Raw genomic sequence first — 72089 nt, forward strand, 5'->3', positions numbered from 1 at the left:
GTATAGCACCGGGGAGATCATTTCTCCCAATGGAAATTGGAAATACAATTCAATAGCACATCTTCTTTTTCCATCTGTTATTAGATCTAAATCTATATATAAATTATATATACATATATTTTTTTATTATTGGCTTTGTTCACCTATGTTTGGATTTGCAACTTCTTAATCATCTCGTAGATTATAGAGCATTGATATTGTTGATCCACAATGGCTATGGGACCGAATCTTGTTAGACACTAACGCCATCACATGGTTTGCTAACCTTCACATTGTGTCGATGAATGGTAAAAAAAAAAAAGAAAAGTAAAGCTGTTGCATTAATCGTTGATGAGAAATGTCCACAAACAGAACCGAAGAGCATAAACCAACACATTTTGTGAGTAATGAAATTGTAGGTCTCTCCATTCAATCAATTCTCAATTATTGTTGCCAAATATGGGGCCGAGGGCAACAAGGTAATATCCTTAGCGTCCACAGATGACTAATCTGATCTGTAAACAAGGGAAGAGCACAAGTCTGAGGCCCCAAGTGTTATCCTAAGGGTGGAGACTTGGTCAAATTATTCAAATACTCAAAGAGGGGTCTGACTAGACAAGAGGCGAGGGCTTAGATCTTAGTCCTTAATGACCAAGTGGTTGGAAGCAGTTGATGATGTGTGTCTAGGATTTGATTTGGTTGACACCACGAGGTATGATCTGAGGCCTACCAAGTGGTGTGGCCCCCACTCTCGAGGCCATAGTGGTTGAGGTCAGATGGTGTGTTGTGTGGAGGCCTTGGCTTCGGCTGAAGAGAGTACTATGGAGTTGCATGGAGAAGTCGACCTGGGCTGCAAAGGGTTCTTCTTGGCGAGAACACATGACCTTGGCCGACACGGGTGCAAGATGTCTGCATGTGTTAGCCGTGCCTTGTACAAGTGTTAACAACATCTGGTGGAGGTCCATACATGGGATAGGTGTTGGTGTGGACTAGTTAAGGCCGTGTGCGGAACATTGCAGAGGGGTGTCTGGTTTCGGTCGTTCATGACCTTGAGCAAACAAGTGAACCGGCTCCCTCCTTCGGTGTCGTATCATCTTCCCAAGGTCGATGCCACGTTTAGCTTATCGATTCGGGCTATTAGATTGGCTAGTTTGCAACCGTTGGATCAAAGAGATTTGAGTTGTACGTTTTCCTTTAAGTAGGGAGTTGGTTGTACAGGTCATCACCATTTTCTCGAACCTTTAGTCTTCACTTGTGATCATAGATCGGTCGTGATGGCCCGCTGAGGAGGAGGTGTGTGTGCATGAGCACTTACTACTAATCCTAACCATCACTAACTGCTAAATTCTCACCTTCCATCCCTTCCAAACATCTAATCTCCACCCTTCATTCTAGGGCACCCTCTTGAGAGTGCATTCTCACCCTAGGACACCACCTAACTACTAATCCTCGCCATTCAGCCTTTAGTCACTAGATCTCAGCCCTCTATTTCACTCTCTATCTCTGCCATTCACCCTAGGGCGCCACCCACTCTTTAATCTTCACCTTTCAGCCCTAGGCACTTAAATCTTCACCATCCAATTCTGGGCGCCCAAATCTCAGTCCTACATAAAATTGGGCACCCTCTCCTTCTCTTCTCAGCCTTAGGATCACCTTAAAATAATCCTAACCCACCATTCTAAACCTTAGGGCACCCATATTTCTGTTAAAACCAAGTTGCTGCCCCCCTCTTTCTCTCTAATCTCACTTTTATCCACCCTTCTACAAAAAGGACCCAAGGAGTCTTGAGAAGGGGTTGGATTCTACCCCCGGGTAAGACGGAAGGTTGTTCTTGAGAAGATCAAGGGTAGAAGAAATGGAAAATGCCCAAGCAAAAGGAGGGATTCCTGCTTGCAGTTGGCCTAGCCACTACTACCACCTTTGGATTTGGATCCCAACCAATTTTCCATTAGTTTCAGATTTACTTTCCATTCTTTAATTTCCAGTCCATATTTTTATTTCTGCAATTTACTTGTATCTAGTTTAATTTTTGTCTTCCTTTCTGCAAATCTGAAATTCAACCAGGTAAGACGGAAGGCCTAGCTCAAGGAGTTCGAGGTTAAAAGGATAGATCTTGAGACTGCTACCTCTGACCAAGTTGTAGACTTTCTATTTAGTTTTTCTTTTTTTATTATTTATTTATTTCTATCATTTATTTATCTTTTTGCAAGTTTCACTTTCCCCATTGTTAGAATTTTCTTTTAATGGATTGCAATCTCCAATCGTGTTATGTGGTTAGCTTACTCCTGATCTTATCAGGAGACTACCAGTTTCAAATCTGATTTGAATTTGGTCTCCAAGAGTGGATTAGGTTAAAAGCCCAATCCTTTTGCAAACCCTAATCGCAGATCTGCCCCATAAGTGGGTGATCACATCAACCCAATTCGAAATGGGCTTTTGGCACATTAAGTAATCAGTGCTCAATTAGTTTCCAATCTACTACCTAGTTGGGCTTCTTTGTATGGTGTGGGACTTACCATGTCACAAGTCCTTTTCTTGGAGATTTCGACCGACGTAGTTTTGGTTAGATTAGTTGACTTAACAACAGGCACGTGGGACTTACCATGTCACAAGTCCTTTTCTTGGCGATTTCGACCGACGTAGTTTTGGTTAGATTAGCTTCTAGAGAAGGATGTAGAACATAAAAACCATTCTACAGTTCCCCGCATGCGATGAATTTGTTGTTCCTTTAGATAGTAATCATATTACAAAAAGAGACAGTATATCCATTCACACACAGTTTAGAAAAAAAAATCAAATTTCTTCTTAGATTTTGTACATAAAGACAATCTTTCAGTACAAGAATCTCTTCTCTAAAATTCAATTCTACGGTTCCTATCACTATAGCTACAACACTTACAAAAGTCCCCAGGTATAGTGTTACTTCTCCTTCACTCAGCCTTCTGGTTACTTTGAACCTCTGCAGTGAATTACACGCATGAGTTGAAGCCCTGGAGTCAACACACCAGGACACAGATGTCACTAATAAATTAGTTTCCATGACACAAGTTTCGAAAGTATCTTTCTTAGATTCCAGGTAGGCGGGACAATTCCTCTTTCAGTGGTCGGCCTGCTTGTAGAAGTGACAGGCATCGGATGCCTTGTCTTTCTTTAGTTTCTTAGATTTGGTGGTTTTCTTCTGAGGCTTTCTCTTTGCCTTCCTCTTCTTGCTAGATTTCCTAGATTCAACAAGCATGGCTATCGGCTCATCCTTCCTTATTAGTTCCTCAGCTCTTTGCAACATATTGCTGAGCTCTTGGGCGCTGACATTCAGCTTGTTCATATTGTAATTCATAATGAACGAGTTAAAGGATGGAGGTAGAGAGTTGACAATAGCATCGATCTGTGTGACCAGATCTAGCCCAGAACCTAGGGCCTCCAGCTCGTTTATGTAGCCCATCATCCAAAGACAATGGTCATCCACTTGCTGCCTCTTAGTCAATTGCACGGCCATGAACTGTTTCAGGACCTTTTATCGAGTAGAACGATTCTACTCTTCGTATATAGTCTTCAAACTATCCAATATGTCTTTGGCGAGTTTGATCTGATCGAATTGCCTCTTTATCGGATTGTCCAAAGAGGCTATGATATAGCAGGGGCCAGGGAGTTTTTATCCTCCCATTCTTGGTATTCTCTCCTTCGGGCCTCAGAAGCCCTATCCCCTAGACGATCCAGAGCAGGATTTTTAGCCACCTTATCCAGCTTTTCTGAAGCTAGAACTAGCATAAGGTTTCTGTACCAGTCGGCATAATTGAGTCCCTTAAGCTTGTTGTCGTCAAGCAACTTAGCAATTTGTCTGTTTGCCATTTTCTGGTAAAACAACAAAACGTTAATCCACAACTTTTAGTTTGATTCATGTTACCTACATAGATATGGCTTTTAATCTATGTTCCATTCCCATTTGTTCATCTCTGAGATTTCCCTCCTCTCTCAGTGATGGAGACAGCGAAATGTCTCTGGAAATATGGGAAATCACATAGGGTGCATGGAGCCAACTATTTCAGCTACATAACCCCACCACCTTTCTGTGACGGATCATATCCACTCATCGTATGGGTTTCCCTTTGGCCTCTGTCAGATAAGGTTCTGAGCCATTTTCAAGTAAACCTTTCTATCTAGTGAGTGCTCACCCATCATATTCAGGTTACGCCAAGGTACCGTGAGAGAGTTCCATTTTCTGGTGAAGCCCCTCCCACATCGGTCTATGATGCCCCTATCAACTTATGAAACACTCTGACTGATCCAACAGCAAATGGATAACCCAATTTTATGGTGTGTTTCCTCATTACTGAAGGACCCATCATTGTGCTAATGACGGAAGGCCTTTAGAGAGTCCATCATATGGATCTCCCTATCACAGGCACTCATATTTGCTGGAGGGAACAAAATTATGCCCTAGTAAATTTAGGTCTAACTAGAGTGGCTCCCACTGACATTCATAAAGTCAGATTTGTGGTGGGCCTAAATCGGCTAGGGTTTCTGCACGCTTCCCTTTTCAGGGTTGTGGGGCCCACCAAGCAAGGAGGGGTCATCCAATGACCTTATGGGACACCATGGCAATGATGTGCATTCAGCCATGGTGTGTGCAAGAGCCACTAATGAATCATCATGGGCCAAGTGCTTATGGCCCATGGTCGCAACACATCAAACATCCACACATCGCATGATATGGAAGAATTGATCCAATGAATTAACTACTGTAAAGCCCATTAATCAGCCCAATTAAAATCCATAACATTATCAATTAATGTCGTCTAGGTATATGGGCTGAATCACAGTTGGTAGTTTGGCCCATATAGTTTTTCCCACAAGAGTGGGCTTTTGCAGTTTTAACCCTTTAAAACTGGGCTTTATAGGTGGGCCAAATTAATCCCTTCAATTGAAGATCAGATTTGGGCTTGATAGTGTGAGAAAGCTGGACTGAAAATAGTCCCTTTTCGAACCCTAGATTTGGTCTAAACAGATTTAGTCTAATCCGGTACGAGATGGTCCGAAACTGATTTTCAATTCAAGAATTAATTCAAGAAAGATCTGAAATTAATATTTCTGAATTTTAGACAATCATAAATCAGACATAGACTATTTGCATCACCTGCAAAGCAGAGGTTACTCACTAGGGTTGCAGTTTCATAAACTGCAAAACACAAAAAGCGATCCCTTCATCTACTAATCTCTAGCGCCACCGCCTTCTCCAATCAAGAAAATAAAAAATTACAGAAATCCTATTTCTATTAATTATTTATATTCTTGATCAAATCCTATACATTCAGTCTAGAAAAATAAAATAAATTATTTTATAGACCAAATGGAATAGAAATTAAAAGAAGAATGTGCAGACAATCTGCGCAAATGCTGCACTTCGATCTCCAGGTACGAACAATCCATTTAATCAAGAAATAAATAAAGAACAATTCAAAATAAATTTCAGATTTAATAAAATTAATTTCAGACAAATTGCCCTCAACAAGAAACGATTTCTTGAATTAAAGAAAACAATCTGTGCAAATCCTGATAGAACAGCTTCTGCCCAATTACGCAGGTTCAGATCTGATTTTCTTGGTTCAAGATTCGAACCTGGCTCTGATACACTAAAAGAATGGTAGGATCCATTGTATGGATGCCAAAGAGGTTGCAGAATGGATGGGCAAATTTAAAAAATTCCCAACCTTTCTTCCAACTGTGAATCATATTCCCTAAATTTAGAATACAATATTCAAGGATCCTACTTGAACCATAACCGAACCAGATCTGAACCAAAAGACAAGGGAGGGATTATACCTGATCCAGAGAAATAATATCTCCCAAATTTGGTGTTCACGCCTAGAGAAGACACCAAGATCTGCTCCTGCTGAAGATGATACAGCAACTGTGGAACGGAACTAGGAGAGTGCGTCCTACACACCGAATTCTTCAGAAGAATCATCCGGAAACAATGAGCACCGAACTTGATCAGTTTCTTTTGGAAAACTAATATCTGTTAGACAGTTTTGTATGCCCTTAGCTTCAATCAAAATGATGTATTTTATGAGTTTATTATAAATGAATAATAGTGCATATTTGATTCATGTTCCCTTGGTATGTTTCTATGTAATACCCTTAAACTGGACACTTAATGAGACTCGTGTTAGTTTAGAATGTTCGCAGCCAGTGGGTCGGTCTGGGGAGACCTATCCTGACAAGGTTGACACTGTGGTGCCACTAAGACGGTTGGGGTGGCCTGTCTCAGCTGCCAGGGTGAGACCTTAGGCACATACAGAGTAGGATTAATTGAATCTTTGAACTGGACCAGATTTCCAGTATTGCCCTGGTCCTTGGAGATTGATGCGCAAAACTGGAAAATTACACCCGACCCCTAGACTCGATTATGATACTGCACTAGGTGTTGGATCGGGTTGTCTTTGATATACCAATCAGTGAGATCCTCAGCGGGTGTCAAAACCTGGGTATGTTGGGGCAGTCTGAGAATTCATCTGAGTGGGTGATAATAGTGACAAGATCAGCCCCTTTGTCGGACAAAGGTAATGATTGGGGATGCACTCTCACTGATGGAAACCAAGACTACCGGCAGCCGATTTCAATCGTTGAGATTTGTTTCGCAAAATATATTTTATATGAAATATAAAAGATTATACATTATGGTTTTGAAATGATTTGCAAAAGGTTTTAATTCCCGGGATTCATATAAGCAGAGAGTGCAACACTGTTCCTTGTAGCCGAGGGAGAGGTCCTCTCTTGTCGGGCAATGTATGATCATTATGAACAGAGAGGTTAAGTGTAAAACCATTGAGGATAATACTTGATGGACTAATCTTGCATCTGCCCACAGTCCTTGGGTGTTACAAGGTGGCTTGGCCCAGGAACCACTTAGGGTAAGTGTTAGGCCCATAGAGCCCATCGGATGGGTTTCAGGGGTGCACTCTCCATAACAGTGTATCCGGCCAGGCCTTGTAACAAAGGCTGGGCCAATCCCATGTGGCTGATGTGTAGATCAATGTTTGTGTCCCACGCCATACAAGGAAGCCCAACTGGGCAGCAGATTGGAAGGCTAAATGAATACATAACCTTAAATGGGCCTTAAGCCCATTTCAAACTGGGCTAATTTGATTACATTAGGAGATGGCTGATCTAATCTACAAATAAGATAAGGGTTATCCCTTATAACTTAAAGGGACTTCTAGTCCAAATATGATTTGCGTTAGCAACTCCTAATGGGATTAGGAGCTGATCCCTTTAAGTCTATAAAAGGAAGAGGGGGCGGCAGCCTTTAGACATGCAATGCAATGCAATGCAATCCACAGATGCTTCTCTTTAGAGCTAAGATTACTAGAAGAGAGAATTCTGCACCCTTCAAATACTCTCTTGCCACCTCCTGCCTGCAGCCGCCGCCTATAGCAGTTCGATCTCCAGTTCTTAGGAGAAATCAAGATTTGATCTTGATACCAATCTTTTGGAGAAAAGATTGGTGGGAGTTGTATTCACAAGCCGTCCAGTTGATTCTTGCAAAGGGTCAAGTTCTTTTGGAAGAACACTGCTGATTCTGCTCCACCCTGCACTGTGCCACCTTTATTGGGAGATACTGCTTCTCTGTATCAGGTATTATCCCTCACTACTCCTTTTGGTTAAGATCTGGTTCAGTTTATAGTTCAAGAATGATCCTTGAAAATATGATTTTCTAAATAGGGAATTTGACTCCTAGTTGAAGGGAAAGAAAAATTTTTAAAATTCGCCCCCTTATTCCGCAATCTTTGGGCATCCATGTGATGGATTTCCTATCCCTTCAGTGGTATCAGATCCATGATTCAAATCTTGAACCATTCTGTTTCAGATCTGAACCTGCGCAAATAGGGAGAAGGCATTCTACCCAATTTGCGCAGATACGGGTTTTGGGAAATTTGTTCCCAAAGTTGATGGGCAAATAATCTGAAATTATTTTTATATAAATATAATTATTCTTTATAATTTTCTTGATTTATGGGCTGTTCGTACAAGAGGAGATCGAATTCTTGGTTTGCGCCAAGAGAATTGCAAGATTTGCAGTTTCTTGAATTTATTTATTACATTTGGTCTGTTAATAATTTTATTTTTATTTTTACAATCAATGTATAGGCATTCGATCTGATGTAATTATTAATAGAAATAGGATTTCTATTTATTTTTATTTTTGGATCGAAGATGGCGATGCAAAGAAGGAGATTTCGTAGATGGGCCATTCGCTATCTGCGATTTGCAGTTTGTGAAACTGCAATCTGTGATCTAACCTCTGTTTTGCAGGATGGAGGGTGCGAACATCCCTGTTTAATTGATTCTTGATTTTCTTTTATCAGTTATTTAATTTCATATTATTTTCTTGAATTAAAGATTTAATTAAAGATCAAACCCTAGACCCATTCAAACCAAGATTGGTTCAAACTGTTTGGACCAAATCAAGGGTTTAATCAAGGCTGAAAGTCAGCCCTAATTTTCCCACTAATGGGCTTGGGGATTGATATTTAATTAAATGGTTAATTCGGCCCAACCTATAAAGGCCCAGTTTTAAATAGTTAAAGCTGCTAATTCAGCCCATATACCTAGATAATATTAATGGTTAATATTATGGATTTTTAACGGGCTTCCAATGGGCCTTACAGATAATTAATTGATTAGATCAATTTATCCCTGCATGAGATGTTTGGATGTGTGATGTGCTGCGTACATGGTCCATAAGTGCTTGGCCCATGCTCATTCGACAGTGGCTCTTACGTAGACCATGGCTGAATGCACATCACTGCCATGGTGTCCCTTTTGGTCATTGGATGACCTCCCTCAGTGGTGAGCCCCACACCTCATCGAGAGGTTACGTGTGGAACCCTAGTTGATTTAAGGCCCACCGAAATCTAACTTTATGAAAATCAGTGGGAGCCACTTTGGTTTGACATAAATCAAATTAGGGTGTAATTGACTGTTCCCTCCAACTTATATGAGTGCATGTGATAGGGAGATTCATATGATGAACTCTCTAAAGGCCTTTCATCATTAGCATGAGGATGAGTCCTTCAGTAATGAGGAAACGCACCAGAAAATGGGCTATCCATTCGCTGTTGGGCTTGTTAGAGTGTTTCATAAGATGATAGGGGTGTCATAGACTGATGTGGGAGGGGCTTCACCAGAAAATGCGAACTCTCTCACGGTACCTTGGCGTTCATGAACATGATGGGTAAGCACTCACTGGACAGAAAGGTTTACTTGAAAATGGCTCTGAACCTTGTCTGATAGAGGCCAAAGGGAAAACTCATATGATGAGTGGATATGATCCTTCACAGAAGGGTGGTGGGGTTATGTAGCTGAAACAGTTGGCTCCATGTACCCTATGTGATTTCCTACATTTTCGGAGACAACCCATAGTCTTCGTCACTGAGAAAGGAGGGAAATCTCATAGATGAATAAATAGAAATGGATCGTAGATTAAAATCCATATCTATGAAATGAACATGAATCAAATTAGGTTGTGGACTGATGTTTGATCTTTTATCAGAAAATGGCAAATGGATCATTTGCAAAGCTTCTTGACGACAACAAGCTTAAGGGCCCAAACTATGCCGAATAGTACAAGAACTTTATGAAAGTCAGTGGGAGCCACTTTGGTTTGACCTAAATCAAAATAGGGCGTAATAATTGTTCCCTCCAACTAATATGAGTGCAAGTGATAGGGAGATTCATATGATGAATTCTCTAAAGGCCTTCCATCATTAGCATGAGAATGGGTCCTTCAGTAATGAGGAAACGCACCAGAAAATGGGCTATCCATTTGCTGTTGGGCTTGTCTAATTGTTTCATAAGATGATAGGGGTGTCATAGACCGATGTGGGAGGGGCTTCACCAGAAAATGGGAACTCTCTCATGGTACCTTGGCGTTCACGAATATGATGAGAAGCACTCACTGGACAGAAAGGTTTACCTGAAAATAGCTCTGAACCTTGTCTCACAGAGGTCAAAGGGAAAACTCATATGATGAGTGGATATGATCATTCACAGAAAGGTGGTGGGGTTATGTAGCTGAAACAGTTGGCTCCATGCACCCTATGTGACTTTCCACATTTCCAGAGACAACCCGTAGTCTCCGTCACTGAGAAAGGAGGGAAATCTCAGAGATGAATAAATGAAAATGGATCGTAGATTAAAATCCATATCTATGAAATAAACATGAATCAAATTAGGTTGTGGACTGATGTTTGATCTTTTATCAGAAAATGGCGAACGGATCATTTGCAAAGATTTTTTATGGCAACAAGCTTAAGAGCCCAAACTATGCCGACTGGTACATGAACTTTATGCTGATCCTAGCTTCTGAAAAGCTAGACAAAGTGGCAAAGAATCCTGCCCCGGAGCGTCCGGGTGACATCAATGAACTGGAGGCTCTTGGATCCGGGCTGGACCTGGTGACCTAGATAGATGCTATCCTTAATTCTTTGCCTCATTCCTTTTATCTGTTCATCATGAACTATAACATGAACAAGCTGAAAGTCAGCTTGCAAGAGCTCAGCAATATGTTGCAAAGAGCCGAAGAACTGATTAGAAAGGATGAGCCTGTAGCTATGCTTGTTGAAGCTAGCAAGACGGGCAAGAGAAAGAGGAAGGCAAAGAAGCTTCAGAAGAAAGCCACTAATGGTAAGAAACAGAAGAAAGACAAAGCATCGGATGCTTGTCACTTCTGCAAAAGATCGGCCACTAGAAAAGGAACTGTCCTGCCTACCTAGAATCCAAGAAAGGTAATTTCGAATCTTGTGTTATAGAAACCAATTTATTGTTAACTTCTACGTTCTGGTGTATTGACTTCGGGGCTTCAACTCATGCATGTAGCTCACTACAGGGGTTCAAGGTAAGCAAAAGGCTGAGTGAAGGAGAAGTTACATTCTACTTGGGGACTACTACAACTGTTGTAGTCGCGGCAATAGGAACCGTGGAGTTAATTTTTAGAGAAGGAATAATTGTACTGAAAGATTGTCTTTATGTACAAAATTTAAGGAGAAATTTGATTTCTGTTTCAAAACTGTGTGCAGATGGTTATTCTGTCTTCTTACTAATACGATTACTATTAAAAGAAATAATAGATTCATCGCATACGGAGAACTCGAGAATGGTCTCTATGTTCTACATCCTTCTCTAGAAACTAACATAACCGAAACTACATTGGCTGAAATCCACAAGAAGAGAGCCCGTGATACAGTTAATCCCACGTGTCTATGGAATTACCGACTTGGCCACATTGGTGTTGACCGAATCACAAGGTCGTTAACGGATTGTCCTTTGGATTTTCTAACTGTAGAAGATCTTCCCACCTGTGAACCTTGCCTAGAAGGCAAGATGACAAAACGGCCATTTAACGGTAAGCCCGAAAGATGTACAAGCACACTTGACCTAATACATACTGATGCATGTGGTCCCCTGAGTGTTAGGACACGAAATCAACACATGTATTTCATCACCTTCACAGATGATTTCTCACGATATGGTTACGTGTACCCAATGAGACATAAGTTTGAATCATTTGAAAAGTTCAAAGAGTTTAGACAAGAGGTCGAGAAACAGTTGGGGAGAGAAATTAAAGCCCTTCGATCTGATCAAGGTGGTGAGTATCTCTCTGATGAATTCAGGGACTACTTAAATGGGGTAGCATCACAATTAGCTCATCCTGCTACACCACAACTTAACGGTGTTTCAGAGAGGAGGAATATGACCTTATTGGATATGGTCCAGTCACTTCTCATACACTCACAGAACTGAGATTACTAGAAGAGAGAATTCTGCACCCTGCAAATACTCTTTTGCCACCTCCTCCTACAGCCGCCGCCTATAGTAGTTCGATCTCCAGTTCTTGGGAGAAGTCAAGATTTGATCTTGATACCAATCTTTTCGTTGAGTTGATTCTTGCAAAGGGTCAAGTTCTTTTGGAAGAACACTGTTGATTCTGCTCCACCCTGTACTGCGCCATCTTCAGTGGGAGCAGATTTTGGATCCCTCCTTGGGCGTGAACACCTCCATTGGTGTTAGACAGTTTTGTATGCCCTTAGCTTCAACCAAAATGATGTACTTTATGAGTTTATTGTAAATGAATAAAAGTGCATATTTGATTCATGTTCCCTTGGTTTGTTTCTGTGTAATACCCTTAAACTGCACACTGTGGTGCCACCAAGTCGGTTGGGGTGGCTTCTCTCAGCTACCAGGGTGAGACCCTAGGCTCATATAGTGTGGGATTAATTGAATCTTTGAACTGGAGCAGATTTCTAGTATTGCCCTGGACCTTGGAGATTGATGTGCAAACCTGGAATGTTACACCCGACCCCTAGACTCGATTATGATACTGCACTAGGTGTCGGATTGGGCTGTCTTTGATGTACCAATCAATGATATCCTTAGCGGGTGTCAAAACCTAGGTATGTTGAGACAGTTTGAGAATTCATCTGAGTGGGTGATCATAGTGACAGGATCAGTCCCTTTGTCGGACAAAGGAAATGATCAGGGATGCACTCTCACTAATGGAAACCAAGACTACCGGTAGCCGATTTCAATCGTTGAGATTTGTTTTGCAAAATATATTTTATATGAGATATAAAAGTATATATATTATGGTTTCGAAATGTTTGCAAAAAGGTTTTAATTCCTGGGATCCATACTTGAGAGAGTGCAATACTATTCCTTGCAGCCAAGGGAGAGGTCCTCTCTTGTCGGGCAGTGTATGATCCTTGTGGGCTGAGAGGTTAAGTGTAAGACCATTGAAGATAATGCCTGATGGACTAATCTTGCATCTGCCCATAGTCCCTGGGTGTTACAAGGTGGTTTGGCCTAGGGACCACTTTGGGTAAGTGTTGGGGCCACAGAGCCCATCTGATGGGTTTTCAGGGGGTGCACTGTCCATAACAGTGTATTCGGCCAGGCCATGTAACAAAGGCTGGACTGAACCCATGTGGCTGATGTGTAGATCAATGTTTGGGTCCCACGCCATACAAGGAAGCCCAACTGGGCAGCATTTTGGAAGGCTTAATGAATACATAACCCTAAATGGGCCTTAAGCCCATTTCGAACTGGGCTACTTTGATTTGTCTTTAATTGGTGAATTCTGAGATAAGATCAGATGATAGGATTGGGCCCACACCCTATCCACTAAGAGAGTCCAAGATCTAGTGGCAGGATCAGTCCCTTTGATGGGACGGTCTGAGAATTCAGCTGAGTGGGTGATCATAGTGACAGGATCAGCCCCTTTGTGGGACAAAGGTAATGATCGGGGATGCACTCTCACTAATGGAAACCAAGACTGGCGGCAGCCGATTTCAATCGTTGAGACTTGTTTTGCAAAATATATTTTATATGAGATATAAAAGTGTATATATATATATATTATGGTTTCGAAATGTTTGCAAAAAGGTTTTAATTCCCAGGATCCATACTTGAGAGAGTGCAACACTGTTCCTTGCAGCCGAGGGAGAGGTCTACTCTTGTCGGGCAGTGTATGATCCTTGTGGGCTGAGAGGTTAAGTGTAAGACCATTGAAGATAATGCCTGATGGACTAATCTTGCATCTGCCCATAGTCCCTGGGTGTTACAAGGTGGTTTGGCCCAGGGACCACTTAGGGTAAGTGTTGGGGCCAAAGAGCCCATCTGATGGGTTTTCAGGGGGTGCACTGTCCATAACAGTGTATTCGACCAAGCCTTGTAACAAAGGCTGGACTGAACCCATGTGGCTGATGTGTAGATCAAAGTTTGGGTCCCACGCCATACCAGGAAGCCCAACTGGGCAGCATTTTGGAAGGCTTAATGAATACATAACCCTAAATGGGCCTTAAGCCCATTTCGAACTGGGCTACTTTGATTTGTCTTTAAGGGGCGAATTCTGAGATAAGATCAGCTGATAGGATTGGGCCCACACCCTATCCACTAAGAGAGTCCAAGATCTAAATGAGATTTAGATTTGGAAACTTCCGAACTAGATTAGGAGCTGGCTGATCTAATCTGTAGATAAGATAAGGATATATCCCTTATCTTAAAGGGACTTCTAATCCATATATGATTTGGGTTAGCAACTCCTAATGGGATTAGGAGCTGATCCCTTTAAGTCTATAAAAGAAAGAGGGGGCGACAGCCTTTAGACATCCCAACACAACATCCAACAGACTCAAGTCTTGTCTTCAGAGTTGAGATCATAGAAGAGAGAATTCTGCACCCTGCAAATACTCTCTAGCCGCCTCCTTCCTACAGCCGCCACCTATTGCAGTTCGATCTCCATTCCTTGGGAGAAATCAAGATTGGATCTTGATTCCAATTTTTTGGATAAAAGATTGGTAGGAGTTGTATTCACAAGCCGTCCAGGTGATTCTTAGGAAGAATCAAGTTCTTAGGAAGGACACTACTGATTCTGATCCACCTTGCACTGCGCCATCTTCAGTGGGAGCAGATTTTGGTTTCTACCTTGGGCGTGAACACCTCCATTGAGAGATACTGTTTCTCTGTATCAGGTATTATCTCTTTCTCCTCCTTTTGGTTCAGATCTGGTTCAGTTTATGGTTCAAGAATGATCATTGAAAATATTATTTTCTAAATAGGGAATTTGATTCCTAGTTGAAGGGAGAGAAAAAATTTTTGAAATTCGCCCCCTTTATTCTACAATCTTGGGCGTCCATGTGATGGATTTCCTATCCCTTTAGTGGTATCAGAGCTAGGTTCAAATCTTGAACCATTCTGTTTCAAATCTGAACCTACGCAAGTAGGGAGAAGGCGTTCTACCCAATTTTCTTGATTTATGGGTTGTTCGTACAAGAGGAGATCGAAATCTTGGTTTGCGCAGGGAGAACTGCAAGATTTGCAGTTTATTGAATTTATTTATTACATTTGGTCTGTAAATAATTTTTTTTTTAGACTCAATTTATAGGCATTCGATCTGATGTAATAATTAATAGAAATAGGATTTTTATTTAATTTTTAATTTTGGATCGAAGATGGCGGCGCAGAGAAGGAGATTTCGCAGATGGGAGATTCGCTATCTGCGAATTGCAGTTTGAGAAACTGCAATCTTTGATCTAACCTCAATTTTGCAGGATGGAGTGTGCGAACAACCCTGATTAACTGATTTTTTGTTTTTCTTTTATCAGTTATTCAATTTCATATTATTTTCTTGAATTAAGGATTTAATTAAAAATCAAACCCTAGACCCATTCGAACCAAGATTGGTTCAAACTGTTTGGACCAAATCTAGGTTTTATCAAGGCTGAAAGTCAGCCCTAATTTTCCCACTAATGGGCCTGAGGATTGATATTTAATTAAATGGTTAATTCGGCCCAACCTATAAAGGCCCAATTTTAAATAGTTAAAACTGCAAAAGCCCATTTTAAAGTATAAAGCTATATGGGCCAAATTGGGTAACTCTAATTCAGCCCATATACCTAGATAATATTAATGGTTAATATTAAGGAATTTTACCGGGCTTCCAATGGGCCTTATAGATATTTAATTTATTGGATCAATTTATCCCTGCATGAGATGTATGGATGTGTGATGTGCTATGTACATGGGCCATAAGTACTTGGCCCATGCTCATTCAACAGTGGCTCTTGCGCACACCATGGCTGAATGCACATCATTGCCATGGTGTCCCTTTAGGTCATTGTATGACCTCCCTCAGTGGTGGAACCCCCACCTCATCAAGAGGTTACGTGCGGAACCCTAGCCGATTAAAGGCCCACCGAAATTTGGCTTTGTGAAAGTCAGTGGGAGCCATTTTGGTTTGACCTAAATCAAACTAGGGCATAGTTATTTGTTCCCTCCAACTAATATGAGTGCAAGTGATAGGGAGATTTATATGATGAACTCTCTAAAGGTCTTCCATCATTAGCATGAGGATGGGTCCTTCAGTAATGAGGAAACGCACCAGAAAATGGGCTATCCATTTACTGTTGGGCTTTTCTGAGTGTTTCATAAGATGATAGGAGTGTCATAGACTGATGTGGGAGGGGCTTCACCAGAAAATGGGAACTCTCTCACGATAACTTGGCGTTCACGAATATGATGGGTAAGCATTCACTGGACAGAAAGGTTTACCTGAAAATGGCTCTGAACCTTGTTTGACAGAGGCCAAAGGGAAAACTCATATGACGAGTGGATATGATCCTTCACAGAAAGGTGGTGGGGTTATGCAACTGAAACAATTGGCTACATGCACCCTATGTGATTTCCCACATTTTCAGAAACAACCCGTAGTCTCCATCACTAAGAAAGGAGGAAAATCTCAAAGATGAATAAATGGAAATGGATCCTAGATTAAAATCCATATCTATGAAATGAACATGAATCAAATTAGGTTGTGGACTGATGTTTACTCTTTTATCAGAAAATGGCAAACGGATCTTTTGCAAAGCTTCTTGATGACAACAAGCTTAAGGGCCCAAACTATGCCGACTGGTACAGGAACCTTATGCTGGTCCTAGCTTTAGAAAATCTGGACAAAGTGGCAAAGAATCCTGCCTCGGAGCGTCCGGGTGACAGGGCTTCTGAGGCTCGAAGGAGAGACTATCAGGAATGGGAGGAAAAAAACTCCCTAGCCCAGTGTTACATCCTCGCCTCCTTGGACAACCCAATACAGAGGTAGTTCGATCAGATCGAACTTGCCAATGACATATTGGACAGCCTGAGGATGATGTATGAAGAGCAGAATTGTTCTACTCGGCAAAAGGTCTTGAAATAGTTGATGACCACTCAAATGTCCAAGGGCCAACAAGTACACGACCATTGTCTTTTGATGATGGGTTACATCAACGAACTCGAGGCTCTTGGATCCGGGCTGGACCTCGCAATTCAGATAGACGCTATCCTTAATTCTTTGCCTCATTCCTTTAATCCGTTCATCATGAATTATAACATGAACAAGCTGACTGTCAGCTTGCAAGAGCTCAGCAATATGTCGCAAAGAGCTGAAGAACTGATTCAAAATGATGAGCCTATAGCTATGCTTGTTGAAACTAGCAAAATGGGCAAGAAAAAGAGGAAGGCGAAGAAGCCTCAGAAGAAAGCCACTAAGAGCAAAAGGCAAAAGAAAGACAAAGCATCGGTGCCTGTCACTTCTGCAAGAAGACCGGCCACTGGAAAAGAAATTGTCCTGCCTACCTAGAATCCAAGAAAGGTAATTTTGAAACTTGTGTTATAGAAACCAATTTATTGGTAGCTTTTGCGTCCTGGTGTATTGACTCCGGGGCTTCAACTCATGTGTGTAACTTACTGCAGGGGTTCATGGTAAGCAGAAGGGTGAGTGAAGGAGAAGTCACCCTCTACTTGGGGACTACTGCAACTGTTGCAGCCGCGGCAATAGGAACCGTGGAGTTAATTTTTAGAGGCAGAAAAATTGTACTCAAAGATTGTCTTTATGTACAAAACTTAAGAAGAAATTTGATTTCTGTTTCAAAACTGTATGCAGATGGTTATTCTATCTTCTTTAGTAATACGATTACTATTAAAAGAAATAACAGATTCATCACATACGGGGAACTGGAGAACGGTCTCTATGTTCTACATCCTTCTCTAGAAACTAACATAACCGAAACTACGTCGGCTGAAATCCCCAAGAAGAAAGCCCGTGATATAGTTAATCCCACATGTCTGTGGCACTACCGACTTGGCCACATCGATGTTGACCGAATCACAAGGTTGGTAAAGGATGGTCCTTTGCATTTTCTAACTGTAGAAGATCTTCCCACCTGTGAGCCTTGCCTAGAAGGCAAGATGACAAAACGGCCATTTGACGGTAAGCCTGAAAGATGTATAGGCACACTTGACCTAATACATACTGATGTATGTGGTCCCCTGAGTGTTAGGACACAGAATCAACACATGTATTTCATCACCTTCATAGATGATTTCTCATGATATGGTTATGTGTACCTAATGAGACACAAGTCTGAATACTTTGAAAAGTTCAAAGAGTTTAGACAAGAGGTCAAGAAACAGTTGGGGGGAGAAATTAAAGCCCTTCGATCTGATCGAGGTGGTGAGTATCTCTCTGACGAATTCAGGGATTACTTAAAGGACAATGGGATAGTATCACAATTAGCTTCTCCTGCTACACCACAACTTAACGGTGTTTCAGAGATGAGGAATAGAACCTTATTGGATATGGTCCGGTCACTTCTCATACACTCACAGTTACCCACATCCTTTTGGGGTTACGCATTAGAGACTGTGATTTACGTGCTGAATCGGGTTCCAACCAAATCGGTTCCGGACACTCCATATGATCTCTGGATCGGAAAGAAACCAAGTGTCAGACACTTGAAGATTTGGGGTTGTCCAGCACACGTTAAAAGAATGAGTTCAGACAAGTTGGAATCCTAGACTAGCCGTGGCCTATTTGTAGGCTACCCAAAAGGCTCTGTAGGTTACCTTTTCTATGACCCAAGTGAGCAGAAAGTGTTCTGCAATCGAAATGCCCAGTTCTTGGAGACCGATTATATTCTGGACACCCATCGTCAGGAAATTGTTCTTGATGAGGAGAGCTCAGAAGCAGTGGGAGATGTCCCACATGTTCCAGGTAGTGACCAACCTAGAAGATCCACTCGGGTATCCAGGCCACCAGTCCATTATGGTTATGACCAAGATAGTTACCTGGTGGAAACCTTGACTAGTGAGGAGGATCCCGTAAGTGGGTGGAGGCCATGAGAGCAGAGATGGACTCAATGCAATCCAATGGTGTCTGGACTGTAGTAGATCCGCCCTCTGGTGTAAAAGCAATCGGTTGCAAATGGATTTACAAGAGGAAGAAGGGCCCCGATGGTAGAGTTGAGACCTTCATAGCTCGTCTGGTGGCGAAAGGGTGCACTCAAGAAAAGGGCATCAATTATGAGGAAACCTTTTTCGCCTGTGGCCATGCTTAAATCCATTAGGATCCTGCTAGCTGTAGCAGCATACCAAGATTATGAGATTTGGCAAATGGATGTCAAAACTGCATTTCTGAATGGAGATCTTACTGAAGATATCTACATGCAGCAGCCACAAGGCTTCATAGTTGCGGGTTAGGAAAACATGGTATGTAAACTTAATAGATCCATTTATGGACTGAAGCAAACTTCTAGAAGTTGGAACATTCGTTTTGACTCTACTGTCAAATCATTTGACTTTGAGTAGAATCCGGATGAACCCTTTGTTTACAGGATGTACAGTGGAGATAAGGTTACCTTCTTGGTTCTGTATGTAGATGGCATTCTACTCATTGGGAATGATGTAGGAATGTTGACTATGGTGGAAGTATGGCTTTCATAGCAATTCTCCATGAAAAATCTTGGAGAAGCCTCCTATGTACTGGGTGTTCGACTCTATAGAGATAGATCGAAGCTGATAATAGGATTATCCCAATCTGCCTACATTGACAAAATAGTCAAAAGATACAGCATGAAAAACTCCAAGAACGGAAATGTTCCTTTTAGGCACGGAGTCACTCTCTCCAAGAAGATGTCTCCCAAGACTTCTGAGGAGATTGATGGCATGAAAGACGTTTCCTATGCCTCTGCCGTAGGGAGCATCATGTATGCCATGCTGTGCACTCACCCTGACATTGCTCAGGCGGTGAGTGTAGTAAGCAGACTTCAGGCCAACCCAGGGCAGGAGCATTGGACTGCTGTGAAAAGCATACTTAAGTACCTTCGAAGGACAAAAGAGTTTTGTCTAGTATTCAATGGTAGCTCACTATAGATCCAAGGGTATACAAATGTCGATTTCTAGTCGGATCCAGATGATAGAAAGTCTACATCTGGATATGTTTTCATGATAGGATCATGTGTTGTTTCTTGAATGTCAGGAAACAGGGGCCATAAGTTGCAAATTAATAGTCCACAACCCAAGCCGAGTGCATTGCCATAAGTGAGGCTGCCTTGTGAATGAAGGTATTCATTCCTGAATTTGGAATTCAGCACATCACCCATTCCACTGTTGAATGACAACACTGGACCTACGGAAGGATGATATTAAAAGGTAGCATCAGTGGACAATGTGGTAGACCCATTGACTAAGCCACTTTCACAGAAAGTATTTGAGAAACACGTGGAAAGCATGGGACTCCGGTTAGTACTTGATTGGACCAAAGTGCAAGTGGGAGCTGTTAGACAGTTTTGTATGCCCTTAGCTTCAATCAAAATGATGTACTTTATGAGTTTATTGTAAATGAATGAAAGTGCATATTTGATTCATGTTCCCTTGGTATGTTTCTGTGTAATACCTTTAAACTGGACACTTAATGAGACTCGTGTTAGTTTAGAATGTTCACAGCCAGTGGGTCGGTCTAGGGAGACCTATCCTGACAAGGCTGACACTGTGGTGCCACCAAGTCGGTTGGGGTGGCTTGTCTCAGATACCAGGGTGAGATCCTAAGCTCATACAGTGTGGGATTAATTGAATCTTTGAATTGGACCAGATTTCTAGTATTAACCTGGACCTTGGAGATTGATGGGCAAAACTGGAAAGTTACACCCGACCCCTAGACTCGATTATGATACTACACTAGATGTCGGATTGGGTTATCTTTGATGTACCAATCAGTGAGATCCTTAGCGGGGGTCAAAACTTGGATATGTTGGGACAGTCTAAGAATTCAGCTGAGTGGGTGATCATAGTGACAGGATCAGCCCCTTTGTGGGACAAAGGTAATGATCGGGGATGCACTCTCACTAATGGAAACCAAGACTGGCGGCAGCCGATTTCAATCGTTGAGACTTGTTTTGCAAAATATATTTTATATGAGATATAAAAGTATATATATATATATATATATATATATATATATATATATATATATATTATGGTTTTGAAATGTTTGCAAAAAGGTTTTAAATCCCGGGATCCATACTTGAGAGAGTGCAACACTGTTCCTTGCAGCCGAGGGAGAGGTCCTCTCTTGTCGGGCAGTGTATGATCCTTGTGGGCTGAGAGGTTAAGTGTAAGACCATTGAGGATAATGCCTGATGGGATAATCTTGCATCTGCCTACAGTCCCTGGGTATTACAAGGTGGTTTGGCCCAGGGACCACTTAGGGTAAGTGTTGGGCCCATAGAGCCCATCTGATGGGTTTTCAGGGGGTGCACTGTCCATAATAGTGTACTCGGCCAGGCCTTGTAACAAAGGCTGGGCTGAACCCATGTGCCTGATGTGTAGATCAATGTTTGGGTCCCACGCCATACAAGGAAGCCCAACTGGGTAGCAGTTTGGAAGACTTAATGAATACATAACCCTAAATGGGCCTTAAGCCCATTTCGAACTGGGCTAATTTGATTAGTCTTTAAGGGGCGAATTCTGAGATAAGATCAGCTGGTAGGGTTGGGCCCACACCCTATCCACTCAGAGAGTCCAAGATCTAAAAGAGATTTAGAGTTGGAAACTTCCGAATTAGATTAGGAGATGGCTGATCTAATCTGCAGATAAGATAAGGATTATCCCTTATCTTAAAGGGACTTGTAATCCATATATGATTTAGGTTAGCAACTCCTAATGGGATTAGGAGCTGATCCTTTTAAGTCTATAAAAGGAAGAGGGGGCGGGGCGGCAACCTTTAGACATCCCAACTCAACATCCAACAGACTCAAGTCTTGTCTTCAGAGCTGAGATCACAGAAGAGAGAATTCTGCACCCTACAAATACTCTCTAGTCGCCTATTGTAGTTCGATCTCCATTCCTTGGGAGAAATCAAGTTTGGATCTTGATTCCATTCTATTGGAGAAGAGATTGGTAGGAGTTGTATTCACAATTTGCCCAGATGATTCTTAGGAGGAATCAAGTTCTTAGAAAATACTGTTGATTCTGCTCCACCTTGCACTGTGCCATTTTCAGTGGGAGCAGATTTTGGTTTCTACCTTGGGTGTGAATACCTCCATTGAGAGATCTTGTTTCTCTGTATCAGGTATTATCTCTCTCCTCCTTTTGGTTCAGATCTGGTTCAGTTTATAGTTCAAGAATGATCCTTGAAAATATGATTTTCTAAATAGGGAATTCGATTTCTAGTTGAAGGGAGAGAAAAAATTTTTGAAATTCGGCCCCTTTATTCCGCAATCTTGGGCGTCCATGTGATGGATTTCCTATCCCTTCAATTGGGAGATACTGCTTCTCTGTATTAGGTATTATCCCTCCCTACTCCTTTTGGTTTAGATCTGGTTCAGTTTATGGTTCAAGAATGATCATTGAAAATATGATTATCTAAATAGGGAATTCGACTCCCAATTGAAGGGAGAGAAAAATTTTTGAATTTCGCCCCCTTATTCCATAATTTTTGGCATCCATGTGATGGATTTCCTATCCATTCAATATCAAGAACTGATTTCTTGATTTCCTATTCTCAAAGATCGAATCTTGTAGTGAATGGCAGTGGCTGGAGGAGAACTCCTGAGATGAAGATGGCCAATGCTGATTCTCTTCTCTCTGGGGTGTATGAGATCCTTATCTCAATTCGCAGGAGGATTTTTTGCTTAAACCCTAGGTTCAAATACTGTTAATCATCCTTAGGGTTTCTCCTCTATTTTCTTGATTAAGAAATCTGTAGATTTGGTTAGCTTACTCCTGGTCTCATCAGGAAACTACCAGATTCAAATCTGATTTGAATTTGGTCTCCAAGAGTGGATTAGGTTAAAAGCCCAATCCTTTTGCTAACCCTAATATCGGATCCGCCCCATAACTGGGTGATCACATCATCCCAGTTCGAAATGGGCTTTTGGCCCATTTAGTAATTAGTTCTCAATTAGTTTCCAATCTGCTGCCTAATTGGGCTTCTTTGTATGGCGTGGGACCCAAGCATTGATCTACACACCAGTCACATGGGTTCGGCCCCACCATTATTGCAAAGCCTAGCCGAATTCACTGGGAATCCCAGTGAACCCCTGAGCCCAACACATGGACCCTATGGGCCCAACACTTACACTAAGTGGCCCTTGGGCCAAGCCATCTTATAAAAACTCAGGGACTATGGACAGGTGCAAGATTAGTCCATCAGGTATTATCCCAAATGGCCTTACACTTAACCTCTCAGCCCATAATGATCAAGCACTGCCCGACAAGAGAGGACCTCTCCCTCGGTTGCAAGGAACAATGCTGCACTCTCTACTCACATGGATCCTGGGAATTAAAACCATTTACAAACATTTTGAAACCATACTTAAATATATATCATATATATCAATTTTGCAAAAACAAAATTCCAACGATTGAAATCAACTGCCGGCAGTTTGGTTTCCATCAGAGAGAGTGCATCCCCGATCATTACCTTTGTCTGACAAAGGGGCTGATCCCGTCATTATGATCACCCACTCAGATGAATTCTCAGACTGTCCCAACATACCCAGGTTTTGACCCTCGCTAAGGATCTCACTGATTAGCATATCAAAGACAACCTAATCCGACACCTAGTGTAGTACCATAATCGTGTGTAGGGGTCGGGTGTAACTTTTCAGTTTTGCCCATCAATCTCCAAGATCCAGGGCAATACTGGAAATCTGGTCCGGTTCAAGGGTTCAATTAATCCTACACTGCATGTGCCTTGGGTCTCACCCTGGTGGCTGAGACATACTACCCCAACAGTTGGCAGCACACCAATGTCAGCCTTGGCAGGATAAATCTCCTAGACTTATCCAACAGCTATGAACTTTCAAAACCAGCACAAGCTTCATTAAATGTCCAGTTTAGGGTCTACACAGAAGCATACCACTAAACATGAATAAAACATGTACTTCATTTATTAACATTAAATATCAAGAGTACATCAGAATTGATTGAAGCTAAGGGCATACAAAAACTATCCAACACTTTGGAGTGCATTCTCACCCTAGGCCCTAGGATGCCACCTAACCACTAATCCTCGCCATTTAGCCTTTAGCCACTAGATCATAGCCTTCTAATTCACTCTCTATCTCAGCCATTAACCCAAGGGCACCACCCACTCCTTTTAATCTTCACCTTTCAGCCCAAGGCACTTAAATCTTCACCATCGAATTCTGGGTGCCCAAATCTTAGTCCTACATAATATTGGGCACGCTCTCCTTCTCTTCTTAGCCTTAGGATCACCTTAAAATAATCCTAACCCACCAAGGAGTGCTACATAATATTGGGCACCAAAATCTTAGTTCCCCCCCCTCTTCTCTCTAATCCCTGTTTTATCCACCATTCTCTAAAAAAGGACCCAAGGAGTCTTGAGAAGGGATTGGATTCTACCTCCAAGTAAGATGGAAGGCTGTTCTTGAGAAGATCAAGGGTAGAAGAAATGGAAAATGCCCAAGCAAGAGGAGGGGTTCCTTCTTGCAGTTGGCCTAGCCACTAATGCCACCTCTAGATTCAGATCCCAACAAATTTTCCATTAGTTTCAGATTTACTTTCCGTTCTTTAATTTTCAGTCCTTATTTTTATTTCTATGATTTACTTTTATCTAGTTTAATTTTTGTCTTCCTTTCTGCAGATCTGAAATTCGGCCAAGACAGAAGGCGTAACTTGAGGACTTTGAGGGTGAAAGGATAGATCTGGAGACTATTACCTCTGACCGAGTTGTAGACTTTCTATTTAGTTTTTCTTTTTTTATATTTTTTTATTTTTGTCATTTATTTTTCTTTTTGCAAGTTTCACTTTCAGCATTGTTAGAATTTTATTTTAATGGATTTCAGTTTAATTGATTAAATTTTGTGTTTTTGTAATCTCCAACCGTGTTATATTGTCCGGATTGAAGTATGTAATGATTTTTTCCCTCGGTTCCCTATGGATACGATCCCTTTCTCACCACTAACTACATTTGAAGTTATTTGGAGAATAAAAAAAATGTATAAATGTTGAAACTAGTGTTCCGATGTGGTTAACGACACGCTTCTAGCTATACCAGCTGCCCACAAGGATGATTCTTCCAATCTGATTGGAGGACACCAGACTCATTGGCCAAGAGGATCAAGTTGTACAACAACAATGAAGAGTTGGCCGTGATGAATCGGATTCAGTTGACTGGGACAATTCACGCCAGACCTTTAGTGGCAGAGGATTAGGTTTTCGGGTTCAGGCACTATTACAATCCATGTATGCGGGACCATTGATGGCCTTCCCGTCATCCTTGGTAGGCTCTTTGAAAGCTGATGGCCCGAGTACTATTACCAGCATTTAAAAGAATTCATATCTGTGTTCCACAAACGCCCCACAACATATCCCAACCATGTATTGGGAACTTTTCCCACTGACAACTTTGGGAGATGTTCCCAATGCATGCTGAGATGTGCATGTCGGGTGTTTGTGGGGTGCAAATGTGATCTCTACTCAAAAAGTGGCGAGGTCCGGTTCGACTTGCAACTTTGAAAAATAGGTAAATCACTTAACATAGGGGAGGTTTTTGTAATTTACCTTTTTATTAATTTAAAAATGGATTATGTATTGAAACACGATGGATTTAGAAAAACCTACCCTAGATTTTAGGTTTTCTTAAAACACCCTACATAATTGGAGAGGTAGCTTTTACAACTTTGAGCAGAAGAGGTAAGATAATATTATATATCCTTCTTGCGAATATGGCTGAAATGCACATCTGCACAATTTTGTTCATAATTCTAAATCCCCTGATGGGATTTAGTTTTGTTTTTTAAGCAAATAGGTTCAATTTTGTTCATTCAGAGTGTACCTTAGCTTAATCTGGCCTTGTGTGTATATATATATTTTTTCCTGCAACATTTTGGTACTGAATTGCCAAGGCTGAATTCATAGGGGATGTCGAAAACTATAATAAATTAATCAACTAGAAAACAAGAAAATAGCTTGAATAAATTAAAACCATTAACTTAGAATCTCCAAGGATAAAGACAAAAGGAAAAAAATTGTATTGTTTAATTTTTTCCTGTTCTTCAATTCTCTTTCACAAGAAAGCTATTTACATATAATGGCTACTCCTAGGATTTACAAAAATTTGAACGGGCGCCAATCAATTTCTCGGTTCCAGATGGTTGCTAATACTCATAAGCTATTCAACCGAGATGTGAGATTAATGAAGGCATCCTCTTGGCACGGGATTGTTAGAGCACCCATTGGATGATCAAATCCGAACTCTTCTTCAGCCCGACGAAGCAAGGATTGGAAGGAAGGGTGGTTCAAATAGGATATGGGAACAACAAACCGCTTCTTCTGGGTCTCTCCCACATAAACAGCCAAATGGCCTTTTGGGACATCTGTGGCTGCTGCTGCTGTTGATGAAGTTGATTGATTTGCAGTAAGAAAAGAACGTCGAAGAATCATCTTGGCATGAACCAATCCAGGCAAGCGAATGCCCATGGCTTATATATATGCTCGGTTATCCCTAGAAGAACAAGGAGAAGAAGAAGAACAACTTTGAGAATAGAGATAATTTGCAAATTAAAGGCCTGAAGTGAGATGGCATCGAAGTGTGGTATGCCTGTGTATATATAGATGGACCAGATAGAAGTGGAATCCTCTCAAAGTATTATTTAATGAGTGGTGAAGACACAGTTGCATAGACCATGATAAGAGACATAACTAAGAAGAGTTTCACATGGCTCTGCTCCCAATTCCATTATTATGGCTGTAGTTAGGTCTGGTGTGATTGTTCCACTTTCACATGAATCGGTAGGTAAGTAGGGGCCCCTACAAAGCAGACTTGGCCTTTGGTTTTGGAACACAGCTAGCTCTGACATTTTGTTTGAGTCAGAGACCTACTATTGAGTGATCACTAGACAAAGAAAAGCCATTTGTTAGCCAAAGTTGGTGTCGGTTTAAACTAGTGGGCATAGGCACAAACCTACACCCATGGTAAACTCTTTGCCCAAATCCCACTATAACCTCAAGTCAGTGGCCTGTATACATCGATCTATATCAATATAGGAAAATAAATTTGTTAATAACTGATGACAAGGGTGTAGTTACATGGGCAACGATGGGGGACATGGGTCATGACGTTATGGTTTCACATGGCTTTGCCACCCCGGTCAATTATCAAGATTGGTAGGATTGGTTGTGCTGTGGTATATATCCTAAGAAAAAGTATGTTGCAGCTCACTGCAGAATTCTGAATTCCACTGCAGATCAACAATAATTCAAAATGTTAAATACCCCTACCTTATTCGTTAATACCTGCCTATGAATTAGCATTAATTCCAAACTGACACCTATCCTAATTGTATGTTGGGCCTAAGAATTCTAATGCTGGGCTGAACCATCATTCACCCAAAATCTATTTATGGGTAAAACTTCAAGGAAAATTCTTTCTATGTACGACTATCAACTCTTATATGGATAAGTGGTCCCCTTTTTCAGTTTTAGTTTTGAGGTGCAATTTGGTTATCACGAAGACTATGTATATGTGTCATCTCATTGTATTTGATGAGATTGGAGCAACACATGTGAAGACTATATACAATCATCAGTTGTCAACTCTTCATGTCTGATCAAGTTGGTTCAGTGGGACATCGGACATGGAATGATGAATTAGTAAGTTGTGTATTCACTCTCAACAAATCTTTGGGAATGAGCTAAAAGGCAAAATAATGTGATTTCACATTAGCATGTCCCTCACAAGGCCTAATATCAATAACGTGGGCTCTGTTGCTATCACTCTTTTGAGAATATAATGCCTGTTGGCCACAACATTTCCTTGGTCTACCTCTCTCTCTCTCTTTTTCTCTCTCTATATATATACACATTTAGTAATTTTGCTCTTTATATAGTCTTGGAGCGGCGAAGCTTAGCAGATTCAAGCTCAGGCTAAAAAACGGAGGTCTCAAGAATTTAGCTGCTCTGATTAAAATGCTAAAATCAAATAAACTTTTTACGCCACCTATAAATCGAGTTGACTACATAGAGGTCGAAATATCAAAATCCTTGCTCTATGTCATGTTTGCTTTTTACGTTGCCTATGCAAACCCAGCTGTAGCCTCCGTTCTGCAAGCCTTTTCAGCTTTTTTATCTCCCTTCTTTACGTTTAAGAAAAAGCAAACTTAGACCGGTGTAAACTTAGGGTAATTTAAGATAATATGTATATAGCAAGGGTAGAGTTAGTCAATTTCCTAAACCCGAGGGATATTTAAGAAATTTGCCCTTTTATTTATACGAGTACTAGAAGATGATATATTATACCAGGAAGCTCCCGTGGCTCGCATTTGTTAAGTTCTGCGATGGCTCTGCCTGTATAGCCGCTGTCCAGAACCTTCTTGATATGGTAATACGTCAACAATACCACAAGCAGCCTTGCTTGAGCAGTTAGGATTGAAGTGAGAGTCAGGATTTTCTTCATAGATTATCTATGAGGTACGAAGCTCTCCTTCTTAGTGCCTTATTCTGCTTGAGCCACTTTCTTCCGGGACTAATCTCCATTCCGGTGTCTGGGGTTGGCTTCACAACTCTTGCAGCAACTCCATCTCTTGGTTGCTATGAGGCAACAACAACCAAGATGTGATCTCTACAAGGATCGACAAGAAGCAAGACGTTATCTCTCTGCCTCTCTCTCTCTGCAATCTTTCTTCTTCCTCCTCCTGTTCTTTTTCTCCAACAACCCCTTCTACTCTCTGTCTACGCAACTCCTCTTTGTCTTATACTCTTCCTCTCTTCTTCTCCTCCTCCGCTTTCTTCCCGCAGACTTCAATTCATCAAGGACTACGAGTTATTGCCCATCGATGCCCTAATTTTTAGAAGCATGTTCTAATTTGCGCTACTGAGACTGGGTTGGCAAATATCGCTGACGAGTGCCCAACATTGAAGGAATTGGAGCTGCACCACCACATGGATCTCTCGTTGTGTGGGATCATCGACAAAAAATCAGCAGAGACCATAACAGTCTCGTTTGTAGGCAGTGATTTTTACCTGATATACAGAAGTGGGACTGAGGGTAATATTGGGTTTTAAAATAATTGTATATATCACGTGGTGCCACATGTATAAGGATTTGATGGAATATTAACAGATGTTAACGGCAGGGGTAAAGCTAGTCAGTTGTCAAAAAACTTAAGGGTACTCTAAGACAATATATATGAGTAGAGTTAGTCAATTAACTAAACAGTAAGGATAGTTTAAGAAGTTTGCCCTTTCAATAATTACAATGTGCCGAAAAGAATTGCAGGATTTGGCACTAGAAAGAGAGAAATACACCTTTGATTGGATTCATATGTAATGTTTCAAATAGTTTGTACTTTGGAGGGCTATCGTTAGAAGAACGGTCAAAAAAGGTTTTAGGCGAACTTGAGGAGATTTACCAGCAACGAAGCTGAGACTTACCTAAATTAGTGTTTATTGTTTTGAATGTGTTCGCTCTTGACTGATTGGCTGAGACGGTTCAAACATACTATTTGTACAATAAAGATGAGCAATACCAAATGTTCCTATAAATCATTGGTTGAGTACACAACAACATTCACAATAATAGTAATTAGGTGGAAGCAGAAAACGTACATCTATGGTAACTTCATCTTCTGACGTTAGAGCTCTATATACAATCTGCTCTTGGTATATGGGATGTAGCGAGAAGGATACCTCGTGGTCACATTTTTTGTTTATCTATTTATATATGTTTTGGTTTCTTGTACAAAGTTATGTCATTTATTTTATTTTTAGGAATGCATCTTCGGTTGAATTAAGCAGAACATCATTTGAAAAAGTTTTTGGCTGGTGTTTGACATAGATACTTAATTGTCAAGGCTTAATTCACAGGAGTGTAAAAACTTTGGTACTTAATTGCCGAAGAATAAAAGGCAAAATTTTGTATTATATTGTATAGTTTTACTTGAAACAAGGGATTTCTTTTTCCTCTTCTTCGACTCTCTTCCACAAGAAAATTATTTACAAATTTTGAACGGGCCGGGGCCAATCAATTTCTTGATCAGAATAAATCATTGTTGCTAATACTCATAAGCCATTCAAACGAAATGTGAGATTAATGAAGGCATCCTCTTTGCATGGTAAGGTGAGAGCACCCATTGGATGATTGAAGCCAAATTCTTTTTCAGACGGACTTAACAAATCTTGGAAGGAAGATTGGAACCATAAACAACTTCGGGGTCTCTCCAACATAAACAGCCAAATGGCCTTTTGGGACATCTGTGGCGGCTGCTGCTGATGAAGTTGATTGATTTGGAGTAAGAAGGATTGATAGAGAAGGAAGAATAAGAAATCAAAGAACAAGGATTGATAGAGAAGGAGGGACATGTTGTCCCCTTTTTCGGTTTTGATGTGCAATTTGGTTATCATGAAGACTGTTATATATATGTGTCAGTTCATTGTATTGACTCATAAGAAAGAGACAACGCATGTGAAGGGCGGAGAGTAGATGGAACACAAACAAGTTTTTTTGGCTTCCGCCTTTCTACTGTGTCTCAAAACCTGCGGGTGTTTTGCTTTCAAACTATATAATGATACAACTTCAAGAAATTAACCAGAAACCATGAAGGAACTATTTACATTAAGGGGGATTACAATGCCATGGATTCTCAATGGAATGGATTTATAGGCGATATACAATCAATTAGTTGTCCACTCTTCATGTCTACTCAAGTGGGTTCAGTGGGGCATGAAACGATGTAATATTGGTAAGTTATGGCCTCTCAACAAATTTTCGGAAATGGGTTAAAAGGAAAAGTCATGTGATTTCACATGTAGGATGTCCCTTAGAAGGTTTAATATGAATAAATGTGGGGTTTCCTGCTAGCCACTCTTTTGCGAATAGTCTTCTGACCACACCATTTCCTTGGTTGTCTACCCCCCCTCCCTCCTCCCTCTCCCTCTCCCTATATATATATATATATATATGTATGTATGTGTGTACACATGCTGAGGAAAAGTGCATCTTTCATTTTTTACTTGTATTGATGCTCTCAGTGTTTTCTAATAGCATCTTCTGAGATCAATATCTTGTGAATCCTTCATTTGCCAAGTAACCTTGAAAACCATGGGTTTCCGATTGCCTGGTTTGCTTCACACAAAGGAGATTTTTCGCCGCTCTCTTTCAGGAGGGTGGAACCAATCATTTTGGTCAACAACAGCCAATGTTCCCAAGGGTCATTTGGCAGTTTATGTAGGAGAAGCAGAAAAGAGGAGGTTTTTTATTCCAGTATCCTACTTGAGTCATCCTTCATTCCAAGAATTGTTAGGTCAGGCCGAGGAAGAGTTTGGGTTTGATCATCCGATGGGTGGCCTAACGATTCCTTGCAAAGAAGACATTTTCATCCACCTTTTGAATGGATTGTTAGAGGAGTAACACAAGATCATCTTCACAAAGGCCAGCCATTGAAAAAGGAATCAATGCATAGAACCTTCTTTGCTTGTCACTCCATGTGCCACAAGCCCACGAGCGAGCCCACAGGCTCAAAGGGCTGCTGCAGCTTTGGATCCAAAAGAAAGATTTTTCACTCTTCGATCAAAGTTAATGGAGGATGAGCCAGCATTAAATCCAAACTCTCCAATTTTGTAGCTTCTGGTGAAATGAAAAGACATTGCAATTAAAGTTAAGGAGGGGATTGAGATTGAAACCAATGTCCCTATTTTCTTCAAAGTATATTGTTGAAAATTCTATTAGACAGTTTTGTATGCCCTTAGCTTCAATCAAGATTATGTACTTTATGAGTTTATTGTAAATGAATAAAAGTGCATATTTGATTCATGTTCCCTTGGTATGTTTCTGTGTAATACCCTTAAACTGGACACTTAATGAGACTCGTGTTAGTTTAGAATGTTCAAAGCCAGTGGGTCGGTCTGGGGAGACCTATCATGACAAGGCTGACACTATGGTGCCACCAAGTCGGTTGGGGTGGCCTGTCTCGGCTGCCAGGGTGAGACCCTAGGCACATACAGTATAGGATTAATTGAATCTTTGAATTGGACCAGATTTTCAATATTGCCCTAGACCTTGGAGATTGATGGGCAAAACTAGAAAGTTACACCCGACCCCTAGACTCGATTATGATACTGCACTAGGTGTCGGATTGGGCTGTCTTTGATGTACCAATCAGTGAGATCCTTAGCGGGGGTCAAAACCTTTGTACGTTGGGACAGTCTGAGAATTCATCTGAGTGGATGATCATAGTGACAGGATCAGCCCCTTTGTTGGACAAAAGTATTGATCGGGGATGCACTCTCACTAATGGAAACGAAGACTACCGACAACAGATTTCAATCGTTCAGATTTGTTTTGCAAAATATATTTTTATGTATATTATGGTTTCTAAAAGGTTTGCAAAAGGTTTTAATTCCCAGAATCCATATAAGCAGAGAGTGAAACATTGTTCCTTACAGCCGAGGGAGAGGTCCTCTCTTGTCGGGCAGTGTATGATCATTATGGGCTGAGAGGTTACGTGTAAGACCATTGAGGATAATACCTGATGGGCTAATCTTGCATCTGCCCATAGTCCCTAAGTGTTACAAGGTGGTTTGGCCCAGGGACCACTTAGGGTAAGTGTTGGGCCCATAGAGCTCATGAGATGGGTTTCAGGGGGTGTACTGTCCATAACAGTGTATTCGGCTAGGCCTTGTAACAAAGGTTGGGCTGAACCCATGTGGTTGATGTGTAGATCAATGTTAGGGTCCCACACCATACAAGAAAGCCCAACTGAGCATTAGTTTGGAAGGCTAAGTGAATACATAACCTTAAATGGGCCATAAGCCCATTTCGAACTGGGCTAATTTGATTAGTCACTTAAAGGGGCGAATTCTGAGATGGATCAGCTGATAGGATTGGGCCCAGACCCTATCCACTTATAGAGTCCAAGATCTAAATAAGATTTAGATATAGAAACCTCCTAATTAGATTAGGAGATGGCTGATCTAATCTGCAGATAAGATAAGGTTTATCCCTTATCACTTAAAGGGACTTCTAATTCAAATATGATTTGGGTTAGCAACTCCTAATGGGATTAGGAGCTGATCCCTTTGAGATTATAAAAGGAGGAGGGGATGACAGCCTTTAGACATGCAACCAACATACTCTTGTCTTCAGAGCTAAGATTACAAGAAGAGAGAATTTTGTACCCTGCAAATACTCTCTTGCTGCCTCCTTCCTGCAGCTGTTGCCTCCAGCAGTTCGATCTTCAGTTCTTGGGAGAAATCAATATTTGATCTTGATACCAATCTTTTGGAGAAAATATTGATTGGAGTTGTATTCACAAGCCATCCAATTGATTCTTGTGAAGGGTCAAGTTCTTTTGGAAGAACACTGCTGATTCTACTCCACCCTGCACTGCGCCAATTTCAGTGAGAGTAGATTTTGGATCCTTCCTTGGGCGTGAACACCTCCATTGGGAGATACTGCTTCTCCGTATCAGGTATAATCCCTCCCTACTTCTTTTGGTTCACATCTGGTTCAGTTTATGGTTCATGAATGATCCTTGAAAATATGATTTTCTAAATAGGGAATTCGATTCCCAGTTGAAGAGAGAGAATTTTTTTTTTTTTGAAATTCGCCCCCTTATTCCGCAATCTTTGGACGTCCATGTGATGGATATCCTATCCCTTCAAATTCAGCATTGTAAATTTACATTACGTATAGGACCAGGGAGTATTTCTCCCAACGAAAATTGGAAATACCATTCAATAGCAAATCTTCTTTTTCCATATGTTATTAGATCTAAATCTGTATTTTGCTTTTTTTAAATTATATCATTATCTTTGTTAACATATGATTGGATTTGCAACTTCCTAATTATTATCTCATAGATTATAGAGCAGTGATACTGTTGATCCACAATGGCTATGGGACCGAATCTAGTTGTACACAAACAAGATCACATGGGTTTGCTGCCCTTCACATTGTGTAGGTGAATGGATAGAAAGAGAAAGTAAAGCTGTTGCATTAATCTTGATGATTAATGTCCATAAATAGAACCGAAGAGCAAAAACCAACACATCTTGTGATTAATGAAGTTGTAGGTCTCCCCATTCACCCAATTGTCAAGTGAACTCACCACATGTGTGAATCAATTCATTGTTCAAGGGAAAAGGTAGTGGAAAAAATAAATTTCTTTCCTTTCTATGGTTATTGAGCTTCAAAGTTATTCATTTCTATATAAGTTATATATTAGGAGAAGTACATGCATTAATTGCTCAAGATGGGAACCAATTAGTGGTAATTCGGTTGGTACATTCTATAGCTAGCTATAGTGGAGGCCTGGGATCAAACCCAGCCTATTGCCACCAGGGTTGGGGTTAAGGGTTTGGGCTAGGGAATGGCTACTCCCCATTTGTGTGTTCTTGTAAAGCCAATAAATGTACATAGCATGAGATTAATAACAAAATTTAGAAGAAAAAACAATTCTCAAATTCAATTAATGAAGTTGTTGTTGCTTGATATGGGGCCGAGAGCAACAAGGTAATAATATCCTTAGAGTCCACAAACGACTGGTCCAATCTATAAACAAGGGAAGAGCACATGTCTGAGGCCCCAGGTATTACCCCAAGAGACGAGGGCTTACAGCTTAGTCGATCCTTAATGTCCATGGATAATTCTCTTGGGATTTTGAATGTGCTTACCTTGAGGTGAGTGCCCCTGTTAATAGCTAACCTTTTCTTAGGAGTGGTTGGAAGCAGTTGGTGATGTGCAGCCAGGATTTAATCTAGCCAATGCCATGCGGCACGATCTGAGGTCCACCAAGTATCCTACATCACTTGTCCCCCAATCTCAAGGCCATAGTGGTCGAGGGCGAATGACGTGTTGTGTGGCCTTGACCTCGGCCAAAGAGAGTACTATGGAGCTGCACGGAGGTGTCGTCTTGGGCTATAGAGGATTCTTCTTGGCAGTTGCTGGCGACTGCTTCCCTACTCGCTCTCCATCTTAGTGAAGGATCATTACGGGCCGAGACCATGAGACAGTGGCCAGTACAGGTGCAAGACATCCATGTGTGTCGGCCATGCCCCGTATGGGTGTTGATGTCATCTAGTGGAGGTCATACGTGGGATGGGTGTTGGTGTGGATTGGTCAAGGCCATGCACGGAACAGTGCAAAGGGGTATTCGGTTTGGGTCATTCTTGACCCGAAGCAAACAGACGAACCGGATCCCTCTTTTGGTGTTGTTTCATCTCCACAAGGTCGATGCCATGTGCAGCTCACCAGTTTGGGTTGTCAAATTGGTTAGTTTGCGGTCGTTGGATCAAAAACAATCTAAGCCATGCATTTTCCTTTAAATAAGGAGACTGATTGAGCGAGTCTTCACCATTTGCTCAAACATTGAGTCTTTACCTATGATCGCAGAGACCTCAACTACATATAATTGATTCCTTAAGTCTTCCTTCCTCAAGCAAACACTAAGTAAAGGACTCCTATCTTCAATATGTCAACAACTCTTCTTCCTTGAACTAAGTGTTATTCCCCACCTAACTGGACTGACCCCAGCAACTCTTCTTCCACCTTAGCTAGTAGTGGGAGTGACAGTCGAGTGCAACCAATGGGATGTAGTCTCTCCTAATGAAGGTACTGGCTTCATGAGACCGAGGGTTGATGGCATAGGGAATGCTCCTAAACTTCCCTAAGTGGTGGAGCCTGAGGAGGCTGAGGAACCTACTCCTAAGGAGCGGGTTCAGGCTGCTCACTAAGGTGTGGCATTGATGCATCATCCCCGCTATGATTTTGATAGTGGGCTCGACAAAGAAGAAGTGAGGGTTCTATGCAAGATGTATCATATACCAGGGGGCTATAGGGATAGATTCCCTTTTGTTGGTGATCAGCCATGGCAGTCTGCTAAGGGGGAGGTGTGTGTGCATGAGCACTACCTCCACTTCGGCCTTCGTTTTCTTTTCCCTCCCCTCATTCAAGAAATCCTCAATTACTACAACATTTCCCTCAGCCATCGTGCCCCAAACGTCATTAGGATGATAGTGGTCATGTTGGTGATGGCCTACCTCCAAGACATGTCTGTGACCCTAAAAGTCCTCTGATGTTTGTTGCACTAAGGAAGCATCCCGATGGGGAAGGTTTGTGGTGCTTCCAAGGCTGGCATAGTAGGGTAGTGGACAACCCGTGTCCGTCCACAACTGGAAGAAGACATTCTTTTTCATTAGTTGCCCACAAGGATGGTCTTTCCAATTTGACTAGGGGACTTCAGACTCATTGGCCAAGAGGAATAAGCCGTAAAGTAGCAAGAAGGAGTCAACCGTGATGAATCAGATTCGGCTGACTAGGAAAATTCATGCCAGACCTTTACCAATAGAGGAGGCCTTTGTGTTGGTTGGCCTCAGTCCTACCCTCCTCCGTATGGGCACTCTTTCTATCGGCTAGCTGTGTTACTTGTTTATCTATCTTTATCTTTCTTCTAATGTTAGTCATCTTCCTTGGTTGTAGGTTTCCCTGGAAAAATCCAGGAAGGGCCCGACCAAGGGGCCTTCACAGAGGTAGAGCAAGATGGAACCGCTCAGCCCAAGGGGAACACCGAGGTCAAGAAGTGGATGGGGCCCCGCCCAGACGACTAGCCGATGTCCCTCAAGACATGAGGGTGAAGAAGGTTGCAGCTCCAGATGGAAGTGATGCTTCAGCAGATCGAGCAACTGAAGTGCCAGCTAGTCGTGGAGTGGGCCAGCCGAGAGGCTGCTGTAGAGACGACGTGTGGGGAGCATGAATGCCGCAAAAAGCTCAAGGCCAACATGGCGGCCAAGAGGGAACAAATGAGGGCCACCAAGACCTCATTGGACGAGGTAGAGCAGAGGCTACTAGAGGCATCCATCCAAGTGGTTGAGGAGCACAGGGCCTTGGAAGCCCACAAGGATGAGCTGGTCGAGTTCGGCACTGCATCATACCTAGAGGAAATCGAGGATACCAGAGCCCAAGTGCTGGCATCCTTTTCTGAATTTGATGACAGATAGCTGGGTCCTCGCCTTCCGAGCCAATAAGCAGTCAAGGTGGTAGGCACAGTCGAGGGCCAAAACGATGTTCAACAACTCACATAGCAGGAGACTGAGTAGGGCTGAGACTTCCTCCTTCAGTGACCCTTGAGGAGTTTTTGTTTTGTTCTCCTTTCTTTCTTTTCTTTTTGTTTTCTGATATACTTTTTGTTAGGGGCTTGGCCTACCCATCAGAGGCCTCTTTTTGTAATGAAAGTTGAACAAAATACATTAAATAAATATACAATCTTTTTTTTCTGTCATTTTGAGTTTCTTATCAAGATTTCTCCATTCCTTTCTTCTTCATGTTTTACTTTTCTCTCAAGCAAGGGGCTGATGCCTCTTCGAGGGGGCATATCTTGTAAAGAAACTTGTAATTCTTGATTTTTCTTTTGTTTTACCCTAAGGATGTAAAGCCGAGGTTGACCCTTGTCGCCGAGGTCTTGGGACTCTCTTCCTTAGCAAAAAGGAAGGGAGGCAATTGCCTTAGCTTACCTTATGCATTCTTCCTTAGGGGCTTAGAGATTGAACTTCGTGTGTATGGCCAAAGCCTAGCAAATGGTATGCGGCCAAGGTTGCAGAGTGCCTTTGCCTTGATGGAGTTGCATTATTTGCTTAGTGTGTTGTTCCTTGTGTTTCATATTAAGTAATGGGCCGATGTCATCTCTTTGGCCTTCATAAAGACTTACTTATTTTTAGGGTCTCTAAGGTCGAAGCCAGTGTCATAGGTTGCCCATTAGCAATGGTCGAGGTCCCAAAATTTCTTGCCTTAGTGAAAAAGGAAACTAGGTATATAACACTCAAAGAGTCGTATGCCTTGGGCCGGCATCCAGTCCAAGCGTATTACTTTAGTAAAGGTTGTGTGTTGTTGTCGGTCGTTCAGCCAAGGGGTCCTGGCTGTTGGATGAAGCCAAGATGAGAGGAACTTGCACACTTTATTCACAAAATTTTTCATGACCCATGTTTACATTACAGGTAATACATTTGGAGGTTCTCGGAGTTCTAAGTACGAGGTATTGGTCTTCCACTCATGTAATTTAGCCGAAAGGTGTCGGGGCCTACCACCTGCTTGATCTTGTAGGTCCCTTCAGATTTAGGGTCAAGCTTTTCAATGCTGGGCTAGAGAACCATAACTTTCCTGAGGATGAGGTCTCCTTCCTCGAAGTGATGCTCTCTGACGCAGGAGCTATAATATCTAGCTACTCTTTGCTAATAGGTCATAAACCTGATTTCAGCTTGTTCTTGGACACCTTCTAACAGATCAAGGTTGTTTCTCAACTCTTCGTTGTTCTCATCTCGTTGGTATGCCTCAATTCGAATCGTCGATTGGCCGATCTCTTCTAGGACGACAACCTTTGTTCCATATGTCAAGTTGAAGGGAGTTTCATTTGTGTCAACGGTCAGAGGTGTCATTCAATAGGCCCATAATATGTTGTATAACTCATTTGGCCAAAGTCTGTTGGCTTTGTCTAATCTTGCCTTTAGCCCATTGGTTTGGGAGTTGCTGATTGAGGTGTATTGTTCTTTTATTCCCAGACTTCAACACCATTTTCTAAAACTCGCATTGTCGAACTGTTGCTGCTGCCGATGAAATTGATTGATTTGCAGTAAGAAAAGAACGTCGAAGAATCATTTTGGCATGAAGCAATTTAGGCAAGCGAATGCCCATGGCTTCTATGAAAACTTATATTACAAGAATAAGAAATCAAAGAACAAGGATTGATAGAGAAGGAAGAGAACCAGGAAGTGTATTTATATATGTACACTTATATTATTGTACATATATATATGGACAATAACATTGTCAATAACTGATGAGAGATTATGACAATAAGCGTGACGGAAGACTTAAAAGTTAAAACAGAGTTACATGGGCCACGAGTGGGACATAGATCTTGACTTATAAGAGAGAAGGGGACTGGTTGTCCCCTTTTTCGGTTTTGAGGTGCAAATTAGTTATCATGAAGACTGTTATATGTGTCAGCTCATTGTATTTGACTCGATCATAATCAAGAGACAACGCATGTGAAGGGCTTCGAATATGGAACACAGAATCCAAGAATGAACTGTTTACATTAGGGGTTACAATGTCATGGGTTGTCAATGTTATGGTATATAGGCGATATACAATCAATTAATTGTCCACTCTTCATGTGTACTCAAGTGGGTTCAGTGGGGCATGAAGCGATGTAATATTGGTAAGTAAGGCCTCTCAACAAATTTTTGGAAATGGGTTAAAAGGCAAAATCATGTGATTTCACATGTAGGATGTCCCTTAGAAGCCCTAATATGAATAAATGTGGGCTCTCCTGCTAGCCACTCTTTTGCGAATGGCCTTTTGACCACACCATTTCTTTGGTTATCTATACCTTTCTCTTTATATATTTGTACACATGTTGAGGGGAAGTGCTGAAGGGATGAGAGATCCATCATATAGATGGCCAAACCCTATAGAAAGGTTGGGCAAAATTTTAAAAATTTCTTTCTCTCTCTCATCTGAAAATCGCATTCCCTATTTTAGAAAACTGCATTTTCAATGATCAATCTTGAAACAAAACCAGACCAGATCTAAAACCAAAAGGGAGGAGAGGGATATAACTGATACGAAGTAGTAGTAACTCCCAATAAAGGTGTTCACACCCAAGGAGAAAAACAAAACCCGCTTCCACTGAAGATGACACAATGTGTAGTGAAGTAGAATCAGTAGGATGGCTCTTCAGCAAGAACCGAGTTCTTCAGCAAGAACGGAGTGGAGGGCTAGTGAGCACAACTTTAAATTGCTTCTTCTACGAAGAAGCAATATCAAGAACAATTCTTGATCACTCCCACAAGTAGAGATCGAACTAGGTAGGAGCGACAAGAACATGGAAGAATTCTGCAATTTGTTGGGTTGTGTATAACTTAAGAATTTGCCCCCTTTATTTATAGCCTTCTCAGGATCAGCCTCCTAATCCAATTAGGAGAGAGTTCCTTAATCTGAATCTGATATTTGGATTTGGACTCTTGAATGGATAAGACTTATTTTATCCTTCAGTTAATCTTAATCAGATTATAAATCCTATCTTGCCTCCTTTTAATTAACTAACTTAAGCCTAGTTCGAATTGGGCTTTAGGCTCATTAAGTTTATGTGTTCACTTAACCTCTTAACCCACTGCCCAGTTGGCTCTCTTTGTATAGCATGGAACCTAAACATTGATCTACACCAGCCACATGGGTTCAACCCAACTTTTGTTACAAGGCCTAGCCGAATTCACTATAAAAGATAGTGAACCCCTGAATCCATCACTATGGACTCTTAATGGGCCCAACATTTACACTAAATGCTCATTGGGTCCAACCACCTTATGAAAACCCAAGGACTGTGAGCAGATGAATGACTAGCCCATCGTGTATTACCCTCAATGGTCTTACACTTAACCTCTCAGCCCATAATGATCAAACACTGCCCGACAAGAGAGGACCTCTCCCTCGGCTGCAAGGAACAACTACACTCTCTACTCACATGGATCTTAGGAATTAAAACCTTTTGCAAACATTATGAAACAATAATATATATATATATTGCAAAAACAAATTCCAATGGTTGAAATTAACTGCACGTAGTTTAGGTTTCCATCAGAGAGAGTGCATCCCCGATCATTTACTATGTCCGACAAAGGGGTTGATCCTGTCACTATGATCACCCACTTAGATGAATTCTCGGACTGTCCCAACATACACAGGTTTTGACCCCCTCTAAGGATCTCACTGATTGGCATATCAAAGACACCCCGATCTGACACCTAGTGCAGTACCATAATCTAGTCTAGGGGTCAGGTGTAACATTCTAGTTTTGTCCATCTATCTCCAAGGTCTAGGGCAATACTGGAATTTTGGTCCGGTTCAGGGTTTCAAGAAAAACCCACACTACATGTACCTTAGGTCTCACCCTAGCAACTGAGACAAGCCACCCCAACCAATTTGGCGGTACATCAGTGTCAACCTTGGAAGGATAAATCTCCCTAGATCTATCCAATGGCTGTGAAGATTCTAAACTAACACGAGTCTCATAAGTGTCCAATTTAAGAGTATTACATAGAAACACACAACAATGACATGAATCAATTATGTACTTTATTCATTTACAATAAATGTCAAAAGATACATAATCTGATTGATGCTAAGGGCATAACTGTCTAACAGTTCCCACATACGCTTACGTGCAATCAGGTACAAGTCAGATTCCCATACTTTCCATGTGTTTTTCAAACACTTTTTGTGTTAGTGGCTTAATTAATGGGTCAGCTACATTTTCCACTGATGCTACCTTCTGAATCAAGATGTCCCCTCTTCCAACTATCTCCCGCAGTACATGGTACTTGCTCTCGATGTGCTTTGACTTCTAGTGGGCTTGTGGCTCCTTAGCCTGTGCAATGGCTCCAGTATTGTCACACAACAATGGAATGGGTGATGTGCTTGATGGAACTACTCCTAATTCCTGAATGAACTTCTTCATCTAAACGACTTCTTTGGCTGCTTCACTTGCGGCAATATATTGGGCCTCGGTTGTGGAATCTGCGATGGACCCCTGTTTGTTGCTTTTCTAGCTAACAACACACAATCCTATCATGAAGATATAACAAGATGTAGACTTTCTATCATCTAGATCTGACTGAAAAATGACATCAGTATACCCTTGGATTTGTAGTGAACTACCATCGAATACCAGACAAAATTCTTTTGTCCTTCGAAGGTATTTTAGTATGTTTTCACAGCGGTCCAATGCTCATGCCTTGGATTAGATTGGTATCTACTTACCACACTCACTACCTGAGAAATGTTTGGATCAGTGCACAGCAAGGTATACATGATGCTCCCTACGGTTGAGGCATAGGGAATCTCTTTCATGCCCTCAACCTCTTCAGGAGTCTTGGGAGACGTACCTTTGGAGAGTGTGACCCCATGCCTGAAAGAAACATTTCCTTTCTTTGAGTTCTCAATACTGTATCTCTTGACTATCTTGTCAATGTAAGCAGACTAGGATAATCCTATTATCCTGTTTGATATATCTCTATAGATTCAAAGACCCAATATGTAGAAGGCTTCTCCAAAATCATTCAAGGAGAAATGGTGAGAAAGCCACACTTTCACCGTAGTTAACATTCCTACATCATTCCCAATGAGTAGAAAGTTATCTACATATAGAACCAAGAACATAATCTTATCCCCATTAGTCTTCCTATAAACATAGGGCTCATCCGGATTCTGCTCAAAGTCAAACTATTTGATGGTAGAGTCAAACTAGATGTTCCAACTCCTAGAAGCTTACTTAAGTCCATATATGGGTCGGTTGAGTTTACATACCATGAGTTCCTGACCTACAGCTATGGTGGGGTGCCGAACCCAACCAAAGATAAATACTCTTGCTCTTGGGTTAATAATTTGCAGATAGTGATGAGCAAGGTCGTTCTCCACAGGGTTTGGGTGGATTTATTTCCAAGTAGATGGATTAAGGGGGATTCATAAAGCTAAGGAAAACAAGTAAATAGCAAAAAATAACAAAAAACAAAAGATTAAATCGATGGGAGAAAACTTCCAATTGAAGGAAAAGTTCAGCTTTGATTCGTAGCATTGATCCTTCATGCATAGATAGATTCATATGTTTATGAATAAATTGGTTATAGCTATTAATAAGCTCTAACAGCCAACCTCTACTCTTATTATTTGACAACCAAAACAAGCTTTTTGATTGCTTTCCTTATTAATAGGCAGTTCTAAACAAGCTCTTAGGATTTAACCTATTAATAGCATTAAGAGGGGAGAGACCCAATTCTGATTAGCAATCTCACAAGCTCGGACTGTTTAAACCAGATCATATATTTTCCTAACATAGATTGAAAACATTTTTGCAATCAATTTATGTTAGTTGCCACCATGATCGAACCTACCAATCATATACGAAACTGAAGGTTCAATCGGCCATAGATTATTTCCATTGAATGAGCAAGGGGCCCTTCTTGCTTAATCAACAAAAATAATCCTCACAGTTAATTCACAGAAAACATATGAATACCCATAAACAATGAACTGAAATAAAAATCAATTAGATCTCACAATGCTTACAGAATCAAGGCTTCCCTAACCCTTCAACTAGAAATAAAAACTTACAGACACTTCATGATGAAATTGCAGCTTCCAGATGAGAAAGGGGAGCGAACTCTTGCTTTTTCCTCCTTGGTTGCTGATTTCTCTCTCTAAAGACTGAAGCTCTCTGGGAGAAATTGATGCCTTGGGTGCTGATCCGCCCCCCCTTTATATAGATTTAGGGAGATGGCTGATCTCCAACTCCCTTAAGGAGATTATCCTCAAATTGGAAAGTCCTAGTTTAATTTGAACGTATCCTACCTAACTCTTATATCTTATCTTTCTAGGATTACAATTTGAAAATTTAAATCTGATAAAACTCTTTTATTGAGAATACATTCAACTTCTATTCTAATGGGACTCTGGGATCTTGAATTCGAACTGGGCTTCTTTAACAATTCGGGCTTGCTTCAAGACTCTTCTACGAAATGGGCTTCACCTTGTGAAATGGGCCTTGTTGCGAAATTGCTCCGACTTTGGGCCCGAATTCATCTTCGATGCACACCGATTCTGCCAAAACCCAAAACACACAAGTTGTGGGCCTTTTCCTTTTCTTTCCAGTGCTTCTTGAATTGTCCAAATCAGAGTCTGGAATTGAGAGTTATGCCCAGATCACTGATTAGTGCCAAAACTGTGCAAAATCATCCGATTAGCTTTGTTTTCTTCCAATCGCCTTCTTGCTTGCCCTGAATTGAAATACAAGAGTAATGAGTGCAATTAGGTACCAATTAAGTGTAAACTACTGAATATTGAGGGATAAAGATATGGCAAATTTTATTCTCATCAAGCTATTACACCTTGCGGGTGCTGCATATATATATCTTCAGTAAGATCTCCATTTAGGGATGTAGTTTTGATATCCATTTGCTAAATCTCATAGTCATGGTACGATGCTAAAGCTAGCAGGATTCTAATGGATTTAAGCATGGTCATAGGCAAAAAGGTTTGCTTATAATTGATTCCCTCTTTCTGAGTGTATCATTTCGCCACAAGATGAATCTTGTAGGTCTCAACTTCACCATTGGGGCACTTCTTCCTCTTATAGATCCATTTGCAACCAATTCCTTTACCCCAGGGGGTGGATCTACTAGAGTCCAGACTCTATTGGTCTCCATTGAGTCCATCTCAGCTCTCATGGCATCTACCCACTTCAAGGAATCTATGTCCATCATAGCTTCCGAATAAGTCACGGGATCCTCCTCACTAGTCGTGGCTTCCACCAAGTAACTTTCTTGGTCATAACCGTAACGAACTGGAGGCCTGGAAACTCTGGTAGATGTTCTAGGTTGGTTATTTTCTAGAGCTGGTGGGACATCTCCCACTATCCCTGGGCTCTCCTCATCAAGAACAACTTCCTGATGATGATTACCCATGATGTAATCTTTTTCTAGGAAGTGGGCATTTTGATTGCAAAACACCTTTTGCTCTTTTGGATCAAAGAATAACTAACCTACAGAGCCTTTGGGGTAACCTACAAATAGGCAATGGCTGGTATTGGATTCCAATCTGTCCACACTAGTTCTTTTAATATGTGCCGGACAACCCCAAATCTTCAAGTGTCTTACACTTGGTTTCTTACCGGTCCATACCTCAATGGACCAATTTGGTTCGAATGGGTCTAGGGTTTGATGTTTAATTCAAGATTCAATTCAAAAGGATGATTTGAAATTAAACAAATGATAGATGACACTCAAGAATCAGTAATCAAACAAAAAGGGGTTGTTCACAAGGCTGCTACTCTACAAAACAAAGATCAGCTTGTAGTGTGTAGTTTCCAAAACTGCAAATCGCAGATTGCTGAACCCGAATCTGTGAAATTCTCTCCTTTGTGCTTTCAGCTTCATTTTTGAATGAAATAAGAATATAAAATCTAATTTTTCTATTAACATTACATCCGATTTGAATACCAATATATTCCATGTGAAATTAAAAAAAAATAAAGTTAATTACAGACCAAGAATGAATTGAATACATCAGTAGGTGCGCAGATTTCTTGCACCAAAAAGAATTTAATCTACACCAGACGAACAACCCAAAATCCAAGAAGAATATATAAAACAATTCTAAATATAAATCAGATTAATAAAGATTTAATTTCAGATCATTCGCCCAAAAACTGGGAACCGATTTCCTACAAAAATGCTAACTGCGCAAATCGGGTAGAATGCCTTCTGCCCATTTGTGTAGATTTAGATCTGGTTTAATTCAGTTAAAGATTTGAACCTGGATCTGATACCACTAAAGGGATGAGAAATCCATCATATGGATGGCCAAACCCTACAGGAAGGTTGAGCAAAATTTCAAAAATTTCTCTCTCTCCCATCTGGGAATCGCATTCCCTATTTTAGAAAACTGCATTTTCAAATATCAATCTTGAACCAAAACTAGACTAGATCTGAAACCAAAAGGGAGGAGAAGGGTATACCTGATATGAAGTAACAGTAACTCCCAATGAAGGTGTTCACGCCCAAGGAGAAAACCGAAATCCACTTCCGCTGAAGATGACACAGTGTAGTGAAGCAGGATCAACAGGATGGCTCTTCAGCAAGAACCGAATTCTTCAGCAAGAACGGAGTGGAGGGCTGGTGAGCACGATTTCATATTGCTTCTTCTACCAAGAAGCAATACCAAGAAAAATTTTTGATCACTCCCACAAGTGGAGATTGAACTAGGTAGGGGCGACAAGAACAAAGAAGAATTCTGCAGCTTGCTGTATTATGTATAACTGAGGAATTTGCCCCATTTATTTATAGCCTTCTCAGGATCAGCCTCCTAATCCAATTAGGAGAGAGTTCCTTAATCCAAATCTGATATTTGGATCTGGACTCTTGAATGAATAAGACTTATCTTATCCTTCAACTAATCCTAATTAGATTATAAATCCTATCTTGCCTCCTTTTAATTAACTAACTTAAACCCAGTTCAAATTGAGCTTTAGGCCCATTAAGTTTATGTGCTCACTTAACCTCTTAACCTGTTGTCCATTTGTTTTTCTTTATATGGTGTGGGACCCAAATATTGATCTACACATAAGCCACATGGGTTCAGCCTGACCTTTATTACAAGGCCTAGCAGAATTCATTATAGAAGAAAGTAAACCCCTGAGTCCATCACTATGGACTCTTAATGGGCCCAACATTTACACTAAATGGTCATTGGGTCCAATCACCTTTTGAAAACCCAAGGATTGTGGGCAGATGCAAGATTAGCCCATCAGGTATTACTCTCAATGGTCTTATACTTAACCTCTCAGCCCATAATGATCAAACACTGCTCGACAAGAGAGGACCTCACCCTCGAATACAAGAAACAGTGCTGCATTCTCTACTCACATGGATCATGGAAATTAAAACCTTTTGCAAACATTTTAAAACAATACAAGAATCATCCTTCAGTCAATGTTTCCAAGGGTCATTTGGCGGTTTATGTAGGAGAAACAGAAAAGAGGAGGATTGTTATTCCAGTATCTTACTTGAATCATCCTTCATTCCAAGAATTGTTAGGTCAGGCCGAGGAAGAGTTTGGGTTTGATCATCCAATGGGTGGCCTAACGATTCCTTGCAAAGAAGACACTTTCATCCACCTTTTGAATGGATTGTTAGAGGAGTAACACAAGATCTTAGAAAGGCCAGTGGTGGAGAAACAAATCAATGCATAGAATTTCCTTTGGTTGTCAATCTATGCCACAAGCTCCATAGGCTCATAAGCTCAAAGGGCTGCAGCTTTGGATCCAAAAGAAAGATGGTGGATGGTCCAGCATTAAATCCATACTCTCCAATTTTGTAGCTTCTGGTTAAATGAAAAGACATTGCAATTGAAGTTGAGGAGGGGATTGAGATTGAAACCAATATCGCTATTTTTCCAAAGTATGCTGTTGACATTTCAACATTGTAAATTTACTTTCTATATAACACCAGGGAGAACTTCTCCCAATGGAATTTGGAAATACCATTCAATAGCAAATCTTCTTTTTCCTTCTATTATTGGTTCTAAATCTGTATTTTCTTTTTTAAATTATTGACTTTGTTCACCTATGGTGGACTTGGAAATTCTTAGTTATCTCGTGGAATATAGAGCATTGATACTGTTGATCTACAATGGCTACAGCACCGATTCTAGTTGTACACAAACACCACCACATGGGTTTGCTGCCCTTCACATTGTGTCGTTGAATGGTTAAAAAGAGAAAGTAAAGCTGTTGCATTAATTCTTGAAGAGAAATGGCCATAAACAGAACCGAAGAGCATAAACCAACACATTTTGTGATTAATGAAGTTGTAGGTCTCTCCATTCACCCAACTGTCAAGTGACCTCACCACACGTGTGAATCAATTCATCCCTCTTTAATTATATCACTAGCAATCACCCGTGCAACTAATGCACGGGCTACTGTTTAAAAATGTATTGTTCAAGTGAAAAGGTTGTGGAGAAAATATTTTTCTTTTCTTTCTATAGTTATTGAGCTTCAAATTTATTCATTTTTATATAACTTATATATTAGAAGTACATGTATTAACTTCTCAACATGAGAACAAACTAATGGTAGTTCAGTTGGTACATTCTCTAGCTAGTTGTAGTGGAGACTTGGGATCAAACCCGGCCTATTGCCCCCAGGGTTAAGGCATAAGGGTTTGGGCCCGGGAATGGCTATTCCCAATTTGTGTGTTCTTGTTAAGCCAAGAAAAGTGTTTAGGATGAGATCAATAATCAAGTTTAGAAGAAAAGACATTTTCAAAATTCAACTAATGAAGATAACCAAAGGCTCACATTAAGTGTTGTTTTATTGCATTTTACTATTGAACTAGAACAATCCATGAAACAAATCTATATTCACTTTATCTATAATATCTATAAAAGTGTAAATAATTGTCTTGGCTTTTGGAATTTTCATTAGACAAAAAATATCCCATTTGTAAATTTTGAATAGGAAAAACATAAATGACAAATATGTCTTTTTACATCTTCATTTAATGTTTATTTTACAAAAGAGACAAAATACCTTCTATTATCTTTAGTAATTGGGAAAGTACCTAATGGTGAAAATGTCATTTGCATTCTCATTTAGTACTTATTTGAGAAAGATCAATAATTACATCTTTTTCTCGATGTAAGTTTAGTTATAAATGGGTTATTGAAATCAAATTCTAATAATTACTAGTAGGCCAAACTGACCAAAAGAGAACTCTACTAAGAGTTGCAACATTTGGCACTCGAAAGAGAGCAATCCACTTTTGTCGGCTTCATTTGTAATGTTTCAATAGTTTGGGAAGCCTATCAAAGTCTAATTTATTATGGACATGCAAACTTAAGGAGATTTACTATCAAATTTAGCAACAAATTTGCCTCTTATCTCTGAAAAACTTACTTTCCAGAGGTAAGAGGCATTTGGGGTCATGTCTTAAAAGTAGATCTGAATACCATTTTTAGATCTTAAACTTTAAGACTCAGGCCAGGCACTGAATGCAGTCAGATGTGTTTCAGACCTGGTCGAAAGTCTAAAATATCTTTCATATTTTTGATAATGCCAAATTATGCTCTTCATATTTCAGATCTATTGCCATTGAACAAGAGGAGAGACGACGATGGAGAACTTGAAGAAACCCTATGATGGAGATGTCATTGGAAAAAAGAAATCTCTCTCAAATCTCATTCTTCCCTCTCTCTCTCTCTCTCTGAGAACTCGAAGAAACCCTTCTGGTAGCTTTGATCTCCGCCTTTGTTCATATTTCTCTAATGCAAGAAATCCTTCCGCCTCTATTCAAGTTTCTGTGGTACAAAAAAATTGCCGATCTTTGCCTCTATTGGCATGTTCTTCGCTGTCGATCTCTGGCGGAAATTCGACTCTGATGGACTTGCTATGGACTCCAAATCATCCGATTTGGCTTCGAGTTCTTCGTCGATGTCTGATGCAAAAGGCCACACTGTGAAATCCTGCCACCGCTGCTGCAATGCTCAGCAGCGGCAGTTAACACCCTCCCTCCCTCCCTCCCTCTCTCTCTATCTCTTTCCATCTCTTCTCTACTCTGGACCACTGTCTTCTCCGCCCCGTTTGGTTTCGAGTTCGCCATCAATGTCTGATGCAAGAGGCCTAGCTGTGAAATCCCGCCACCACCACTACAATGCTTAGTAGCGGCGGTTGACACCCTCCCTCCCTCCCTCTCTCTCTCTCTCTCCCTTTCCATCTCTTCTCCACTCCGGACCACTGTCTTCTCCGCCCCATTCGGCTTCGAGTTCGCCATCGATCTCTGATGCAAGAGGCCTCACTGTGAAATCCCGCCACCGCCACTACAACTCTCAGCAGTGGTAATTAATTAATAAATAATTAATTATTAATTAATTAATTAATTAATTATTAATTATTTAATTTTAATTAATTATAGAAGACTTTAATAGTTTTTAAGATACTAATTTTCTAATTATTAATTATTTTTTAAATTGTTTTATAGACTTGATTACTATTTTTATTATTATTTTAATTCTTAATAATTTATTTTTAATTTATGAATTTTTACATACTTTCCAATTTTATTCTTATTTTAATAAATCATTTATATTTTTTATAATTTTTATTTGTATTAATTATTAATTATTTTAATTTTTTTTTATTTATTAAATATTTTAATAGTTTTAAGATATTAATTTGCAAATTGTTAAATATTTTCTCATTGCTTCATGGACTTTATTACTATTTTCATTATTATTTTATCTTTTAATTAATTATTTTTAATTTATAAGTTTATATGTATTTTTCAATTTTATTCTTATTTTAATAAATTATTTTTAATTTTATAATTTATTCATATTTTTAATGTTATTTTTGAATTTAATAATTTATTTTTATGAAATAGTGCAAATTGAACTCAAATTTATCAAATAGTTTGTTTTAGGGGTAAAATAGTAAAATCAGGGAATTTCAGATCCTAAAGGTTCAATCCAACACAAGCAACCGTATATATTCAAAGCTTATAAAAAGTAGAAAAACATCTATGCCTCTTTTCAGATTTTAGATTTATCAAACGCCACCTTACCTTATTCAGTGTTTGTTGTTTCGAATGTGTTTGTGTTTGACTGTTTGGCTGAAAGGTTTTGAAAGATTAGTCTATGATTCAAAACATTATTTATGCAGTAAGGACAAGCAATACCAGATGTGCCTATAAATCATTGGTCGAGTACAAACCTACATACACAACAGTAGTACCGACATGAAAGAAGAAAGGGAGTTGGTATTCATAGTTTCCTGCTTATAGCATTACACGTCTAAGGTAGCTTCATCTTGTGAGCTGAGAGCTCTATAATCTACTCTTGGAAGATTGGTTTTAGTTAGAAGGATACCTTGTGGTCGCATGTTTTGTTTATTTATTTATGTGGTTTGTCTCATGTACAAAGTTATGTCAATGATTTTAGTTTTTAGGAATGTATCTTTGGTTGAGTTACCACGAACTTCATTAGAAAATGTTTGTGGCTTATATTTTAGATAGATTCTAAAGCAAATAACAAGTGTAACCCATATTATACAAATGAAAAATTTATAGATTGAAAACTCACAATGTTCCTTTCTTGTGATCACCTAGAAAAGAGATTTCCTTATTATAAATAAGAAAATTTCCAATAATTTTCCATAGGATAATAATGTTGTTTTCAATAAAAAGTAGATTAGTTGGATTAGAATTATTTTATTTAGGAATTTTCAACATATTAGAAACCAAGTCAATTATTGATGCTTGATTGATTTATTGTATAAACTATGGCAATAGAAAATAAAAATTCAATTTCCTTCAAAAATATCTTAAATGATTTGAGCTTGGAGGACTTTGGTGGTCATGAACAATGATGGTTACAGAATCAACTATATGAGTGCCCATCCTTGATTAAAATCCAATTATAGTATATTGTTTCCAATTGAGACATAGTCATGAACTTGAAAGTTTGTAACAACCATGATCAGTATATTCTTCCTTCCAATGCTTCACAGATTAAATCCAACATTTTCGATGGACTCTTCATTAGTAGAAACATTGAGATGTACCTACTGTTCTTTATTTTATTTAATTCTATACATATTTAGTTTAGAATCTCTCTCAATCTAATTCCTTTCTTTTTCTTTCTACATGTCTTCATGTTGTATTTGGTTTCTTCGAGTGAATTCTCTAGGCATAAATATGGTGAATATATAGTTTGAGGTGTTTTGGGCTACAAAGTGGGGATCAAGGTTTTTCAACTCACAAAAGAACTCTTAGGGAGATTGGCCACATTTTCTTTGGTTAAAATATTTGCAATTAGTTTGGAAGATTTATTTTGGAAAGTTTGGGAGGATGAATAGAAAACTCACATTGTCAACTGGAATCAAATCTTCTCACTACCTTAACAACATTGGCTACAAGATTGAAGATTTTAAAAAGGCTACATTTGGAAAGTAGATTTTGAGATTTGGTTGTGAAAGGGAAAGCTAGTGGAGGAGTTTAATAGAGAATCTTTGGTTCCAAAGTAATATGCATTTGTAGTGAGAAATGTGCATGGTTTCGACCCTTAAGTTTAAAAGGAATTTCCAAGGATTGGGAAGCCAAGTGGGTTTCAAGATTGGTGTATAGCTACTGAGGCATTAGGTCATTAGAGATAACTATACCATTAAATGGAGAAGGAGAATTGTGTTTTGTGTGAATAAGTAGATTAATTCTATTCAGTTCAGGTTCGAAGGAGGAAGAAGAAGAAGAAGAAGAAGGGTTTGGCCAAAAAAGAAAAAGTCACTCTCCCCAGCCGATCCACTTTGTATTTATAATGTATAATGCTGGAATGCAAAAGACATTATTGTCCCTCATTAAGGATGGGACACAACTTAAACTGAAATAAAAAAACTACTCACTCTCAATTAGATAGACAAAAGACCAAAATACCCATGTACTGTTGATTCTAACACGAGAATATATGTCATATAGTCCCATCTAGTCACAAATGTAATCTACTTTGCCACAAGACAGCCCCTTTGTAAATAGATCTGCCCACTAGTTTCCTAAACTCACATGAGTTGTAGTTATCACTCCACTGATCACTTCTTCTTTTACAAAGTGGCAATCAACTTCAATATGCTTTGTTCTCTCATGAAAGACTAGATTAGAAGAAATGTGTACAACAACTTGATTATCACAATATAACCTCATGGGTTTGTCAATTGAGAACCCCATCTCTTGTAACAAATTCTTCAGCCATACTAGTTCACATGTAATATGAGCCATAGCCCTGTACTCAGCTTCTGCACAACTCCTTGCTACCACTATTTGTTTCTTTATCTTCCAAGTTATTAGATTGCCACCATGGAAGATACAGTATCATATAGTTGACCTTTTGTCTGACACAGAACCAGCCCAATCAACATCTGTATACCCTTCTATCTCAAGAGTTATTCCACTTTTGTATAACATACCACGACCTGGAGCACCCTTTAGATACCTAACTATCCTTAGAATTGCTTCCCAATGTAGAACCGAGGATATTGCATAAATTGACTCACCACACTTACAACAAATGATATATTTGGTCATGTGATAGTTAGATAGTTCAATTTTCCCATCAACCTCTTATACCTTCCAGGATCATAAAACTCTTCACCTACATCAATACTCAACTTAATATTTGGTTCCATAGGTGTTTTGGATGATTTGGCACCTAACAGCCGTGTTTCTTCAAGTAGGATAAGGACATATTTCCTTTGACACAAGTTAATTCCATGCCTTAACCTTGCAAATTCTATTCCTATGAAGTATTTCAGCTTACCAAGATCCTTCATGTGGAAGTGATCATGTAGGAAGTCTTTCAATCTGTCAATCCCATCATTGCTAGTTATGACAAAATCACCCACATACACCACTAGTAATATTTTCCCATCTCTTGAGTCACAACTGAACACAGAATGATCTACTTGACACTGTTTCATCCCAAAGTTCTTTACAAGTTCACTGAATCTAACAAACCACACATGTGGAAATTGTTTCAGCCCATAGATTGACATTTTATGTCCACAAACTTTACCATCCTCCCCTTAAGCAACAAACCCTGGTGGTTGCTCCATATAGACTTCCTCAACCAGATCACCATGCAGGATGGCATTCCTGATGTCTAATTGCAAGAAAGGCCAATCATACATTGCTGCTAATGAAATTAATACCCAAACTAAGCCAATTTTAGCCACAAGAGAGAATGTTTTTGTATAATCAACACCATATAACTAAGAATATCCCTTGGCCACTAACCTGGCCTTCAATTGTTCCACACTGCCATCTAGAAGATACTTCATGGTGTAGACCACTTACACCCAACAACATGCTTATCGGGAGGGAGAGTAGAGCCTTCTAGTATTTGAGCTCGAACAGGTTCATATTTAGCCTTTAGACCCACTAGAAACCTTGTCACATCAAGCTGCTCTCGATGTTGTTGCTAAACTTGAATATTTGGTGTTAGAGGATGATATACATTAGCTCATTGTAGAGATTTCTCATGTTTGCATAGTATTCCTCCAAGATTTGGTTACCTACTTTAAATTAAAGTATTTTTGGTAAAGCCGATATACTCTAGTGGTATTATTTTGGATGGAATAAAGTTTCTTAGCATGGTCCCAAATTTCCTTAGTCATATCCAAGAACATAGAATTCACACTAATTTTAGGTTCTATGGTATTCCACAACTAGGTCATAATCTGTGCATCCTCCTGTTCACAATCACTAAACCCTAAACAATTAGATGGGGGTTTTTCCTCTCTTACATGTTTTACCTTTTTCTTGGCTTTTGAAAACACCTCCATACATTTGGCCCATGGCACATAGTTCTCACCATTTAACTTAATAGAGGTCATTTGAACATTTAAGTAATTGGGAGAAATCATAACAGCTGCCTTATTGTCACCACCATCTCCAGTAAACGCCATCCTATCCGATTCTCCTCACTTCACAAAGAAATCACTATTATAAACAAAGTAGTCACCTTCTACTATTCAGCACCACACCACACACTACTCGACAAAAAATAATTATGACAACACCACTTCTGTCATGAATTCAGCATTTGAAAACCCTACTTTCAACTCACGTATCCAAGTATAAATAAAAGGAAAAGAGATTCATATGCATATCTATCAATCCACACTCCCACATAAATGAAATCCAAACCAAAAGGATGCAGTCGTAGTCCACTACTAGTTGAATAGAAATTTCTGTTCATACCTGTCCACAACCAGCCCTCTTCGTCCATCGAATAGAGGGTATTTAGTACACCACCACAACGATCACCACCACAGCAACTAGAGGCATATTTACCTCCAAAAACATAAAAAGACTACTCCTTTTTGGCCCCTTACTGAATTTCCAATCTGTCTAAGAGATATTAAAAGAAAAAAATATGATATGGCGGCGATCCAGGAAGACGAAGAGATATGAGAAAAGAAAGAAAAGTCGAACTGGCTTCTTATTGCTCTGATACCATGTGAATAAGTAGATTAATTCTATTCAGTTCAGGTTCGAAGTATGAAAAAGAAGAAGAAGAAGAAGAAGAAGAAGAAGAAGAAGAAGAAGAAGAGGAGGAGTAAGAGGAAGAAAGAGGAAAAGAAGGGTTCGACCAGAAGAGAAAAAGTCACTCTCCCCAGCCGACCCACTTTGTATTTATTGTCCCTCATTAAGGATGGGACACATAACTTAAACTGAAATAAAAGATATTTACTCTCAATTAAATAGACAAAAGACCAAAATACTGTGGACTCTACCATTTTGGACCCCTAAAGTTTAAAAAGAATTTCTACGATTGGGAAGTTAAGTTGGCTTCGCTACTTAATTCAAAAGACTTGTCAGGAATTTAATGTTTCTTATCATGAGAAGCTGACTCCTTGAGCCTAGGTGCTTGTAATATTGCATAGGCCTGAAATTATTCAGCAATAACATATACTTTACCTTTCTCAATACACATAACTGCAATTTTCTTTCATTTAAAAATTCACTGATTAAATGATTAGGTGACAACTGAAAACTCCAAGGCCCTAGTTATGAGAAAAAAATATTAGGACAAAATCTTTGGATGGCTGGGTCAAAAAATTTAGAACTCCGCTTTATATAATCTTATATTATGGTAAATGGTTTAATTAGAATGTAAGGTTTGGCAAATTCAGCTAGGCTTTTGGAGACATTCATAATAGCAGTGTACATGCATGGTGGGTCTCTAAGTACATGGTCATTCTCTGGGTAGATAGTGTTGTAGTTTGGGGGGTCTCTGCATGAATTCCAATATTTTTTCTAAAGAGATCAGATATCTAAATGCGTTACAGAGAGAGAACTCTATTAAATTAACACAGGACAAATCATCCTTATTAGTTTCACGTTTTTACCAACATTGTATCCTAAAATCAAAAATATCAAGACAATTGTTTTTGCCATTGCCTCTCTATCTTATATCAATTCCATCGAAGAAATTCTGTGGTGACACCAAGGGGAAGGTGTTACTATACGCATTAATTAGTCCATAAAACAAAAGAAAAAAGATACTAGGTAATTAAATTGAAAAAGAATTTATCGAGTGATGTTTCTATTGGGAGATTTAATTAAGGCCTTGTACAAAAGTATAATGTATTACATTGGCAAGTACACAAGTATTTCCCCAACTTGTAGAAAAAATTGGTTTGAATCTCTATAAGCTCTCCCGTCATCTTTGATCACAATAATGCCTTTCTGTTTGGTCGCTGCTAATTCTTCCATTTAGCTTAATTTGAGTGCAGCGTTCCTTTCCTTTTGGGTCAAGCTGCCTGCATTTTGAAGTTGCAACCTTGTATAGATGTGGGTATGCAACAGCTAAGAGATGTCAGCTGTATTATATGCTGCAATTCATGGTGTCTTTGATTGGCCTTGTTGACATTCTTGCGTGCTTCCTGTGCTTAGCCACTCAAACGAGATGTTAGATATATGAATATGTCTTCCTTGCAAGGGATTGTGAGACCCCCCATTGGATGGATGAACCCTAACTCTTCCTCGGCCCGACCCAACAAGGCAATTGTTGCTGAAGGAACTTGGTTCCTTGTCAAAAGAGATCGCCGGAGAATCCACTTGGCATGAACCACCCCGGGAAAATGGATACCCATGGATTCTAAGGTTACTCAAAAGACGAAGTTTTGGTAACTTGATATGAATTTCAAGTGAGGTTGCTTCAAATCTAAAACGATAGAGTAGTTGATGGCCTAAACTTGATGGATGTATGTTCTTTCAGCATGTGGACACTTATATAGACATAGAGGTAGAATTGACTGTGGCCAAAAATTTTCTTGGAGTGAAAGAGTGGTTAGAAGAGGGAGATACCCTTGATTTTGCTTATGGCACCTTCCAAGAGCATGCCTCAGGAGATCACATGGCCCAACCTCTGTTATAAGGCCTGGCCGAATTCACTCTATGAGATAGTGAATCCCTGAGCCCATCACCATAGGCTCTCAATGGGCCCAACATACCTAGGTTTTGACCCACTCTAAGGATATCATAGATTTGCATATCAAAGACAGCCCAATTTGACACCTGGTACAGTATCATAATCGAGTGTAGGGGTTAGGTGTAACATTCCAGTTTTGGCTATCTCCAAGGTCCAAGGAAATACTGGAATTCTGGTCCGGTTCAAGGTTTCAAGCAAACCCACACTACATGTACCTCAGGTCTCACCCTAGCAGCTGAGACAAGCCACCCCAACCAACTTGCCGGCACATCAGTGTCAGCCTTGGCAAGATAAATCTCCCTATCTATCCAATAGCTGTGAAGATTCTAAACTAACACGAGTCTCATATGTGTCTAGTTTAAGGGTATTACACAAAAGCAAACCATAATAACATGAATCAAATATGTACTTTATTAATTTACATTAAATGTCATAAGGTACATCATTCTAATTGGTGCTAAGGGTATATACTATCTAACAAAATGTGCTTAGAATGAGATCAATAACGAAATTTAGAAGAAAAAACTATTTTAAAATTCAATTAATGAAGTTGTTGCTGCCAAATATGGGGCCGAGGGCAACAAAGTAATATCCTTAGCATCCACAACTAAATGGTTTTATTCGTAAACAAGGGAAGAGCACAAGTCAGAGGCACCAAGTGTTATTCCGGGGACGAAGACTCAATCAAGTTAGCCAAATACTCAAAGAGGGGTCAGACCAAATAAGAGACGTGGGCTCAGAGCTTAGTCCTTAATGACCAAGGATGATTCTCTTAGGATTCTAAATGTGTTTACCTTGAAGTGACTGCCCCTTTTAATAGCTAACCTTGCCTTAGGAGTGGTTAGAAGCAGTTGGTGATGTGCAAATATGATTTGATCTAGCCAACACCACATGGCACGATCTGATGCCTACCAAGTATCCCTACATCACTTGCCCCCTCTCTCGAGGCCGTAGTGCTCAAGGTCAAATGTCGTGTTGTGTAGAGTCCTTGGCTTCGGCTAAAGAGAGTACTATGGAGTTGCATGGAGGCATCATCCTAGACCTCACAAGACTCTTCTTGGTGGCTACTTCCCTGCTAACCTTCCATCTCAGTGAAGGATCGTTACGGGCCGAGAACGTAGGTCCATGGCCGACATGGGTGCAAGACGTCCGTGTGTGTCGGTCATGCCCTATATGGGTTTCAACATCATCTGGTGGAAGCCCACATGTGGGGTGCGTGTTGGTGTGGTTGGTTAAGGCCTTGCACGGAATGGTGTAGAGGAGCATCCAGTTTGGGTCATTCTTGACTTGGAGCAAACAAGCAAACTGGTTCACTCCTTTGACATCGTTTCATCTCCTCGAGGTCAATGCCATGTGTATCTCATCAGTTCGGGTTGTCAGATTGGCTAGTCTGCGGCCATTGGATCAAAGAGAACTGAGCCGAACATTTTTCTTTACATAGGGAGGCTGATTAAGCGAGTCTTCACCATTTACTCGAACCTTGAGTCTTCACTTGTGATCGTAGAGGCTTCGGCTACCAACAATTGATTCCCTAAGTCTTCCTTCCTCGAACAAACACTAGGTAAAGAACTACCATCTTCAACATGTTAGCCTTCCTCGCTCATAGACCAACATGGCCCGGCATGGCCCGGCATGACGGTCTGCGGGCCGCGCCAGGCCCGACAAGATCATGCGAGCCGTGCTAGACCTGGGGATTTATGTCCATGGACCAGCACTGCATGGCACGACTAAGCAGGCCATGCTGCTCACGGCCCATGGGCGGCACGACCCAACTTGCAACCCGACCAAACACGACCCATGGCACGACCCTTATATATTATTTATATATATTTTATATATATATTTATATATTATATATAATATTATATAAATTATAATTATATAATAATATAGAGTATAAAATATATTAATAAAATAAGTAATTTTTTGAATTTTATAATGCTAATTTATTTAATTATTGTATACACAAAATTCATATGAAAATAAAATTTTAAGATTTTTGTCAATTTTCTTAACAAAATAGCTTTCGCCCAATGTATGGCTCGACCTGGCCCAAGGCATGGCCAACAGACAGTCCAGCCCGTGGCACGGAATGGGCCCATATGGGTGTTAGACAGTTTTGTATGCCCTTAGATTCAATCAAAATGATGTACTTTATGAGTTTATTATAAATGAATAAAAGTGCATATTTGATTCATGTTCCCTTGGTATGTTTCTGTGTAATACCCTTAAACTGGACACTTAATGAGACTCGTGTTAGTTTAGAATGTTCACAGCCAATGGGTCGGTCTGGGAAGACCTATCCTACCAAGGCTGACATTGTGGTGCCACCAAGTCGGTTGGGGTGACCTGTCGCAGTTGCCAAGGTGAGACCCTAGGCACATACAGTGTAGGATTAATTGAATCTATGAACTGGACCAGATTTCCAGTATTGCTCTGGACCTTGGAGATTGATGTGCAAAACTGGAAAGTTACACCCGACCCCTAGACTCGATTATGATACTGCACTAGGTGTCGGATTGGGCTATCTTTAATATACCAATCAGTGAGATCCTTAGCGGGGGTCAAAACCTAGGTATGTTGGGACAGTCTGAGAATTCATCTGAGTGGGTGATCATAGTGACAGGATCAGCCCCTTTATCTAACAATGGTAATGATCGGGGATGCACTCTCACTGATGGAAACCAAGACTACCGGTAGCCGATTTCAATCGTTGAGATTTGTTTTGCAAAATATATTTTATATGAGATATAAAAGTATATATATTATGGTTTCGAAATGATTTGCAAAATAAGTTTTAATTCCCGGGATCCATATAAGTAGAGAGTGCAACACTGTTCCTTGCAGCCGAAGGAAAGGTCCTCTCTTGTCGGGTAGTGTATGATCATTATGGGTTGAGAGGTTAAGTGTAAGAGCATTAAGGATAATACCTGATGGGCTAATCTTGCATCTGCCCACAGTCCCTAGGTGTTACAAGGTGGCTTGGCACAGGGACCACTTAGGGTAAGTATTGGGCCCATAGAGCCCATATGATGGGTTTCAAGGGGTGCACTGTCCTTAATAGTGTATTCGGCCAGGTCTTGTGACAAAGGTTGGACTGAACCCATGTGACTGATGTGTAGATCCATGTTTGGTTCCCATGCCATACAAGGAAACCCAACTAGGCAGCAGTTTGGAAGGCTAAGTGAATACCTAACCTTAAATGGGCCTTAAGCCCATTTCAAACTGGGCTAATTTGATTAGTCACTTAAAGGGGTGAATTCTGAGATGGAACAGCTGATAGGATTGGGCCCATACCCTATCCACTTAGTGAGTCCAAGATCTAAATAATATTTAGATCTAGAAGCCTCTTAATTAGATTAGGAGATGGCTGGTCTGATCTATAGATAAGATAAGGGTTATCCTTTATCACTTAAAGGGACTTCTTATCCAAATATAATTTGGATTAGCAACTCTCAATGGGATTAGGAGCTGATCCCTTTAAGATTATAAAAGGAGGGGGCGGCAGCCTTTAGACATGCAACTAACACACTCTTGTCTTCAGAGTTGAGATCACAAGAAGAGAGAATTCTGTACCATGCGAATACTCTCTTGCCGCCTCCTTCCTACAGCTGCCGCTTCCAGCAGTTCGATCTCCAATTCTTGGGAGAAATCAAGATTTGATCTTGAAACCAATCTTTTGGAGAAGATTGGTTGGAGTTGTATTCACAAGCCATCCAGTTGATTTTTGCGAAGGGTCAAGTTCTTTTGGAAGAACACTACTGATTCTACTCCACCCTGCACTGCGCCATCTTGAGTGGGAGCAGATTTTGGATCCTTCCTTGGGCGTGAACACCTCCATTGGGAGATACTGCTTCTCTGTATCAGGTATAATCCCTCCCTACTCCTTTTGGTTCAGATCTGGTTTAGTTTATGGTTCAAGAATGATCATTGAAAATATGATTTTCTAAATAGTTAATGCGATTACCAGTTGAAGGGAGAGAAATTTTTGAAATTCGCCCCGTTATTCCACAATCTTTGGGCGTCCCTGTGATGGATGTCCTATCCCTTCAGTGGTATCAGAGCCATGGTTAAAATCTTGAACCATTTTGTTTCAGATCTGAACCTGCGCAATTGGGCAGAAGGCGTTCTACCCAATTTGCGCAGATATGGGTTTTGGAAAATTTGTTCCCAAAATTGATGGGCAAATAATTTGAAATTAATTTTATATAAATCTGATTATTGTTTAGAATAGTTATATATGATTTTCTTGATTTATGGGCTGTTCGTACAAGAGGAGATCGAATTCTTGGTTTGCGTAGGGAAAACTGCAAGATTTTCAGTTTCTTGATTTATTTATTACAATTGGTTTGTAAACAATTCTTTTTTATTTTTAGACTGAATGTATAGGCATTCGATCTGATGTAATTATTAATAGAAATAGGATTTCTATTTATTTTAATTTTGGATCGAAGATGGTGGTGCAGAAAGGGAGATTTCACAGAGAAGAGGGTTTCATAGATGGGAGAAATACAATCTATGATTTGCAGTTTATGAAACTGCAAACTGTGATCTAACCTCTATTTTGCAAGATGGATTGTGCGAACTACCCTGATTCACTGATTGTTGATTTTCTTTTATCAGTTCTTTAATTTTAGATTATTTTCTTGAATTAAAGATTTAACTAAAGATCAAACCCTAGACCCATTCGAACCAAGATTGGTTTAAACTGTTTGGACCAAATCTAGGGTTTACTCAAGGGTGAAAGTCAGCCCTAACTTTCCCACTAATGGGCTTGAGGATTGATATTTATTTAAATGATTAATTTGGCCCAACCTGTAAAAGCCCAGTTTTAAATAGTTAAAACTGCTAAAAGCCCACTTCAAAGGATAAAGCTATATGGGCCGAACTGGGCAACCCTAATTCAGCCCATATACCTAGATAATATTAATGGTTAACATTATGGATTTAAAACGAGCTTCCAATGGGCCTTACAGATGATTAATTGATTGGATCAATTTATCCCTGCATGAGATGTATCGATGTGTGATGTGCTATGTACATGGGCCATAAGTGCTTGGCCCATGCTCAGTCGACAGTGGCTCTTGCGCACACCATGGCTGAATGCACATCATTGCCATGGTGTCCCTTTTTGGTCATTACCTCCCTCAGTGGTGGGCCCCACACCTCATCAAGAGGTTACGTGCAGAACCCTAGCCGATTAAGGCCCATCAAAATCTGACTTTATGAAAGTCGGTGGGAGCCACTTTGGTTTGACCTAAATCAAACTAGGGTGTAATAACTGTTCCCTCCAGCTAATATGAGTGCAAGTGATAGGGAGATTCATATGATGAACTCTCTAAAGGCCTTCCATCATTAGCATGAGGATGGGTCCTTCAGTAATGAGGAAACGCACTAGAAAATGGGCTATCCATTTGCTGTTGGGCTTGTCTGAGTGTTTCATAAGATTATAAGGGTGTCATAGACCGATGTGGGAGGGGCTTCACCAAAAAATGGGAACTCTCTCATGGTACCTTGGTGTTCACGAATATGATGGGTAAGCACTAACTGGACAGAAAGGTTTACCTAAAAATGACTCTGAACCATGTCTAACAGAGGCTAAAGGGAAAACTCATATGATGAGTGGATATGATCCTTCACAGAAAGGTGGTGGGGTTATGTAGCTGAAACATTTGGCTCCATGCACCCTATGTGATTTCCCACATTTCCAGAGACAACCCGTAGTCTTCATCACTGAGAAAGGAGGGAAATCTCAGAGGTGAATAAATGGAAATGGATCATAGATTAAAATCCATATCAATGAAATGAACATGAATCAAATTAGGTTGTGGACTGATGTTTGCTCTTTTATTAGAAAATGGCAAACGGATCATTCACAAAGCTTCTTGACGACAACAAGCTTAAGGGACCAAACTATACTGACTGGTACAGGAACCTTATGCTAGTCTTAACCTCTGAAAAGTTGGATATGATAGCCAAGAATCCTGCCCTAGATCATTCGGGAGAATACAATTCAGAGGCAGTTCGATCAGATTGAACTTGCCAATGACGTATTGGATAGTCTCAAGACAATTGTCAGCTTGCAAGTCTTGAAACAGTTCATGACCATGCAGATGTCCAAGAACCAACAAATTCACGACCATTGTCTCCGGATGATGGGTTATATCAACGAACTGGAGGCTCTTGGATCTGGGCTGGATATGGTAACATAAATCGATGCTATTCTCAACTCTCTGCCTTCATCCTTTAATCCATTCATCATGAGCTACAACATGAACAAGCTGAACGTCAGCTTGCAGGAACTCAACAATATGTTGCAGAGGGGCAAAGAATTGATTAAAAAGGATGAGCCCATTGCCATGCTTGTTGAAACTGGCAAATCGAGCAAAAAAAGGAAGGCAAAGGGAAAGCCCTAGAAGAAGGCTGCCAAACCAATGAAGCAGAAGAAAGACAAAGCATCAGATGCCTGTCACTTCTGCAAGAAGACTGGCCACTAGAAAAGGAACTGTCCTGCCTACCTGGAATCCAAGAAAGGTAATTTCGAAACTTGTGTTATAGAAACCAATTTATTGGTGGCTTCTACATCCTGGTGTATTGACTTTGGAGCTTCACCTCATGCGTGTAACTCACTGCAGGGGTTCAAGGTAAGTAGAAGGCTGAGTGAAGGAGAAGTTACCCTCTACTTGGGGACTACTGCAACTGTTGTAGCCATGGCCATAGGAACCGTGGAGTTATTTTTTAGAGAAGGAATAATTGTACTAAAAGATTGTCTTTATGTACAAAATTTAAGGAGAAATTTGATTTCTGTCTCAAAACTGTGTGCAGTTGGTTATTCTGTCTTCTTTAGTAATACAATTACTATTAAAAGAAATAACAGATTCATCGCATATGGGGAACTGCAGAATGGTCTCTATGTTCTACATCCTTCTCTAGAAACTAACATAACCAAAACTATGTCGGCTGAAATCCCCAAGAAGAGAGCCCGTGATACAGTTAATCCCACGTGTCTGTGGCATTACCGACTTGGCCACATCGGTGTTGATCGAATCACAAGGCTGGTAAAGGATGGTCCTTTGGATTTTCTAACTATAGAAGATCTTCCCACCTGTGAGCCTTGCCTACAAGGCAAGATGACGAAATGACCATTTAATGGTAAGCCTGAAAGATGTACAGGCACACTTGACCTAATACATACAGATGTATGTGGTCCCTGAGTGTTAGGACACAGAATCAGCATGTGTATTTCATCACCTTCAAAAATGATTTCTCATGATATGGTTACGTGTACGTAATGAGACAAAAGTTTGAATCCTTTGAAAAGTTCAAAGAGTTTAGACAAGAGGTCGAGAAACAGTTAGGGAGAGAAATTAAAGCTCTTTGATCAAATCGAGGTGGTGAGTATCTCTCTGACAAATTCAAGTACTACTTAAAGGACAATGGGATAGTATCACAATTAGCTCCTCCTACTACACCACAACTTAACGGTGTTTCAGAGAGGAGGAATAGGACCTTATTGGATATGGTCCAATCGCTTCTCATACACTCAGAGTTACCCACATCCCTTTGGGGTTACACATTAGATACTGCGATTTACATGCTGAATTGGGTTCCAACCAAATCGGTTCCAAACGCTCCATATGAACTTTGGACAGAAAAGAAACCAAGTGTCAAACACTTGAAGATTTGGGGTTGTCCAGCACACGTTAAAAGAACAAGCGTAGACAAGTTGGAATCCAAGACCAGTCGTTGTCTATTTGTTAGCTACCCAAAAGTCTCTATAGGTTACCTATTCTATGACCTAAGTGAGCAGAAAGTGTTCTATAGTCGAAATGCCTAATTCTTGGAGACCGATTTCATCCTGGACATCCATTGTCAAGAAGTTATTCTTGATGAGGAGAGCTCAGGAGTAGTGGGAGATGTCCCACAAGTTCCTGGTAGTGACCAACCTAGAAGATCCACTCGGGTATCCAAGCCACCAGTCCGTTATGGTTATGACCAGGATAGTTACCTGGTGGAAACCTTGACTACTGAGAAGGATCCCGTTGTTAGACAGTTTTGTATGCCCTTAGCTTCAATCAAAATGATGTACTTTATGAGTTTATTGTAAATGAATAAAAGTGCATATTTGATTCATGTTCCCTTGGTATGTTTCTGTGTAATACCCTTAAACTGGACACTCAATGAGTCTCGTGTTAGTTTAGAATGTTCACAGCCAGTGGGTCAGATTAATTGAATCTTTGAACTGGACCAGATTTCCAGTGTTGCCCTGGACCTTGGAGATTGATGGGAAAAATTGGAAATTTACACCAGACCCATAGACTCGATTATGATACTGCACTAGGTGTCGGATTGGGCTGTCTTTGATGTACCAATCAGTGAGATCCTTAGCGGAGGTCAAAACCTAGGTATGTTGGGACAGTCTGAGAATTCATCTGAGTGGGTGATCATAGTGATAGGATCAGCCCCTTTGTCGGACAAAGGGAATGATCGGGGATGCACTCTCACTGATGGAAACCAAGACTACCGGCAGCCAATTTCAATCGTTGAGATTTGTTTTGCAAAATATATTTTATATGAGATATAAAATTATATAAATTATGGTTTCAAAATGATTTGCAAAAGGCTTTAATTCCAGAGATCCATATAAGGAGAGAGTGCAACACTGTTCCTTGCAGCCAAGTGAGAGGTCCTCTCTTGTCGGGCAGTGTATGATTATTATGGGTTAAGAGGTTAAGTGTAAGACCATTGAGGATAATACCTGATGGGCTAATCTTGCATCTGCCCACAGTCCCTGGGTGTTACAAGGTGGTTTGGCCCAGGAACCACTTAGGGTAAGTGTTGGGCCCATAGAGCCCATCTGATGGGTTTCAGGTGGTGCACTGTCCATAACAGTGTATTCGGCCAGGCTTTGTAACAAAGGCTGGGCTGAACCCATGTGGCAGATGTGTAGATCAATGTTTGGGTCCCACGCCATACAAGGAAGCCCAATTGGGCAGCAGTTTCGAAGGCTAAATGAATACATAACCTTAAATGGACCTTAAGCCCATTTCGAATTGGGCTAATTATATTAGTCACTTGAGGGGCAAATTCTGAGATGGATTAGCTTATAGGATTGGGCCCACACCCTATCCACTTAGAGAGTCCAAGATCAAAATAAGATTTAGATCTGGAAACTTCCTAATTAGATTAGGAGATGACTGATCTAATATGCAAATAAGATAAGGATTATCCCTTATCACTTAAAGGGACTTCTAATCCAAATATGATTTGGGTTAGCAACTCCTAATGGTATTAGGAGCTGATCCCTTTAAGTCTATAAAAGGAAGAGGGGGTGGCAGCCTTTAGACATCACAAGCAAGCAATACACATTCTTGTCTTCAGAGCTGAAGTCACAAGAAAAGAGAATCTGCACCCTGCAAATACTCTCTTGTCGCCTCCTTCCTGCAGCCGCCGCCTATAGCAGTTCGATCTCCAGTTCTTGGGAGATATCAAAATTGGATCTTGATATGAATCTTTTGGAGAAAAGATTGGTGGGAGTTGTATTCACAAGCCGTCCAGGTGATTCTTGAGAAGGGTCAAGTTCTTTTGGAAGAACACTGCTGATTCTGCTCCACCCTGCACTGCGCCATCTTCAGTGGGAGCAGATTTTGGATCCTTCCTTGGGCGTGAAAACCTCCATTGGGAAATACTACTTCTCTGTATCAGGTATTATCTCTCCCTACTCCTTTTGGTTCAGATCTAGTTCAGTTTATGGTTCAAGAATGATCCTTAAAAATATGATTTTCTAAATGGGGAATTCGATTCCCAGTTGAAGGGAGAGAAAAACTTTTGAAATTTGCCCCCTTATTCCGCAATCTTTGAGCGTCCATGTGATGGATTTCCTATCCCTTCAGTGGTATCAGAGCCATGGTTCAAATCTTAAACCATTCTGTTTCAGATCTGAACCTGGGTTTTGGGAAATTTGTTCCCAAAATAGATGGGAAAATAATCTGAAATTAATTTTATATAAATCTGATTATTGTTTAGAATAGTTCTATATGATTTTCTTAATTTATGGACAGTTCATACAAGAGGAGTTCGAATTCTTGATTTGCGCAGGGAGAACTGCAAGATTTGTAGTTTCTTGAATTTATTTATTACGTTTGGTCTGTAAATATATTTTTTTATCTTTAGACTCAATGTATAGGCATTCGACCTGATGTAATTATTAATAGAAATAGGATTTTTTTTTAATTTTATTTTTGGATCAAAGATGGCGGCGCAGAGAAGGAGATTTCGCAGATGGGACATTCGCTATCTGCGATTTGTAGTTTGTGAAACTACAATCTATGATATAACCTCTATTTTGTAGGATGGAGTGTGCGGACAGCCCTGATTAACTGATTCCTAATTTTCTTTTATCAGTTATTTAATTTTAGATTATTTTCTTGAATTAAGGATTTAATTAAAGATCAAACCCTAGACCCATTCGAACCAAGATTGGTTCAAAACTGTTTGGACCAAATCTAGGGTTTAATCAAGGCTAAAAGTCAGCCCTAATTTTTCCCCTGATGGGCTTGTGGATTGATATTTAATTAAATGGTTAATTCGGCCCAACCTGTAAAGGCCCAGTTTTAAATGGTTAAAACTGCTAAAAGCCCATTTCAAAGGATAACGCTATATGGGCTGAATGCACATCATTGCCATGGTGTCCCTTCTGGTCATTGGATGACCTCCCTCAGTGGTGGGCCCCACACCTCATCAAGATGTTACGTGCGGAACCCTAGCTGATTTAAGGCCCACCGAAATCTGACTTTATGAAAGTTAGTGGGAGCAACTTTGGTTTGACCTAAATCAAACTAGGGTGTAATTAACTGTTCCCTCCAGCTAATATGAGTGCAAGTGATAGGGAGATTCATATGATGAACTCTCTAAAGGCTTTCCATCATTAGCATGAGGATGGGTCCTTCAGTAATGAGGAAACGCACCAGGAAATGGGCTATCCATTTGCTGTTGGGCTTGTCTAAGTGTTTCATAAGATGATAGGGGTGTCATAGACCGATGTGGGAGGGGCTTCACCAAAAATGGGAATTCTCTCACGGTACCTTGGCGTTCACGAATATGATGAGTGAGCACTCACTGGATAGAAAGGTTTACCTGAAAATGGCTCTGAACCTTATCTGACAGAGGCCAAAGGGAAAACTCATATGATGAGTGGATATGATCCTTCACAGAAAGGTTGTGGTGTTATGTAGCTGAAACAGTTGGCTCCATGCACCTTATGTGATTTCCCACATTTCCAGAGACAACCCATAGTCTCCATCACTGAGAAAGGAGGGAAATCTTAGAGATGAATAAATGGAAATAGATTGTAGATTAAAATCCATATTTATGAAATGAACATTAAGCAAATTAGGTTGTGGACTATTGTTTGCTCTTTAATTAGAAAATGCTAAATGGATCATTTGCAAAGCTTCTTGACGACAACAAGCTTAGGGCCCCAAACTATACCGACTGGTATAGGAACCTTATGTTGGTCTTAACCTCTGAAAGCATGGATAAGGTAGTCAAGAATCCTGCCCCGAATCGTCCGGGAGATAGGTCTTCTGAGGCCCATAGACAAGAATAACAAGAATGGGAGGAGAAAAATTCCCTTGCTCACTACTATATCATTGCCTCTTTGGACAATCCAATTCAGAGGCAGTTCGATTCAGATGTCCAAGAACCAACAAGTTCACGACCATTGTCTCCAGATGATGGGTTATATCAATGAACTGGAGGCTCTTGGATCCGGGCTAGATCTGGTAACACAGATCGATGCTATTCTCAACTCTTTGCCTCCATCCTTTAATCCATTCATCATGAACTATAACATGAACAAGCTGACTGTCAGCTTGGAAGAGCTCGGCAATATGTTGCAAAGAGCTGAAGAATTGATTAAAAAGGATGAGCCCATTGCCATGCTTGTTGAAACTGGCAAATCGGGCAAGAAAAGGAAGGCAAAGAGAAAGCCCCAGAAGAAGGATGCCAAACCCAAGAGGCAGAAGAAAGACAAAGCATCGGATGACTATCACTTCTGCAAGAAGACCGGCCACTAGAAAAGGAACTATCCTGCCTACCTGGAATCCAAGAAAGGTAATTTTAAATCTTGAGTTATAGAAACCAATTTATTGGTAGTTTCTGCGTCCTAGTGTATTGACTCCGGGGCTTCAACTCATGCATGTAACTCAATACAAGGGTTCAAAGTAAGTAGAAGGCTGAGTGAAGGAGAAGTTACACTCTACATGGGGACTACTGCAACTGTTGCAGCCGCGGCAATAGGAACCGTGGAGTTAATTTTTAGAGAAAGAATAATTGTACTCAAAGATTGTCTTTATGTACAAATTTTAAGAAAAATTTTGATTTCTATTTCAAAACTATGTGTAGATGGTTATTCTGTCTTCTTTAGTAATACAATTACTATTAAAAGAAATAACAGATTCATCGCATACGGGGAACTGGAGAACGGTCTCTATGTTCTACATCCTTCTCTAGAAAATAACATAACCGAAACTATGTCGGATGAAATCCCCAAGAAGAGAGCCCGGGATACAGTGACTCCCACGTGTCTGTGGCATTACCGACTTGGCCACACCTGTGTTGACCGAATCACAAGGTTGGTAAATGATGGTCCTTTGGATTTTCTAACTGTAGAAGTTCTTCCCACCTATTAGCCTTGCCTACAAGGCAAGATGATGAAACTGCTATTTAACTGTAAGCCTAAAAGATGTGCAGGCACACTTAACCTAATACATACTGATGTATGTGGTCCCCTGAGTGTTAAGATACGAAATCAACTAAAAAGGATGAGAGATCCATCACATGGACGCCCAAAGATTGCGGAATATGGGGCAAATTTCAAAAAATTTTCTCTCCCTTCAACTGGTAATCACATTCCCAATTTAGAAAATCATATTTTCAAGGATAAATCTTGAACCTTAAACTGAACTAGATATGAACCAAAAGGAATGGGAGAAAATAATACCTGATACAGAGAAGTAATATCTCCCAACGAAGGTGTTCACGCCCAAAGAATGATCCAAAGACTGCTCCCACTGAAGATGGCGCAGTGCAGGATGGAGCAGAATCAGTAGTGTTCTTCGCATGAACTCTGTCCTTCGCAAGAAACAGTAGAATGGAACGTGAGCACAACTTCCTTTTCAATCCTTTCTCAAAGAACTGATGTCAAGATCCAACCTTGACTTCTCCCACAGCTGGAGATCGAACTGGCAAACAGGGCGACAAGAGCAGGGAGGCGGCAAGAGAGTATTTGTAGGGTGTAGAATTCTCTCTTCTTGATTTCAGCACTAAAGAGGATCTGATGTGTTTCTTGTTGGTCTCTCTCAAGGCTGCCGCCCCCTCCTTCTTTTTGTTAACTTAAAAGATCAGCTTCTAATCCCATTAGGAGGTGCTTATCCAAATCATATTTGGATCAGCCTTCTCTTCTAGTGATAAGGATAAACCCGTATCATTTCTACAGATTAGATTAACTTTATCCTAATCCCATTAGGAGGTTTCTAGATCTGAATCACATTCAGATCTGGACTCTCTGAGTGGATAGGATTAAGACCCTATCCTATCTGCTAATCCATCTCAGAATTCACCCTTTTAAATAACTAAATAAATAGCCCAGTTCGAAATGGGCTTTAGGCCCATCAAGCTTATGTGCTCACTCAACCTTCCTAACTGCTGCCCAGTTGGGCTTCCTTGTATGGCGTGGGACCCAAGCATTGATCTACACATCAGCCACATGGGTTCGGCCCAGCCTTCGTTACAAGGCCTGTTCGAATACACTGTTAAAGACAGTGCACCCCCTGAAACCCATCAAATGGGCTCTATGGGCCCAACACTTACCCTGAGTGGTCCCTGGGCCAAGCCACCTTGTAACACCCAGGGACTGTGGGCAGATGCAAGATTAGCCCATCAGGTATTATCCTCAATGGTCTTACACTTAACCTCTCAGCCCTTAATGATCATACACTGCCCGACAAGAGAGGACCTCTCCCTCGGCTGCAAGGAATAGTGTTGCACTCTCCACTTATATGGATCCCGGGAATTAAAACCTTTTGCAAACATTTTAGAAACCATAATATATATACTTTTATATCTCATATAAAATATACTTTGCAAAACAAATCTCAATGGTTGAAATCGGCTGCCGGCAGTCTTGGTTTCCAACAGTGAGAGCGCATCCACGATCATTACCTTTGTCACTATGATCACCCACTCAGATGAATTCTCGGATTGTCCCAACATACCCAGGTTTTGACCCCCGGTAAGGATCTCACTGATTGGTACATCAAAGATACCCTGATCCAACACCTAGTGCAGTATCATAATCGAGTCTAGGGGTTGGGTGTAACTTTCTAGTTTTGCCCATCAATCTCCAAGGTCCAGAGCAATATTGGAAATTTGGTCCAGTTCAAAGATTCAATTAATCCCACACTGTATGTGCCTGGGGTCTCACCCCGGTAGATGAGACAAGCCACCTCAACCGACTTGATGGCACCACAGTGTCAGCCTTGTCAGGATAGGTCTCCCCAGACCGACCAACTGGCTGTGAACTTTCTAAACTAACACGAGTCTCAATAAGTGTCCAGTTTAAGGGTGTTACACAGAAACACACCAAGAGAACATGAATCAAATATGCACTTTTATTCATTTACAATAAACTCATAAAGTACATCAATTTTGATTGAAGCTAAGGGCATACAAAACTGTCTAACATCAACACATGTATTTCATCACCTTCACAGATGATTTCTCACGATATGGTTACGTGTACCTAATGAGATACAAGTCTAAATCCTTTGAAAAGTTCAAAGAGTTTAGACAAGAGGTTGAGAAACAATTGGGCAGAGAAATTGAAGCCCTTCGATCTGATCGAGGTGGTGAGTATTTCTCTGACAAATTCAGGGACTACTTAAAGGACAATGGGATAGTATCACAATTAGCTCCTCCTGCTACACCACAACTTAATGGTGTTTCAGAGAGGAGGAATAGGACCTTATTGGATATGGTCTAGTCGCTTCTCATACACTCAAAGTTACCCACATCCTTTAGGGGTTACGCATTAGAGACTGCGATTTACATGCTGAATAGGGTTCCAACCAAATTGGTTCCGAACACTCCATATGAACTTTGGACCGGAAAGAAACCAAGTGTCAGACACTTGAAGATTTTGGGTTGTCTAGCACATGTTAAAAGAACGAGTGCAAACAAGTTGGAATCCAAGACCAGCCGTTGCCTATTTGTAGGCTACCCAAAAGGCTTTGTAGGTTACCTATTCTATGATCCAAGTGAGAAGAAAGTGTTCTGTAGTCGAAATGCCCAATTCTTGGAAACCGATTACATCCTAGACACCCATCGTCAGGAAATTGTTCTTGATGAGGAGAGCTCAGGAGCAGTCTGTTATAGTTATGACCAGGATAGTTACCTGGTAGAAACCTTGACTTGTGAGGAGGATCCCGTGATTCACGCGGAAGCTATGTTGGACATAGATTCCCAGAAGTGGGTGCAGGCCATCAGAGCAGAAATGGACTCAATGGAGACCAATGGAGTCTAGACTCTAGTAGATCCACCCTCCGGGGTAAAAGCAATCGGTTGCAAATGGATTTATAAGAGGAAGAAGGGCACCGATGGTAGGGTTGAGACCTTCAAAGCTCGTTTGGTGGCGAAA

The 72089-nt window shown here is 40.4% G+C and overlaps 1 protein-coding gene and 2 long non-coding RNA genes across 3 annotated transcripts; 2 read left to right on the plus strand and 1 right to left on the minus strand.

Annotated features, from left to right (window-relative positions):
* Positions 1-25821: 25821 nt before the first annotated feature.
* Positions 25822-26417, minus strand: LOC148848990 (auxin-responsive protein SAUR23-like). The gene has a single exon (XM_088947956.1). The coding sequence runs from the start codon at positions 26290-26292 to the stop codon at positions 25978-25980; it is 315 nt and encodes a 104-aa protein (XP_088804082.1). The 5' UTR covers positions 26293-26417; the 3' UTR covers positions 25822-25977.
* Positions 26418-28106: 1689 nt separating this feature from the next.
* Positions 28107-28945, plus strand: LOC148848991 (uncharacterized). Its single transcript, XR_016100171.1, has 2 exons — positions 28107-28281; positions 28383-28945. It is a non-coding gene; the product is annotated as an uncharacterized LOC148848991 (long non-coding RNA).
* A 19384-nt stretch (positions 28946-48329) lies between these two features.
* On the plus strand, positions 48330-50509 carry LOC148848992 (uncharacterized). The gene is made up of 2 exons (XR_016101303.1): positions 48330-49249; positions 50073-50509. It is a non-coding gene; the product is annotated as an uncharacterized LOC148848992 (long non-coding RNA).
* Positions 50510-72089: the final 21580 nt, after the last annotated feature.

The sequence above is a fragment of the Nelumbo lutea genome, chromosome 6 (genome assembly GCF_056320005.1).
Source record: "Nelumbo lutea isolate HS-2025 chromosome 6, American lotus-T2T, whole genome shotgun sequence".
NCBI classification, from domain to species: Eukaryota; Viridiplantae; Streptophyta; class Magnoliopsida; order Proteales; family Nelumbonaceae; genus Nelumbo; species Nelumbo lutea.

Excerpts from the sequence above, each read along its gene's own strand:
- LOC148848990 (XM_088947956.1), bottom strand. The coding sequence starts at position 26,292 with ATGGGCATTCGCTTGCCTGGATTGGTTCATGCCAAGATGATTCTTCGA.